The sequence below is a fragment of the Notothenia rossii genome, assembly GCF_949606895.1.
Source record: "Notothenia rossii genome assembly, chromosome: 1".
Taxonomy (NCBI): Eukaryota; Metazoa; Chordata; class Actinopteri; order Perciformes; family Nototheniidae; genus Notothenia; species Notothenia rossii.
This window is the reverse complement of record NC_136912.1, coordinates 50,315,004-50,387,092: the sequence shown is the minus strand read 5'-3', so window position 1 is coordinate 50,387,092 and position 72,089 is coordinate 50,315,004. Positions and strand designations below refer to the sequence as shown.

At 40.3% G+C, this 72,089-nt stretch overlaps 3 protein-coding genes and 2 long non-coding RNA genes across 6 annotated transcripts; 3 read left to right on the top strand and 2 right to left on the bottom strand.

Annotated features, from left to right (window-relative positions):
* The first annotated feature begins 30,454 nt into the window (after positions 1–30,454).
* Positions 30,455–31,853, top strand: LOC307024855 (uncharacterized protein). 2 transcript variants are annotated; one of them, XM_079659297.1, is made up of 3 exons: positions 30,455–30,563; positions 31,206–31,286; positions 31,516–31,853. In XM_079659297.1, exons 1-3 carry the CDS (start codon positions 30,462–30,464, stop codon positions 31,663–31,665), a joined length of 333 nt encoding a protein of 110 aa, XP_079515423.1. In that variant the 5' UTR covers positions 30,455–30,461; the 3' UTR covers positions 31,666–31,853. The 2 variants fall into 2 exon arrangements, 1 of the variants encoding a protein (XP_079515423.1); XR_013804009.1 differs by lacking the exon at positions 30,455–30,563 and adding an exon at positions 30,907–30,949.
* A 1,364-nt stretch (positions 31,854–33,217) lies between these two features.
* LOC307044971 (uncharacterized protein) lies at positions 33,218–34,848 on the top strand (the record flags this gene model as incomplete). The annotated part of the gene is made up of 6 exons (XM_079690430.1): positions 33,218–33,415; positions 33,549–33,666; positions 33,743–33,834; positions 33,946–34,063; positions 34,397–34,513; positions 34,631–34,848. 6 exons carry the CDS (start codon positions 33,218–33,220, stop codon positions 34,846–34,848), a joined length of 861 nt encoding a protein of 286 aa, XP_079546556.1.
* A 1,330-nt stretch (positions 34,849–36,178) lies between these two features.
* Positions 36,179–37,523, top strand: LOC307018654. The gene is made up of 2 exons (XR_013802470.1): positions 36,179–36,322; positions 36,491–37,523. It is a non-coding gene; the product is annotated as an uncharacterized lncRNA (long non-coding RNA).
* Positions 37,524–50,807: 13,284 nt separating this feature from the next.
* LOC307024847 (uncharacterized protein) lies at positions 50,808–52,635 on the bottom strand. The gene is made up of 4 exons (XM_079659281.1): positions 52,365–52,635; positions 52,021–52,204; positions 51,586–51,843; positions 50,808–51,261 (listed from the first exon to the last, which is right to left on the bottom strand). Exons 1-4 carry the CDS (start codon positions 52,500–52,502, stop codon positions 50,849–50,851), a joined length of 993 nt encoding a protein of 330 aa, XP_079515407.1. The 5' UTR covers positions 52,503–52,635; the 3' UTR covers positions 50,808–50,848.
* Positions 52,636–53,443: 808 nt separating this feature from the next.
* LOC307022668 lies at positions 53,444–55,681 on the bottom strand. The gene is made up of 4 exons (XR_013803475.1): positions 55,415–55,681; positions 54,213–54,493; positions 53,944–54,048; positions 53,444–53,554 (listed from the first exon to the last, which is right to left on the bottom strand). It is a non-coding gene; the product is annotated as an uncharacterized lncRNA (long non-coding RNA).
* Between the last annotated feature and the right edge of the window lie 16,408 nt (positions 55,682–72,089).

Below are 72,089 nucleotides of genomic sequence, written 5' to 3'. Positions count from 1 at the left end.
ACAGAGGCAGCACATACAGGACCAAAGGCGACCCTTATGTGTCCGTCACATACACATACGGTTGCACCTGCGAGTCCTGGTCCGGTGTCCAAGCAAATTCGGGTCCTGATGACTGGGGATACACGCCACCTTACCGATCGGCGGAAATTGTTAGATCCCTCAAACATAGAATGAAAGTGATTAGGGGAAACCCAAACGTCCCGTGCTTTGTCAGGTTTTGTAATTCAGTACGCATCACGCTAAAAAATATAGTGCTCTCCGACGCTGGACTTTATGTCCTCGCGGTACATGCAGGGGGGGGTTCGCCACAAGGCCTCTTCGAAATTAAAGTTAAACCAAAGGTAGAGCGAAACCTTCCTCATGCAGCATCTAATGTCTAAAATCACATGTACGGATAAATGCACGGGGGATTATAGCCAACTTCAACCTCTAGACGTCATCCAAATGGCTACAGGATACACAGAGGACAATCTATGGTTAAAATGGGTTGCCCGAACAGCCCAAGAACAAATGGCAGGGGATTGCCTAGCCTGTGCTACGGCCCGCCCACAATTAGTCACTGACCCTGCGCCCCTGTTTCCCACAGATACCTGGGGGTACAACTGTATGTTACAACTGACTAGGATGGCCAGCCCTCCTAACTGTGCCACCCTAGCCAAAGTTTTCCCTCCAATTGATAATGACACTAGGACGGGCCCATTTACGCCTGACAAAGGCGCCGGTGGGTACACATGTTTTTCCATGGTCCAAAAATCTCCACGTTTTGACCTAGGAAATGTCTCTACGGATTGGTGTAACCTCACCATGTCTAGCACTAATATAGGACATTGGGCCAGAGCTGGGCTCTACTATTATTGTGGGGGCCACCGCCTGTTCACCCGTATTCCCGAACTATCTGTAGGATTGTGTGCTATGGTGCGCCTCCAGGCACCCCTAATGTTATTAGGCAAAAAACTGGGGCCCACGGACCCTAAAGCCACCCTTAACACCAACCTAATCACTCGACGTAGGAGACACGCGCTGTCCAAACGCCATGCCCCGGGCTCCTTCGATTTGTTTGTCGACTCTCCCACCTACATCGATTCCATCGGAATCTCACGAGGGGTCCCTAACGAATACAAACTAGCTGACCAAATAGCTGCAGGGTTTGAAAGTTTGCCAATTATCTCTGCCTTCTTCCCTGTGACCCCTATCAAAAATGTAGAAAGGATCAACTATGTACATTACAACATACTCCGATTGGCCAATCTCACTAGGGACGCGGTAGAAGGCCTGGCTGAACAATTGGGTCCAACGTCCCTTATGGCTGTGCAAAATAGGATAGCGTTGGATATGCTTCTTGCAGAGAAGGGTGGAGTTTGTGCAATGTTTGGGGAGATGTGCTGCACATTTATTCCCAACAACACGGCTCCGGACGGTTCCGTCACAAGGGCTTTAGAAGGCCTTCGCACCCTATCTAAAACTATGCATGAACAATCGGGGGTACACAATTTCTTAGAGGAGTGGTTTGCTAACATGTTTGGTCAATGGAAAGGTTTAATAATGTCTCTTTTTATTTCTGTAGCTACTTTTATGGCAATTTTAATAACATGTGGTTGTTGTTGTTTGCCTTGCATCCGCTCCTTGTGTGTCAAACTAATCATTTCCACCATTGAAGGAAAAGCTGCTCCTCCCCCACTGTACCAAATGCCCTTGTTGGCTTGGGCAGAGGGTGAGGATGAGTATGATGAAGCGGCAGACAAGGACGCAGTTTGTTAACATATTTTGATCTTCCTCCACTGACAAGAGAAACTGTTATGAGGAGCTGTTCCCAAATGTTTGGAGTGCTCTAAATCCAAGCTTCTAATGGATGTACAGTATATACTGTTGGGGAACAGACACAGTGGAAAGGAATGACAGTAGCTGTGTTTCAAATGTCTTATGTGAGTTGGTCTCGTGGGGCGAGACCAAAAGGGGGAATTGAAGTATTATTTGAATTATTTGAAGTATTAAAGTAACGTGTTATGGCAGGAAAGTTCAATCTGGTATATTCATTTTAATGTCACCTTATATATTCGTGGGTGTTAAATTTGAAAGTACATTTTTACTGTTTAAATAATAGAGAGGCTTTTCATATATTCCTGAAACAATGTCCCACTACTTAGTAATAATAAATTAAAGCAATAGTATTTTCTTCCACTTTTCATGTGTAGTCAAAAGGGTGGTTTTATGACCTTTGACATCTGCTTTGCAGTTCCCAGCAAGGAAGGGGCCCTGAGTCTCTAGCTTCCTCTGCTAATTGCTAAAACCCGTATTGATTAGCCCAAAGGGAGATGTGCCTCAGATACAAGACAGTTGAAGCCTTGTAGAATTAATGATTTATCTCCTACAGACCCCAAAAGAGGCCTTGAGACTTGGGTCACCCAGCAGTAAATGAGATAAAGGTCCTTTTGAGCTTATCAATAAAATGTATTCATTCCTAGTAAGCTGACTTTGGGGTGAAGGGAAGTTCAGGGAAGCCCTTAAGCGATAAGAACAATTAACTTCTGTTAAAGATACATGATAGGATGTGTGTGTTGAAGATGTTTAGGGGGAATGAGTATGTGTCCTGTCAAAGAGTCCTCTGTCATGACTCCAAATCATTGATTGGGGGATCTGCCTAAGGGCAGAGGGACAGAAACACACACACACACACACACACACACACGCACAGAAGCAACATGGAATCAACAAACTGACTTACTGCCTGGGATCCCGCCCAGAAGGGAAACCGACCAATGGAACACTGCCAACTCACTGTCTAGCTCGCTCAGAAGTGAACTCTGTGTATAAATGTTGTGATCATTTTGAAGATCGGCACTCTTGTTTCTGACTGGCCGTTCCTGAGACATGTCTCACACGGTGTTAGAACCTGAGCCCGGACTACTCTGCAGAGTGCTTCGTGATTCGGTGATGTATTTGTATGTTTGCACCATTAAAGCAGATTATTGTTTAACCCTTATCCTGGCTGCTTTGAATTTTTTTTTTTTTGCTCATATAGGAACGGCGCGGAGCAGAGATTCTGCCCCAACAAATGGTGACCCCGACGTGATGACGTCATGACGTGGTGACGTCATGAGTAGGGTTTTTGAGAGGAAAATCAGCAGCCAGCGGACGAATGGTCCGGAGAAGAGGCCTAGAATAATCTCTGACAACTAAAACGAGGATCCTACAATTGAAAGGTGAGCAGACAAGCCTGTTTCTATTTAAGGTCTGTAATTGGCTAAACTCAATTTTAGAGTTGTCAGAGACATATTCCGGTGTCATAGTTGTTGCGGTGGAATATACAAATACATATTTTAGATAGGAAGGAAAGTTATATAACATAAAAGTGAATCAACGAGGTATGTAAGACGAAGGTGAAAGGCCCCGTACTTTTTCCAGAAAGGAGACGGCTGAAGACTCGTTGGGGGATGTTCAGTGCCCGTTTTCAGACGGCATCCGGAACAAATCTGAATAATAATTCTTAGGTTCATAGGAATCGAAGTTGAGTTATAAGTAAATCCAAAGGAGAGTAACGCAACCTTCAAAAAAGTAATTTTGAAGTGACCGGACCTCATTAATCCTTTGTTCTGTTGGGGTTGAATCTATAAAGCCAAACGTCACGATAAAGAGTTCTGTAAGCCTGGGTTACGACCAGTGCTTAATTTGTAAATCATAAGGTGCCGGAACGCAAAGTACATATGACAGCTCAGGGATGACGAGACGCGTACAGGTCCCGGAACGTATACAGAAAAGGTGCTGAAAACAACATGAAAATGTCCACTTGCAACGCTGTGGGACTTACAAGCCTCAATTTCAAATAGTATCTATGGTATAAATGTTATGACGATAATTTATAATTTGTTAGGCTAGTACGCACAACATAGGCAAATGCCCACATCACCACAGGTGGGACTTCAGTATACAGCCAGCAATTAATTTCTCAACAGGTTTAACGTGTAAAAAAAATATTTATTAGGCCTATTCAAAGATTGGCACGGCGGCCTATTAATAGACAGTATGTTTGCTCACCATATTTAGTTGTTTAAAACACCCCACATCACGAGCATGTCCGGATTGTCCTCCATCTCTTTTTTTCTGCTTTTACTGCGTGTGTCTGTGGCAGTTCTGTGTCCTTTGGCCACCCAGGACCTCACGTACGGGACTGGATTGAATTTAGCCAGGGGGGGTCCAACAAGATTTAGGAAGAGTAAAGATGACATGGTGGATGTGAGCAAAGAGCTACGGTTGGGAGTGTAAATCAAGTTCATTTGAGAAAATCCGCGCTCACATTCAGCACTTGCAATGGGAATGCTGTTGACAGCAAAAAGTAACTCCATCAGCTCATCGGGGGTGTCTTTACCATCTGAGTCTCTGTACGTTCTGTAGGCCCATATGACTGCGCGCGGGTTGGCAATGTTGAAGCGCTGACACAGTGACTCGACCTCAGTCTCTCCATACAGCGCACCTGCGTCCTCGGTCCAGTATTGTGCGTAAAGCACCTTCAACTCCTCAATGAACTTGTAATATCCAGTTTTATCTGGCATCCGGCCTCCTTGAGATAACATACGGTCCTCCAAGTTCTTAGCCACAGTTAGAAAAAACTGACCTGTCGCTGGACGTCCCACAGTCTTCTACGCTCAATGCGCTCTCCTCTCCTACTGAATCTTCCTGCTGTAAGCCAGCTGATGTCGCGGTTCCGCTCGCCTCTTGCTCCGGCTGTTGTACCGGGCTAGTTGATGCCAGGGTACCCACCCGTTGCTGTTGGTGGTCCACCTGGCTGACGGTAGCTGGCTCCTGTTCCGGCTGGCGGTGAACCTGACCCGCTGCCCGGGCTTGGCTAGCTGTCGGTTAGCTAGCTGGCTAGCTGTTGCGGCGCTAACCTCCTCCTGGTTTTGACCATCAACATGTACGCTGCAGCTGCCCTCGTCGCTGCTTGTGGAGGCTTTTCTGACTCGTTTTGAAGTGTCTATTACCTCTTCCTTCTTTTTGAAGAAAGACAGTAAATGTAACTGTCTTTTTGACATGCTTGCATTGAATCACCGTTTCTTCCTCTGTGCGACGTGCTCCTCATGTGGCGAATTTCAAAAGTGAAAGACGTTTGTCCGTTGGTCCAGCTTTTCAGTGCGTCAACACAGATCTCCGACTCTTTCAAATCTTAATCTTAATAAACGACATAAAATTCTTGGGATTTTTTCTGTAAATTAATATCTGCATATTTTATTTCATTTTAACCATTTTTTATTTTTATTTTTTGTGAGAGGTACCGGATCTGCCCAAATAGGTGCCGGAACACAGGGTGGCCAAAATGAAGAGGTGCCGGATCCTGTTCCGGCAGGATCCGGCTCAAATTAACCACTGGTTACGACTCCATGTCAGCGTCACATCGTTGAAAGACGGTGTTGAAGCGCGCTGAGAGGCTCGCAAAACTTGTTGGAATAAACATCGGACAATAAAAGCTGAATAGACTGTACGGGGTATTTTTTCTGTGAATATGTACTGGTAACAAAGACAGTAAGTCAGATCAATAGATACGAAGTCTGTGAATATTTACTGGTAACAAAGACAGTAAGTCAGATCAATAGATACGAAGTCTGTGAATATTTACTGGTAACAAAGACAGTAAGTCAGATCAATAGATACGAAGTCTGTGAATATGTACTGGTAACAAAGACAGTAAGTCAGATGAATAGATACGAAGTCATAATGAAGGGAGAATTTGAACGAGAGGAACATGAGTTAAGAGCTTACGAGAACAGTGGGTTCAAGCTGAAAAATTGAATAAAAGGATAGCAGAAGTGTTAATTGTTGAAGGAAGCCCCCCTTTTTCCTCTCGAGAGCAGCAGCAGCAGCCCGGAGTGTGTCTGCTTGCTTTTTTCTCTAGTGATCTGAAGTTGGAGTGAAATACATAGAAAATTAACAGATCAAGGTGTGAATTGAAGTGGTAGATATATTGAAATAAATAAGAAACAATGATTTGCTGCTATTTAAACATACTCTTTGAGAACTGATTGATACCGTTGCATTGCGTTGTGAATTTCATGGTATTTGTCATTAACTAAGGATTGTACTTAATTATACTTCAAGGAAAATTATATTACATACAGTAACCTTAGGGGAAAGTAAAAAGAGATTTACTGAGTATATGAAGTACATTAAAGTTAAGGTTTTATTCAAATTAAATATGATAGGTGGATTTTTCCATCTAGAATACGACATGGAAAGAGGAGAATTTGTTAGACATGAAATAACGAACTCATTGGAAGAAATATATATTGTGAGGTTATTTAGGAGTTGTTATCATATACAGTTACTCTCAGTTGATGGTTGTTTAAAGTAGATAGGAAACGGAAAACTTAAACGATTCACCACAATGGTGTTTTTTAGTTTATGATGAAGGAGTAGACAGTAAAAAGAAGGTTTTTGTAAATTTGTCAGTCAGAGGGAATCTGTTAATGTTTAAGCATGACAGAGGTCCTGCGCGAGGTTTTGCTCCAGCCATCTCACACAGTTTCACAAAGGGGTGATTTGTGAGGGGCTGGAGCGGAGGCAGCTGCAGGGCGCAGTGAGACAGAAAGACAGGAGAAATGAGACGGTTTGAAAGAGTAGAGAGAGTACAGGTTATATAGAGTTACTACTATTCTGGAAAATGTCATATTGTTTTATGAGTAACATAAGATACGAATATATTTACTAGATATGAGAACAACAGGCTTATCTATGTTAACAGAAAATTGCTATTAACCAGTTTCAGCTGCAACTATCCTATCTTTGTTCTGGGGAGAACATACGTTGCATTTACAATTAATATTAAGAAAGTTCACAATTGATACCATTAAAGACCCTTTGGGATTAATCGGGCGAGTTTGTCATAAACATTCGTGCTTAGATGGAATAAGAGTGTTGAGAGATGTTCTCAAAAATGGGAGTTTTCACAATGCTTTTAGTTTTTATTGAAACAATTAAGTAATAAGGACAGAAAAATGTTCCGTGATGATTTATTTAGGTTTCAGCTTTAGTAATAATGAAGATTACATTTTGTAATAATTCCTTTAAGTGTTCCAAAAATATATTCATTAACTGTAATCGGATTACTTGTTTTAAATATAGAGCGCTGAATACAGTTAGTTTTGTATTCTGTTACAAATCTAACCATGCTTGTAACACACAACTTAGATAAACAATTTGAAAAGAATAGAACAAGCAAGAAGATTAAAGATGAATCTATAGTGGTTAAGAAACGTTTTTTGTTTTGCCTATTAACTGAGAACTGAAGTAATGAAGAATAGGAAGACTGTTACCATTATTGGGTTTAACATTCACATGTTTCAGCATTCCTGACCATATAGACACTCAGCTGTTTTATCTTGTCACCCGCTGGGGGAGAGATTTACATTGAGTTTTTCTCAGTAGCTGATTTGCTGTGATTACAGCAGCATTGGATAGTTGTGCGCCACCTTTGGGTTGTACTCTGAATCAGTGTGTTGGTGAAAAGTTGCTCATTACAGAAACAGAAGAACTGTGCAAAGAACGCATCTCTGAGGAGGTTTTGACAGTTTGCTTGTGCCTCGTTGTCAAGGCAACAGTGGTGTGAAGAGGTACTGCAGTTTTTGGGGATTTCTGCGGTACAGAGGACAACGTGTGTCTGCTGATTGTATCACATTGATCCAGAGGTCCCTTCCCCCTCAGGACATCCCAATGCCAGAGAGAGTTTCCTTGGAGCCCACTGACCAGGGCCGGTTCTAGCTTTTTGGGGGCCCTGCCACTGACTACAGCTGAAGAGGACAATGAATCATTGACTGTTCTCAATATGACAAGATCAAGAGACAGGCTGGTCTCAGTCTGTTCAGACTCTGAAGAAATCATGCAATGATTTTACAGCATAACTGTGCAAGAGTTTATCAGAAGGTGGTGTAGAACGATATGCTTAAGCGTTTAGGAAGGGAGGCTGATTGTTTAATGATGGTCTGGAATGCTGAAAATAATAAAGTTTAATATCCTTGTTTGGCAAACAAGACATCTGATTATTATGTCACACATGATAATCTTGACATAGTGACAAGCTATGGTTAAACGTGTGGACGTTATACCATTATTATCATGAACAAAAAATAAATAGGGAAATAGTATCTGGTTAAAGATGAATGGATTTCATATCCTAGAGAGGATTAGTTATATTGTGAATACTTCACAAGGTATTTACTAATGTATTTTGAAGAACACATCACAAGAACACAAGTCCAGTTTTGTTTTGTTTTTGGATTAAATTGTCCACTAAAAAACTGTTCTGCTTAGGTCTAGCTTTAGACTTTAATAGTAATAGAGTATTTAGGCTTATTTTTGTATATCTGACATTTTTAAAATATGTTGGCGATTCACTAGATAGAGAGATGGCATTACTCTCCATTTGTTGAGAACATTTCTGAAGATTAAATATTTGTTTCATTTCTAATATTCCTATTTAAGACGTAATTTTAGAGTAACAAGGCTGATGCTGAAATTGGAAAATATGTTAGTGGTTTGCATGATGTAAACAAAAAAAGGTTTTGTGTGTTCAACCTCCAGTTAGATCTGAAACAGTAATAATCATCGATTTGGCTAGAGCTTAGTTTAACATCCTGATGTAACATTATGAGGTATGTTCACTTCTAAGGGTAAACAAATTGATAAAATTGATTATTATTATTATTGATTAATTTGGAATATTAATTCAAAAGACCGTTTTCTGCAGGTTCACTTAAGAATGCCTTTCATGAACATTTGTCAGGTATTGTGTTTCCTAGGGGCGGTATATTAATAAAGCGTATTGATTATTTGTTTGTTAAACATCTGAAGAAAATGGTGCTGCGAACACGAGAAAAACTTTGTTGCATTGGTTGAGATCAACACAATGATGTCACTAGTACAACTCCAGCTAGTAGAATATTAAAGTCTCTGCAGAGCACGACACATGGCCAAAAGACTGAGACCAAATGACCTTTGACCCTGACTGACAGTGTGACTTGAGAAAAGCACTATCAATGACAGACTCTGGGGCTGACCGAACTTGACTTTACTACCTGACAGAGTGAGTGTGAATGTATTTCTACATGTGATCAGTGCAACTGCATGATTCTAAAACAATAACTAACCGAGCATGTCTTTGGACTAACATATTATTTTGGAGCTCCAAGGGAAACATAGGTTTCCTAAAAATTCTGCAAAAGGGGGAAACCACATGTGACCCGTTTCTAATTCCCACAGGAGTTGGCGGTTTGCAAATGTAAAACTCAAACTAAAATCTAAAGATTCTGTTTCTTTTAGGACTGCCAGCTGGAAATAAACACTTATTTTCCCTGGAGTGTTTACTGTGAAAAATGATGTATGTATTTTTGTGAATGATGTTTTGTATTTTCTTGTAACCACTGGTTACCTGAAGGTTTTCTTCCCATACAGGATTTTGTTACACATGTGTACATGTGTAAAAAGGGGGAGTGTGGGATTTTTTCATTTAGGGACTGGAAGAAACCTGCCGCCCCAACTCAGATGTTAAATCTGACCATTGATTGACAGTTTTAGATTTAACCTGCTCCATATCTGGGGATAAGATACTGTTTGATGAATGTTGACATGTTTCTAATATTGATTGAGTTATAACAGGTAGCACAGATGCAGAATCAGTGGCCAAGGGGCTACTGAGAGAGGTAATTCCAGAATGAGAATACCAGAGAAGGTGAACTGTGATAATGAAAACAATTTTGTAATATTTCAACAGGTATTAAATTAACTGAGGTTTGAAATGTAGAAAGAACATATTACAGTTAAGTTAAAACATAGAAATGTAATGAGATAGAATTTAATTTAGACAACATCTTGTAACTAGCCTGGTAAAGAAGTAAAAGCCATAGACTTTTTGGTTTAGATCATTATTGGGATGTACATTTAATTTAAATTCATAATAGAAAGACATTTGATGACAGTATGTTGGATTTCTGTATTCATTTTTTCAGCTTGATAATATCTAAGCAGTGACAGGTAGAAGCAGTCTCGCCTGGAAATTATTCACTTTGTCAGTATCATGATTTTAGTTGTTTTTAATCCATAACATTAGTATGTTCCATTACCAGAAAAATTAGCAGTTCATATTATATTTAGATTTTAAATAGGATCTCAAGGATTTCATTTAAAAATAACAAAGATGCTTGTCAGAAATTCAGAGCTATTGAGATATGTTATTTAGTTCACCTGAAGATGTTGGGGTTTATTTTGTTGACACAGGCCAAGTATTAGAATTCTGAAGCGGCCTACCAGTGGTGGGTCAAACACCTGAGGGCCCAGAAGCCCTGAGCGTAGACTTGAGGGGTGGGTATCAGATTTCTCCACACAGGTTGCTGACGCCAAAAGGGGGACCCGAGGAGCAGGAGGCCGACACAGCGGAGTTCGTCTGGCTGAAGGTAGTCAGACCTACGTGGCTCAACCCCAGGTTCTCCGGCCTCTACAGAGTGACCCAGAGGACATCTCATGCCATCTGCCGAGGAGCAAAGGGGGAAATCTGGTACTACTGGAGCCAGTGTGCGGCGAGGAAATCACCGGCTAGGACCATGGAGGACATCAGGACATACCTGGCTATCGTCAACGAGGACATCCCTACAGCAAACGACTCGGAAGCTGTCATCAGCGGACTGGAGGAGAAGGACCTCGCGGACATCCCTACAGCAGACTACTCGGAAGCGGCTGTCAGCAGGCTGGGGGACTTCTCGAGGCAGCAGAGGAGTCTACTTCTCTCTGATCAGATTAATCAGTTCCACCTTTGAAGGAAAGGCCGCATCTCCCCCTCCCTATCAGCTGCCCTTGTTGGCGTTTTCCGCTGAGGGGGGGGGGCCCTGAGGATTCAACAACACTCAAGGATGCTGCTTTCTGGCACTCAGGTTCGCACTCTGATAGTTCCTTCACTGACAATGAAAGTTGTGTTCTGTTCACAAAGGTATACTGTTGGGGAGCAGACACAGTGGCAAGGAATGACAGTAGCTGTGTTTCAAATGTCTTATGTGAGTTGGTCTCGTGGGGCGAGACCAAAAGGGGGAATTGAAGTATTATTTGAATTATTTGAATTATTAAAGTAACGTGTTATGGCAGGAAAGTTCAATCTGGTATATTCATTTTAATGTCACCTTATATATTCGTGGGTGTTAAATTTGAAAGTACATTTTTACTGTTTAAATAATAGAGAGGCTTTTCATATATTCCTGAAACAATGTCCCACTACTTAGTAATAATAAATTAAAGCAATAGTATTTTCTTCCACTTTTCATGTGTAGTCAAAAGGGTGGTTTTATGACCTTTGACATCTGCTTTGCAGTTCCCAGCAAGGAAGGGGCCCTGACCTGAGTCTCTAGCTTCCTCTGCTAATTGCTAAAACCCATATTGATTAGCCCAAAGGGAGATGTGCCTCAGATATAAGACAGTTGAAGCCTTGTAGAATTAATGATTTATCTCCTACAGATCCCAAAAGAGGCCTTGAGACTTGGGTCACCCAGCAGTAAATGAGATAAAGGTCCTTTTGAGCTTATCAATAAAATGTATTCATTCCTAGTAAGCTGACTTTGGGGTGAAGGGAAGTTCAGGGAAGCCATTAAGTGATAAGAACAATTAACTTCTGTTAAAGATACATGATAGGATGTGTGTGTTGAAGATGTTTAGGGGGAATGAGTATGTGTCCTGTCAAAGAGTCCTCTGTCATGACTCGAAATCATTGATTGGGGGATCTGCCTAAGGGCAGAGGGACAGAAACACACACACACACACACACACACACACACACACACACACACACACACACACACACACACACACACACACGCGCGCACAGAAGCAACATGGAATCAACAAACTGACTTGCTACCTGGGATCCCGCCCAGAAGGGAAACCGACCAATGGAACACTGCCAACTCACTGTCTAGCTCGCTCAGAAGTGAACTCTGTGTATAAATGTTGTGATCATTTTGAAGATCGGCACTCTTGTTTCTGACTGGCCGTTCCTGAGACATGTCTCACACGGTGGTAGAACCTGAGCCCGGACTACTCTGCAGAGTGCTTCATGATTCGGTGATGTATTTGTATGTTTGAACCATTAAAGCAGATTATTGTTTAACCCTTATCCTGGCTGCTTTGAATTTTTCCTTTTTTTGAGAACCCGCTCATATAGGAACGGCGCGGAGCAGAGATTCTGCCCCAACACTACTCACCGACACTATAAACCTTGTCCCTCATGCTAGCCCTGACAACACTGGTAAGCACACCTTCATCTAGGCTGCACTGTTACGTGTCCTGACTTGTAGTGGTTCTCTCCTCTATCTACACACTTCTTGTCATCTTTGTAAAACGATATCAGACTGGTAATTGACACAGCCATGACTTCTAGTTAAATTCAGTGTGGCTAAAATTAAAAGCTTTGTTAAAATATGCAAGCACGCGAAAGTCAAATTTAGCTTTATTGTCAAAAATTCGACATGTGTTATACATCCAGAAATATCTAAATATCGTTTCCCACAGTGTGACATGTATACATAAAACAAAAAGGGACTAGATAAACGTGGTACACATTAAACAAAACAAAAAGGGCCTAGATAACCGGGGTATACAGTTTAAAATGTTAATATATTTAAAGTGTTCAAAGTGCAGTTTCAGTGCAAGTCAGTTGAAACGATCTTAAGTTGGCGTGACGTTGAAGTCGTGCGACCCTGCTGCTGTACTGGCTTGTAGTTCGTTTATAGCATAACGTTAGCATTTTGCTTCTGGCGACTAGATTTATGACTCAAAAATTATAAAAGTAGGGTTGACATGTGGAGATTATCCGGCTGAACAAACCGTGATCCCTCTCTTAAATGTGTGTCAACCACAGACCTTATTTCGAGCTATTTTCCAAAATCCTATGGAGAATTTGCATTGGTTTTTTGACAAAGGAACCGGAAGAAGTTTACTTCCGGGTTTTACGACGCGTCACTGCGGTTCTCTATAAACCAGGATCCTAATTATACTGTTAGACACACCCCTTTGTCTCAATTTTAAAAACAGTTTATGATGGTTAACTCGGTCAAAAGCCTTAGAGGCATCAATAAAACCAATCAGAACAGTGCAATTCTGTCTTCTATATGTTTCTACCATTTCCTTCAAAGCATAGATGCATAGCTCAGTACCATGCTTAGCCTTGAAGCCAAACTGGTTATCTGAGGCACATAAATAAGAACATAGTCTATCTAACAAAATTCTTTCCAGGACTGTGGATAACACACTGGCTAGAGCAATTGGTCTATAGTTATCCAAGCTCCCTACCTTGCCCGCTTTGTCCTTAATGACAGGGACCAAAGTTACATTCAACATGGAGTCTGGCAACATACCATGATTCATGAGGCCGGTAAAACAAATGGCAAGAAGAACTGCAACCTTCGGGCTTGCCAGTTTAAGGTGCTCTGCAGTGATTCGGTCAGAGTTGCATGCTTTGTTATCAGCTAGCTGTGCAATTGCTCAATAAACCTCTTTAGCTGTGATTCCCACTGTGTCACTTTTTACAACATTACCAACTTTGTAGGGGTCACTTTTAACACAATTAAGTATAGTAGAGTAATGTTGCCTCCACAACTCAGCTATGTTATCGGCTCCAGATACTCCCTCTATGGTACATGGTAACGATGTAATGGTCCTGTTCAGAGCTCTCACCTCCTTCCAGAAGCCAGTCACATCATTATGAAGGAGCTTTTCAGCTATAGAATCCGCTCTCAATGTTTCTGTATGTTTGTTGACATAACGAACTGCATATTTATATCTAGCATTTGTACGCTTTTTGAGATCCAGGACAGACCCTTCTCTGGGCCTTCCTGCCCGGACCCAGGCCCCAAAAGCATTCTTGGCTTCAGCGTATTGATCAGCCACATGTTTATTCCACCCTGGCTTGACGTTGTGTCTCTTCCTAGAGTAGGTATAGCACGGTCTACTGGCCTCCCATACAGGTCCCACAATACAATCATACATGTTACAGAGGTCTTCATTGTGAGAGCTTTCATTACAACCCACAGCAACACACAGACTTGCTACTTTGGGTAGATATACATCGCTCAATAGGACATCAGTTCTCCCATAGTACAATAGCCTATCCTCATTTGTGAGCTTGGACCAATCAACTTTAGTGGTATAGGCATTTTTAACCTCCTGAGACATCTCAGGGAGACTATCATAATCTAGTGACATTAAAAAACGAATGTGATCTGACATTGATGCCTCATACACAATCTCAATTGATTTTACAATGGCATGGGCATTAGCAGTGCTTATGCAATGGTCAAGCCATGAAGTTGTATGCCAGGCCTCGATTATATATGAATAGCTATCTGTAGGCAAAAGTATTTGGCTTGATAATATAAGATTGTTATCATCACAAAACTGTAGCAGATGCTTAGCAAACAAGGACCTTTTGTCTGATATGTCAGCATTCATATCACCCACTACAAAAACACTGGTGGAATGATTATCAACAATAAAATAATGTATAAAAGCAAGTCTGTTCAGGTATTCATCTTCATTATGCTGTGACTCACATGGTGTATATACATTGAGAATGCTAAACTGTTTTTCATTTTGATCTGTACAGCAATACACCAGTCAACTACAAGCCTGATGACATTAATGACAGCGTCAAGCTTTTTGTGCCACAGGATAGCCACGCCCCCTGCTATCCTTCCTCTCACTATTATACTACCCAGAGATAGGTCCGTAGGTACACTCCTCAATTTTTGTACATATCTGTGCCAACAGATTGGGCAGACAGTGTCTTTTTTATTTTATTTGTAAAGACATAAACTTGCTTGAATAATGAATGTTTATTTTATTAAATCCTGTTAAACTGGGACTACAGCCATAGTTTTGTCATTTTACTTTATTTTGAAAAGCCGCAGCCGTAAGCTAGTGTTGCCCTGAATGTAGTGCATTTTGGGAATCCGTCAGTGTTAGAGGATTCTTAGCTTTGGGGGAGTTTTTGCTCTGTTCACTCAGTTGTAAATATAATAATTGTGATCTACGTGTACTATTCTGTGTATAATCTATCTGCATTTATTGGTTATATTTTATGTTTAGCTAAATGTCTTTAGATTCCATAGTGTATCACTTTTTAAAAGAATTGTACATACACTGAGAGTGAGCCGTTTTTCAGCTAACTAGTTAGCCGCTAACGTTGTGGATTACATGTGGCATTTACGTCACTGATGTGAAACTTTCCTTTGTAGAGCAACATCTCACTGTACTGTGGCTAAACTGTGGATCTGTGTGTCTATTCCATGGTTTGCAGGTATGTTTATTTTGAGCTGTTAAATGTTTTTATTGAATACTGTTCATCAAAGTAATTTGATTAATCTTTATTGTCACAATTACAAACTAAATTGTTTTATGTTTGTAATAAATGTTATTGGGTTTCTTTATGTTTGTATTTAGAATCCTTTTTCTCTAAACAAATGATACCACTATACGATCACTGTAAGAGTGTTAGAGGATTCTTAGCTTTGGAGCAACATCTCACTGTACTGTGGCTAAACTGTGGATCTGTGTGTCTATTCCATGGTTTGCAGAATAAAAGCTGATTGATATCTCAAACTGACTGGTGAAGTACAAGAAAGCAACAGCAAAGCAGGACCCAAGTGTCACACTTGCATATAAATAAAATGAAATAATACACTTGTTTTTGTTCATAAGTAAATGTCTTGAGTTTTGAAGTATTATTTGAATTTTTCAAAGTATTAAAGTAACGTGTTATTGCAGGAAAGTTCAATCTGGTATATTAATTTTAATGTCACCTTATATATATTCATGTGTATTAAATTTGAAGGGACAAAGTATATGTTTCCTCCCCAATATATTGAGGTGAAGTCTTTGTGTTTAGAGAGGGATGTGAGCAGGGGACATCCTTATTTGGGGATAGCTCCAAAACTCTGGAATGTTTCCCTCATAAAAGAAGAGGGTGCGTTACACATGGTTAGGGCAGATGTGTGTGTGTTTTCATTGCAGTAAATATATGTGCTGCGTGATTACTGTTCAACTATACCTCTGTTTTTATTCTTTCATGCGTGGGTACTAAATGGCTACAAACATTGTGGAGAAATTAGCTTAAACATGTTTTATTACTCTATATGAAATGGAAGCAGCTTTTATGACAGGGACGAGAGAGCTGGGGGAGGGGACATTCTTCTTAAGATTTTCAGCATGTCAATTATCAGGGAAATCTACTTGTTTTAAATAGATGTGTGTGGTTAATTACTTTGTATTAATAATAACAGTATGTGTAAAGGAAGCTGGAAATATACAATGTGAAACCTTTTCTCAAATGGCTGGAAAGGCTGCAGGACAAATGAGTGTGTTCTCTATATTGGGCCTGTGTGAAGTTTGACTATTTGAAAAGCATCTCTAATACTGCTTAAGAGCATAGGTAATGTGTTCCTCGTTATTATTGATATGAAAGTAATTTACATGTATTACGTATATTTAGCCAACTATAACAACTATATCTTAAAACATACTTTTAACTTGTGTGTGGTAACCTGAGGGGGGGGGGGGGGAAGATGGCCACAGGGACAAAGAGCCATAAAGGGGATGTGTGTGTGCTGGCTGCAAGATGTGAAATAAGATAAGGAAACTTGTTGTTTAGAGCAGGTTCGTTCCAGACACCAAAAGGTATCTGGTTTTCGTCAAACTGAAAGAGACTTTTTGTTTCCGGGTTTCTTCTGCTGTGTCGCGCTGATTGGGTACGACAGGCCATGTGTTGGTCTCTCCCAATAAGATGACCTCTGGGGAAAGCACCCACACACCTCCTCCTGTGTTTTTAGTATGAAAGCCTGTGTTTTCCTTTGGTTCGCTCTCTTTTTCTTCAGGCTGACCAGAGAGTAAGACAGGAGAAAGAGCAGGAAGTACTTTCTTTGTATTTGTATTGTTACTTTGTGTCATTAAAACAAGATTATTGTTTAACTTGCATTCTGGTGTTTCTTAATCCCTTCCTTTTTACGAATTTACCCAGCTTATCAAACGACACGCGGAGACGAGGTTGGTTTTAAACATCCTCAAATCTCCAACAAATGGTGACCTGACGTGTCTGAGTGGGGTGTTTCAGGGAAGAGAACACCGACGGCAAGCGGACGGAATAGTCCAGGGCTAAACATCTCGGCCTCTTCTGACAACTAAAAACAGAGCTCTGTACAATACCAGGTGAGCAGATACCAGTTCAATTCAAAATCTGTGATTTGACCATATTCCACATTTTAGGGTTGTCAGACGAAGTTTACAGTGTTTTTATTGTAACAATGCAAATACATATTTTAGATAGGTAGGAAAGTTATATAAAATAAAAGTGAATCAACCAGGTGTGGTGTGTAAGAAGAAGGTGAAAGACCCCGTACTTTTTGCAAAAGTAGACGGCTAAGACTCGTTGGGGGATGTTCAGTGGCTGTTTTCAGACGCCATCCGGAAAAAATCAGAATAACAATTCTTAGGTTCATAGGAATCAAAGTTGAGTTATAAGTCAATCCAAAGGAGAGTAACGCAACCTTCAAAAAGCTATTTTGAAGTGACCGGACCTCAATAATCCTTTGTTCTGTGGGGGTTGAATCTATAAAGCCAAACGTCACGATAAAGAGTTCTGTAAGCCTGGGTTACGACTCCATGTCAGCGTCACATCTTTGAAAGACGGTGTTGAAGCACGCTGAGAGGCTTGCTAAACTTGTTGGAATAAACATCGGACAATAAAAGCTGAATAGACTGTACGGGGAATTTTTTCTGTGAATATTTACTGGTAACAAAAAGAGAAAGTCAGATGAATAGATACGAAGTCATAATAGAGGGAGAATTTGAACGAGAGGAGCGTGAGTTAAGAGCTTACGAGAACAGTGGGTTCAAGCAGAAAAATTGAATAAAATGTTAGCAGAAGTGTTAATTGTTGAAAGAAGCCCCCTTCTCCTAAAAAGGCTGAGAGCTGCAGCGGGGGAGAGAGAGGGGGGTGTCAGTATTTGTCTGTGAGAGTTCCCCCCCCTTTTTCCTCTCGAGAGCAGCAGCAGCCCGGAGTGTGTCTGCTTGCTTTTTTCTCTAATGCCTGAAGTTGGAAGGAAATACATTGAAAATTAACAGATCAATGTGTGATTTGAAGTGGTAGATATATTGAAATAAATAAGAAACAATGATTTGCTGCTATTTAAATATAGTCTTTGAGAACTGATTGATACCGTTGCATTGCGTTGTGAATTTCATGGTATTTGTCTTAACTATAATGTACCCACATGCATGTGGTTTCTTTCTCCCAGTTCATTTTAAAGTCAGCCGCCTCATGGCTAAATCTATTTGACCCCATGAGGTCAAGAGTCATTATGTTAGACCACCATCTTGTGAAAGACAAATCATTGTTCTTTTGTCACATTTTGAATTAGAAAATAGTTCATTTTGCTAGATCAATTTATCTATAAATGTTGTAGTGGGAGTTTTGTGTTTGCTAACATTTTTAGGAACGACAGCACCAGGAGATGAGTAAACTCAAGAATCCGTGGAGTGTAAATACATTGAGAAAAACACATTTTTATACTCTAACTGTTTGCACATCATAGACAAGGAATTTACACAATATGAATACATGTTCACCAAAAGTAATAAGTATAATGGAAAGTAGACATAGGCCTACACTTGAGTCAAATTATATTACTGTGATCTGATCAGTGTGCTCTGCAGGTTTACTATTGTTCTAAGTAACAGTGGGATTTAAAATATTGGAGACAGTATGGAGATGTTCTTTCGTTGTGTGTGAAATATGTGATGCTTGAAACAGGTATTCCCATTTATAGAAGAAAATGGTTTCCTGAAAGAGTCAGGTTGGGTAGATATGTAACAATGGATGTCACAATTTTTAGAGGGAGTTTTTGTAATATCATTAGTAGACATTAATGGTGTTGTTTTGATGGCATTTAGCAACTAAGACATATAGTGTGATTAGAAAGAGACAGAGTGGAAAGGGTTGGATTTATTTAACCTCAGTGTGCTAGATTTCTTATAGATAATGCGTCCCGAGACCTGGACTCCCCCTCTGAGTTAGAAAGGCTACGACCCCGTCCCTCCAAGCAGACAAAAGACCTAACCCAACAGGAGAATCCTCCTTCTCCATCAAACAGACAGAGAACCAGAGCTGAACCGTCTCTACCTGAGGCATCCAGAACCAAACCACTTGCTGACATACAGAAATATTCTCATCAGTCCCTCAGACAGGGCATGAAGCTGAGCCACGAGATTTGGCACAAGAGCAGAGTGGGGGACATGAGAGCAGAATCCGCCCTCCATAAAGCAGCAGAGAGACTGTAAAGGAGGAGATGAAATGCAAAGCAGTGCAAAGAACAGTGGCATGATGTGGGCTGCAGATGTGACTGGGCCAAAGGCTGCCTAAAACAGTTACAGCGGAGGGATTCAAGAGCTGATGGACTGAAGAGAAGACAGAATCAGAGGAGTTGGCATAGTCGATTTGAAGTGAGGAGGTCGGGGTCACGGCTTGAGACAACCAGAGGAGGAGAAAAGGAGAACGGGAATGAGTGAGTTTACACATAAACACACTTATTCACAAAACGCACAAAGAAGACACCACATTTAAAGAACTTGAATTGACTTGATAAATAAGTAAAGATAAAAAGAGGTATTAACCATGAATTAATCTATTGGTAAATTCAAAATAGCATTAAAGAGGAAACTATTAAAGTAAAATGAGAAAATCATCCTAAAAACACACTGAGGGTTAAAGGGGGAGACATGAGGGAAATATGCACTACACTTTAAGCAGGGGGTGTTTTGGAGTAGCACAGTGTAGAACCATATTCTTCAATCTTTCCATCATATTAATAAATTATTCTTCAAGAGATTTGTATTCATGTGTGAATAAAGCAGTTATCTCATTTGTTACAATATTGATTTCACCATTGTGGCATAGTTATTACCATAGGAGGGCTTTAGGATGGAAACTGTTTTTAATCCTTGATAAAGTAAAGGGTGATGGTTGCATGTTCGGACACCCAAGGTTCCACACACTGCTAAAGAGTTTAACATTGTTTTTAAGTAGACCAGAATTGAAGATAAATGAGTATAATGAGCTATGAAATGCAGAGCTACACAGATCCTAGTAATGTTTTGACTTAAGATAATAGTTATGTACACAAGTTTCTGAATTAGATTTCTTAGACATTTTAATACTACTTAGTTGTAAATAAATTGCAGTAGTAGTAGTACTATTATGAAGTGAGTTTTGTACCAAGTTGCAGGAAATGTGGGAAGCAGCCGTCCCGATGACAAGTTAGAGATATCTGACTTAAAGTGGTAATTTTTAATTGATAAATGATGGCGCTCCATATATGACAGATTTTTGTAGACAGAGGATACTGGTCTATGCTGAAATATCAAAGTCTCTGCAGAGCACGACACATGGCCAATGAAACTGAGACCAAATTACCTTTGACCCTGACTGACAGTGTGACTTGAGAAAAGCACTATCAATGACTGACTCTGGGGCTGACCAAACTTGACTTTACAAGTCTGACAGAGTGAGTGTGAATGTATGTCTGCATGTGATCAGTGCAACTGCATGATTCTAAAGCAATAACTAATCGAGCATGTCTTTGGACTAACATATTATTTTGGAGCTCCAAGGGAAACATAGGTTTCCTAAAAATTCTGCAAAAGGGGGAAACCACAGGTGACCCTTTCTAATATACTTGATTTTAATCCATCCCACAGGCAGTGGCGGTTGGCAGAATGTGAAGCTCAAACTAAAATCTAAAGATTATGTTTCTTTTAGGACTGCCAGCTGGAAATAAACACTTATTTTCTCTGGAGTGTTTACTGTGAAAAATAATGGATGTACTTTTGTGAATGATGTTTGGTATTTTCTTATAAACACTGGTTACCTGAAGGTTTTCTTCCCAAACAGGATTTTGTTACACATGTGTACATGTGTAAAAAGGGGGAGTGTGGGATTTTTTCATTTAGGGACTGAAAGAAACCTGCCGCCCCAACTCGGAAGTTCAATCTGACCATTGATTGACAGTTTTAGATTTGATCTGCTCCATATCTGGGGATAAGATACTGTTTGATGAATGTTGACATGTTTCTAATATTGATTGAGTTATAACAGGTAACACAGATGCAGAATCAGTGGCCAAGGGGCTAATGAGAGAGGTAATTCCAGAATGAGAATACCAGAGAAGTTGAACTGTGATAATGAAACAATTTTTTTATATTTCAACAGGTATTAAAGTGACTGAGGTTTGAAATGTAGAAAGAACATATTACAGTTCAGCTAAAACATAATAATGTATTGAGATAGAATTTAATTTAGACAACATCTTGTAACTAGCCTGGTAAAGAAGTAAAAGCCATAGACTGTTTAGATCATTATGGGGATGTACATTTAATTTAAATTCATAATAGAAAGACATTTGATGACAGTATGTTGGATTTCTGTATTCATTTTTCAGCTTGATAATATCTAAGCACTGACAAGTAGAAGCAGTATCACCAGGAAATGATTCACTTTGTCAGTATCATGAAATTGGTTGTTTTTGAATCCATAACATTAGTGTGTTTCTTTATCAGAGACATTAGCAGTTAATATTAGATTTAGATTTTAATTAGGATCTCAAGGATTTCATTTAAAAATAACACAGATGCTTGTCAGAAATTCAGAGCTATTGAAATATGTTATTTAGTTCACCTGAAGATGTTGGAGTTTATTTTGTTGACACAGGCCAAGTATTAAGATTCTGAAGCTGCACTGGCAGATAGGAGGTCTACAACTAATTTAGAAAACCTGTTCAAAGCATAGGCGGATTTTGCGGGGGGGCTGGGGGGGCATTGCCCCCCCTGGTGGCTGAAATATGTTATAGCATTACTAAGTCTAAAACTGTTCCGATACAAGTATTTCGTATATATAAATATTTTAATAGATTCAATAAAATGATTGTTACAATACAAATGTGAATAATATCATGTTTTGTTTGAAATAATTTCATTTTTGAGCAGTCGCATGTTGTGCTGTGTGTGTGAGGTTAAGGACAAAAGTTCCCTCGCTTTTTTTTGTATCCAAGTGATTCAGCTATTGTATTAGCAGTAATGGATATTCGGCGATTTTTAAAACGTCCAATTTCGTCTTCAGCTTCAACAACAGAAGAGCCACCGACTGAGCCTAACTTTACCAACCAGCAGCCGTCACAATGTCAAGTGGCAGACATGCAAACGAGCAGCTCTGGATTAGCTAACGTTAGCCCCACAGCGGAGAGCTCTGGATTAGCAGGACCAGCTAACATTAACCCCACAGCAGGGAGACCACCGGCACCGGGGCCGTCAGTGGGTCATGATGATATTGGGGAAAAACACAGCTGTCCCAAGCAGCCTACTTTATCCGATTTCCCCTAAAAAATGTTTGGGAAAACGAAACGATCATTTTCAACGTACTATTACAAGAACTATCCCTGGCTGGAATATTCAGTACGAATTGATGCCGTCTTCTGTTTTTCATGCCGCCACTTCCAGACTGCCAGCGGTGTGGAGGATTCCTTTAGAAAGGGCCTGCGTGACTGGAAAAAACTAAGCAGCAAACTGGAGAAACATGCACAATCCCAGGCCCATCTGAACTGCATGGTTAAATGGGATAACTATAAAGTGACTGCATCTTCTGGATCTATTGCAGCGAAACTTTCCCGAAGCCACGAAGATTCTGTTGAGAAGAACAGATCTTATTTGTGCAAAATTGTTGATATTGTGAGGCTGTTGTCCAAACTCGGATTGCCTTTTCGTGGGCATCGGGAGGGAAGCGAGTCAGAGTCGCGTGGGAATTTTCTTGAGGTTTGTGGCTTTTTCTCCAAGTATGATTCTGCTTTTAAAAACATGCAGTCCAACTATTTCAATGCTACTAGCCCGGATTTCCAGAACGAAGTCATTGACATAGGTGCTAACTTAGTTCGTGCAGAAATTGTAGAGAAAGTGCAGGATACTGGATTTTTTTCTATAATTGCAGATGAGGCCAGGTCTTGCAAAACGGAACAATTATCAGTGTGTTTCAGATATGCAGAGCAGCTTGAAATCAAGGAGCGTTTTTTGTGTTTTATTGATTGCTCAGCATCTCGCAACGCGGCTGGGATTGTGGAAGCAATAAACAAAGGACTTGAGATGTGTGGACTGAAACATATCCCAATTGTTGCCCAGAGTTACGATGGTGCCTCCGTCATGTCTGGTCACATTTCTGGTGTGCAGCAGCGCATCAAAGAGACCCACCCATACGCAGTGCAGTGTACGTGCACTGCATGGCACACAAACTAAATCTGGTGCTTGTGGAGTGTTGTGCTGTCAACCGCAGCGTGAAAACATTCCTGAACGTCATTGACAAACTCTACTCTGTATTTGCAGAGCCGTCAAACCATCATCGATTCATTGAAATGCAGAAATCACTGAATCTGAAACAAACTGAAATAATACAGCCAAGTGAGACAAGATGGGCGTACAAGTGGTGATCTGTGAATTCCGTTAAAACTCACTACTCTTCAATTACAGGGTGACTGAGAGCAATGAGTGACGAGGGAGACAAGTGGTCTGTGGAGGCCAGTGGCCTTTATGCCCACATGACCAGAATGTCTTTCATTACATGTGTTATTGTATTTGAAGACATACTGCGTGTGATTCATGTTACGCACAAGGCCCTACAGTCCTCCAGCTGCACACTCTCCGAAGATGCAGTGCTTACCGACAACCTGAAGGCGCACTTCAAATCTCAGAGACAAGCAGCTACGTGGAGCAATATGTGGGGATCAGTGAAACAGTTCTGCCGGGACAACAACGTGCCAGTACCTGGGGATGCAGATGTTGAGTGTCAGACTCCGGGTCCCCTTGCACCCAAGAGAAAACGGGTTACAAAACCCCCGACCTCCCTCGACAGTTTCCTGGTTACAATTACTTTGGGCCAAAGAGAAACTGATGAAAGTGGCGCACAAATGTCACAGAGTGATACAGCTGGATTTCAGCAGCACCTCTATCTCCCTGTGCTGGACACCCTCATCAACGAACTAGACAGACGATTCACGGGAGAGTCCATAGAGCTGGCACGAGCATGTGGAGCAGTGTTTAAATGTGAGAAAAAAGGAATTGAACCTCTCGTACAAAAAATACGCACAGCTGCTCAAAATTCACCCTCTCCTTCTTGGAGCAGAGATGGACCTTGTTAAAGCCTCTGCTGTTGCACCTGTTGCACTTGGGCATCTCCGAAAGACTTTTAAAAAGGAGAGCTATCCAAATCTATACAAGATGCTCCAGTTGGCACTGACTCTGCCTATCGGATCTGCCACCTCTGAGAGAAGTTTTTCTGCCATGAGGAGAATTCGGAACTGGCTGGGTCAACGATGGGAGGAACAAGATTTTCCTCACTTGCGGTTCTTCACATTGAGGACGACATAACCGCACAGCTGTCACCTGAGGGGATAGTGGACGTATATGCGGAACGTAAAAAACGGCGTCTACTTCTGAACTAAGGTTGGACACCAAGGGATATAGTATTTATCAAATAAGTATAAGATATGCACAGTTTTGATATGTTTTTTACAGTTATGTAATGCACTATTGTTGGGGGGAGAGACCGCCCCTTCCATATGAGTGTGTGTGTACGGCGGGCATGAGGCGTGCATGACGGGACGAGTTGTGTTCGTATGTGGAAAAGTCATACTCAGTGCGGTGAGCGATGGCTTTATTGCTACTGTATCCGTAGCACCCCACGCAATAGTTGGGACTGTGTACTGAGTGACGTCAGTAAAAAAGGTTTGCCCCCCCAAGCACAAATGTCAAACTCCGCCTATGGTTCAAAGACAGCTGTTGTTTTAAGACACCCCACCAACAGGCTCGAAGCGGCCTACCAGTGGTGGGTCAAACACCTGAGGGCCCAGGAACCCTGAGCGTAGACTGGAGGGGTGGGTATCAGATTTCTCCACACAGGTTGCTGATGCCAAAGGGGGACTAGGAGCAGGAGGCCGACACAGCGGAGTTCGTCTGACTGAAGGTCGTCAGGCCTACGTGGCTCAACTCCGGCCCCCACTGAGTGACCCAGAGGACATCTTGTGCCGTCCGCCTAGGAGAAAAGGGGGACATCGGGTACTACTGGAGCCAGTGTGCGGCGACGAAATCACCTGGAAGGACCCAGAAACCTCAGGACGGACCTGGCTATCGTCAACGAGGACATCCCTACAGCAGACGACTCGGAAGCTGTCATCAGTGGACTGGAGGAGAAGGACCTCGCGGACATCCCTACAGCAGACGGCCCAGAAGTCGCCGTCAGCAGTCTGGGGGACATCACGAGAAAGCAGAGGAGTCTACTTCTCTCTGATCAGATTAATCAGTTCCACCTTTGAAGGAAAGGCCGCATCTGCCCCTCCCTATCAGCTGCCCTTGTTGGCGTATTCCTTTGAGGGGGAGGGGGGCCCTGAGGATTCAACAACACGCAAGGATGCTGCTTTCTGGCACTCAGGCAACCACTCTGATACTTCCTTCACTGACAAGAAAAGTTGTGTTCTGTTCCCGAAGATTTAATGAAGGGGGACAGACACAGTAGCAAAGAATTACAGTCGTTGTGTTTCAAATGTCTTATGTGTGTTGGTCTCGTGGGGCGAGACCAAAAGGAAGAATTTAAGTATTATTTGAAATATTTGAAGTATTAAAGTAACGTGTTATGGCAGGAAAGTTCAATCTGGTATATTCATTTTAATGTCACCTTATATATATTCATGTGTGTTAAATTTGAAGGGACAAAGTATATTTTTCCTCCCCAATATATTGAGGTGAATTCTTTGTGTTTAGAGAGGGATGTGAGCAGGGGACATCCTTATTTGGGGATAGCTCCAAAACTCTGGAATGTTTCCCTCATAAAAGAAGAGGGTGCGTTACACATGGTTAGGGCAGATGTGTGTGTGTTTTCATTGCAGTAAATATATGTGCTGCGTGATTACTGTTCAACTATACCTCTGTTTTTATTCTTTCATGTGTGGGTACTAAATGGCTATAAATATTGTGGAGAAATTAGCTTAAACATGTTTTATTACTCTATATGAAATGGAAGCAGCTTTTATGACAGGGACGAGAGAGCTGGGGGAGGGGACATTCTTCTTAAGATTTTCAGCATGTAAATTGTCAGGGAAATCTACTTGTTTTAAATAGATGTGTGTTGTTAATTACTTTGTATTAATAATAACAGTATGTGTAAAGGAAGCTGGAAATATGCAATGTGAAACCTTTTATTTGAAGTAAAGATGTGAACAATAGCTCAAATGGCAGGAAGGGCTGCAGGACAAATGAGTGTGTTCACTATATTGGGCCTGTGTGAAGTTTGACTATTTGAAAAGCATCTCTAATACTGCCTAAGAGCATAGGTAATGTGTTCCTCGTTATTATTGATATGAAAGTAATTAACATGTATTATGTATATTTAGCCAACTATAACAACTATATCTTAAAACATACTTTTAACTTGTGTGTGGTAACCTGAGGGGGGGGGGGGGGGGGGGGAGATGGCCACAGGGACAAAGGGCCATAAAGGGGATGTGTGTGTGATGGCTGCAAGAAGTGAAATAAGATAAGGAAACTTGTTGTTTAGAGCAGGTTCGTTCCAGACACCAAAAGGTATCTGGTTTTCGTCAAACTGAAAGAGACTTTTTGTTTCCGGGTTTCTTCTGCTGTGTCGCGCTGATTGGGTACGACAGGCCATGTGTTGGTCTCTCCCAATAAGATGACCTCTGGGGAAAGCACCCACACACCTCCTCCTGTGTTTTTAGTATGAAAGCCTGTGTTTTCCTTTGTTTCGCTCTCTTTTTCTTCGGGCTGACCAGAGAGTGAGACAGGAGAAAGAGCAGGAAGTACTTCCTTTGTATTTGTATTGTTACTTTGTATCATTAAAACAACATTATTGTTTCACTTGCATTCTGGTGTTTCTTAATCCCTTCCTTTTTACGAATTTACCCAGCTTACCAAACGACACGCGGAGACGAGGTTGGTTTTAAACATCCTCAAATCTCCAACAGTTTGCATCCTGATTTCATTTGACATTAGAAACGCCAAGCTGTTTTTGATTGTATGTAACTTTTTTTCCATTAAATATGTTGAGGCAGAATCTCTGCTTCGCGCCGTTCCTCTATGAGTTTGTTTTAAAAGAAGGAAAAGTCAATGCAGCCAGGATAAGGGTTAAACAATAATCTGCTTTAATGGTAAAAACATACAATACATCACCCAATCACCTAATCACGAAGCACTCTGCAGAGTACTCCGGCTCAGGTTCTACCACCGTGTGAGACACGTCTCAGGAACGGCAAGTCAAAAACAAGAGCGCCGATCAACAAAATGATCACAACATTTATACACAGGTGGGGAGGAGTTTTATCGCTTGCTCTTCCCTAGCTATTTGTTATTGGCGAGTTCACTTCTGAGTGAGCTAGCCAGTGAGTTGGCAGTGTTCCATTGGTCGGTTTCCCTTCTGGGCGGGACCCCAGGTAGTAAGTCCGCAGTTGTTGATTCCATCTGTTGCTTCACAGTGTATGTGTGTGTGTGTGTGTGTGTGTGTGTGTGTGTGTGTGTGTGTGTGTGTGTGTGTGTGGGGGTGTGTGTGTGTGTGTGTGTGTGTGTGTGTGTGTGTGTGTTTGTCCCTCTGCCCTTAGGCAGATCCCCCAATCAATGATGTGGAGTCATGACAGAGGACTCTTTGACAGGACAGATACTCATTCCCCCTAAACATCTTCAACACACACACACATCATATCATTTATCTTATCACACAACAGTCACCTGTTTTTCTTTATGAAAGCCATATTTGTAAATCCAAACGCCATCGTCCCATGACAGTCACCGCATCAGTCAACCAACATAAGTTAATTGTTCTTGTGGCTTAATGGCTTCCCTGAACTTCCCTTCACCCCAAAGTCAGCTTACTAGGAATGAATACATTTTATTGATAAGCTCAAAAGGACGTTTATCTTGTTTACTGCTGGGTGACCCAAGTCTCAAGGCCTGCAGGATGTGTAGGAGATAAATCATTAATTCTAAAAGACTTTAACTGCCTTATATCTGAAAATGTATCCGGGAATTCCCCTGTTGATTGCAACGACTATTGATAATTAACAGAGAGACCCGAGGGGCCTCTTCTTGGTATCTGCTAGGCAGAAGTCACTCAATGCAGAAATCACAAGTTTAACACACATTCTATATATGAGGTGACATTAAAATGAATATACCAGATTGAACTTTCCTGCCATAACACGTTACTTTAATCCTTCAAATAATTCAAATAATACTTCAAATATTAAAGGTTCCCAGTCCGTGACTTTTCCTGAAAGTGTGTTATGTCAACCCAGTCTTACAGCATTTCGTGTTCACCAACACGATTTTTAATCTATTGATTCGTGTTCACCAACACGATTTTCCCCTTTTTTTCATGTTGCACAGCACGATTTTAAAAGCAATGTATTTCTGTTGGTAGTCTCACGGCATTACATGTTAGAGGAAGACCGGAAGCTGTGTGGTTCATAAAAACATGTTCTTACTCAATATCAAGCCACGATTATTGCTTTTATTTAAAATCGTATCATTTCGGACTTTTGTTGCTGTCTGTGAAGAAAATAAATGGGGCTCATTTTTCCTTCTAATTTGTTATTCTTTTCAAAATAACACACTGTTATTTAGTCAACAATAACACACAATTATCCTTCTTTTTATTCATTTGTTTGATTCTATAATCTCTGGCTTTTTTGCCGTCCTTCAGGAACTGAATTTCAAAATAAAAATAACCGGAAACAGGCGTAGGCCTATAAGGGACATTTCGAGCATCATCGAGTTTAGGATGGCCGAAGACACTACACAACCCATAATCCCCAGCTATCGTTTAGGACTACAGTCCCCGTGATTAAACTTCAAGTCGGGATTGGATGTTGGAGTGGCAGTGCGTCAAGGTTACGGAATCGAAACTGGATCGAAAGCCGCCCCCCCCCAACAATTAGAAGTTGCCAGTATTAAACACCAATTATTAACCAATTAAAATGAACCGATTAAACATCTCTCTGACACAGTTTAAACGCATTTCAAGTGGAAGAATTGTTCGTGTCTCCTCTTCGTGTCTCGGGAAGCTGGAAGCTGTATTATTTTCAAAAAATAAAAAAATATATTTTTTAACCATAACGGGTACTTTACACAACATTGATTCAAACTTATCCTTGTTTTAATCCTTGTTTTATTTATGTTAAATTGTTGTTGTCGGTTAATTTTCCATTTTATTTATTTTGGTTTAAGATATCATTTTTTTTTAAATGTATTATTATCATGTTAGATGTTTAAACTTTTCTGCATTTTATAAGGCAATATATACTTTTTTGTTTTTGTCCGTAGGCTACTTAGGTTATTAAAGAGTTATCGTGTCAAAATATAAAAAATGTATCAATATTTTATTGTATAATCGGTACAGGAAATTACATCATTCAGAGCACCACCTATTGGCCAAAGACGCTGCCACCGGCATTACGATCCATCCTCTGACAAAGTAAGTTGGGTCACTAAAGTCTGATACATGTTTTGCTTAGATTTAATAATTGGGGCTTTTTTTAAGCCTTTACTCGCATGGTTCATCATACATACTGAACTGTTCTAAGTCTGAGAAATGCTTTCGCCATAATCAGCAAAGCAACATTAATGTGAAATTATTCTTGCGGGCGGCTAGCTAGCTAGCTCACGTTCAACATAAGCTTAAACTAGTTTAGCTACATTTATATCAGCTCATAAGTGGTGTGTGAAAAATATTTGTCTTAATTACGGCTACATACGTCGGTGTTAAAGTGTGAGTTATACGTTATCTTAATCGCTTTTGTTTTACACATGACAGTACTAACGCTGGCCGACATTTTAATGTTTGGGGGGGAGGGGCATAGTCCACGTCCATGTGCTTGTTACGCGTATGAAACAGGAAACACGTAAATGAACTCATTCTGTCTAAAGTAGTTAAACCGTCACAATGTGCATTTAAAAAAACTAGTTTCACTACATAATTCACTTTTTCTGTTCTCTCCTGCAGCTCCTGTACCCACACCACAAACCCATACACTGATCTACACCATCATAAAACCAACGGCACTTTTAAGAGCCAAACTCAACCTATCTCTCTGTCTATCTACCTACCTTTCTTATAGTTATTGTCTCTATCTTTTTCTATCATTCATTATCTATTTCTTCATCTATCCATCTCAATCTTACAATCTGTCTCTCTATCTCTGTTTGTCTCATACAGCATGTCTGGCTGTCTGTCTGTCTGTCTGTCTGTCTGTCTGTCTGTCTGTCTGTGTGTCTGTCTGTCTGTCTGGCTGGCTGGCTGGCTGGCTGGCCGGCTGGCTGGCTCGCTGGCTGGCTGGCTGGATGGCTGTGTTGCAATGGCAACAAAACACAACCCAGACCCCAATAATCCCACATCCAAAGAAGGGAAACGCATGGCTCTTGAGCTGAAGCATGAACACATGCTAGCTGAAGCTAAGGTTGGTGTTTTAACCCATATGACCTCATGCATTTCCCACTTGAATTTGGCACTATCTGTTATCCAAGAAATGCTGAACAGGCCAAGAGTAACTGGATTTTGGATCAATGTATAGGGCCTTTGCAAAACGGTTCATCATTACAACATGGGGGGCAGAGGCTTACTAAATAAAGCTTGTTCAACTTGTTTTACTTCATTAGTTGTATATGGTAGGAAAAACTTGAAGCAAAAATGTTCTTCAAGTGAATGAATTTACTTTTATTTGTCCACTGTAATATGGTATCAGTTTATTGCTCTGGAGACACTTTACAGTCCCCTAAAAGGGGCTGTGTAGGACGTGGCAAGCCGAGAGGGAGGCGTGGAGGCGACGCCAAGGCTCAGCTACAGGTTGAAATCCCAATTATTTTACATTTTTATGAATTTACTAAGTAAATGGTTGGAAAATCGAATTAAAACACAGTAATTGCTTGTTGAGGGTCTACAATAATTCCAATATATAAACGCATAGTGACACTACAGTCGGAGACATTCCCACTGTGTCATAATAACTATGCTTTATTTAATTTCACAAGCTTTTAAACAATAGGTAGATAATAAAAATCATCAGTTATCTGTTGTTAACCCTCTGTGTGATGTTTTACAGTCACATCCCCCCCGACTGAGGGCTTCCAGTCTTCCAGTGTGGAGGTTCTGCGTACTGAACCTTCAGCACAACACAAATTTGGTAAATCACAAAAATGGCTTTAAGTTTAAAACTAAAATCAATTTTTAAATAAATTGTGTTAGTGAGAGAAAATAACCTTATACACAACTGACAGTTCAGGACTCGAACGAGGAATGTAATTCAGTAAAGATATTGGCCAGTTCCATACTGAGCAAAAAATAATCCTTGATTTTTAGTGTTCATCTTAAATATAATCATTTAGAGTTAAAGTTTCCCATTCTGTTCACAGAAAAGAATATGGAGAGACTCTCTGACATTCTTTCCTCATGTCCTCCTCCTGAGCCTCAAAAAAGCTCTGCCTCATCCTGGTCTTTTCGGCAGCAGAAAGCCTCAGAGCGCTGGAAAGAAGCGAGACCACACCACCTACAATGCCTTCTAGAAAAATAGGCTGTTGGTCATCCCCTGTGTGGCCTCTGCCACGTGCCGGCTGTTATTAGGTGAGATAACATTTACCTTTATTTAAATTACTTTACCTAATTGTAATTTTTCAGTATTAATGCTCAGTGCCCTGCTATTTCAGCTAACATGCATGACTTTTGGGATGTTAGAAAACTGGATACCTAGAGAAAACCCACATGAAAATTAAAGTAATTCTAGGATATTAGAATAATTTTGTATTTCCTCCCAAGGTGTATAGAGTGTCTCCCCGAGGAGTGGTTCTGTGAAGACTGTGATATACTTCATCACAAGAACCAGCCACTCCACAACAGGGACAGTTTAATTAATGTTTTTTTTAAACCAATTAGTCCAACAACATGTGTTGTTAGAGTGGAAGGTGAATATGACACCCATGACCAAGGTATGCTCTCTCAAACTTGCATTTTGATGTCACATGTCTGTCCGGCCAGCATATAATGGTAATTAGTGCTTTTTTTTTTTTTTTGACAGCTTGCATATTGCCAACTGTGAAGGCACCCAACTGCTCCTGTAAAGGCACAAACTTCACTGTGGTACCAGGCAAACCAGTGATTTTAATGACCATCAATGGTAAACAAATATATATATATATATATTTGGATTTCTATTGAATTGTTGTTATATGTTTACTGTTGTGGGCTGAGGCATTGTGCTTCCACTTGGAGTAAAACCTTCATGTAATATCTGTTCATCTTTGACTATTTTTAGATGGAGCTGTTGTAAAATGTGTCTTAATTATGTTTATTTACTTGTTCCAAGGGCGTTAGGACTTGCATCTGCCACTATGTCTGTCAAACGTGCCAGCAGCAGTGGACTCCCTACTTGAAAGTCCTCCTTAAGAGTGGATACTGGCCAGCTTGGGTCGGTATTTCCACACTTTACACCTTGGATCTCCTGAGCTCCTTTGAAGAGCTCAAGGTCATCTCTCCGGGATTCTTGATGTTGGCTGTTTCTGCAGATGGAAACACAGTGATGCAAATTAGTCGCTTTTCGGCGCCTCCCGTTTTTTAACGCTGATTTGGGTGACTTGTGTAATTCGTGGAGAACCGAAGAGTTTTCGTTTTGGGGGGGGGGCAGTCCGTCCGTCCGTCCGTCCGTCCGTCCGACTGACGGACAACTTCTCACTTCAAAAAAGAAGAAGAAATCTAGATCGCAAAATAATTAAACAAGCGAGTGCCTGTTTTTCCAGGCCAAGGACAGGTTCATTGAACACAACACGAGCGTAACGTGTCTTCACCATAGGTCTTCACGTGGTTATGTCTCGTCTGAAAGCAGTAACGGAGAGCATCGGAATGCCGCTCCAGCTCTTCAAATATTAGAGTACCCATATGGAGCCGTACACATGCCACAGTGTTTGCGTGGCTGTCTTTAGTTGTAAGCACAGTGGAAGAGGCACATGTGGGAACTCCCAGTGGACGGCAGCGAGGGAGACGTCAAGGAGGGCTTCGAAGCTGGATGAAGAAGGGATGGAGGTGGCTATATGTCGCCATGGGTTTCTTTTGAAGGCCTTAAATATGTACAGGGGGGAGATATTCGCCTACCCCCTGTATCTTCAAAAGGAACTCGTGCCAGCCAAAGCCATGGATGTGGCTTGCAAGTACTGGCCGTACATGGAGAAAGCTGGAAGTGTCCTTCCTGCTCTCCAGGAGCTGACCACCATGAAGCAATTCCTCAGTGTAATGCATGCTCGAGCCCATGCTACCAAATGCGACGTATGTGAAATATTTTTGTATCACGTACATTTATATTTTTTATATTTATAATACTGAAGTAGTAAATATCTAAGCTATACTGTTTAGTATGTAGCCTCTTTGCACAACAATTCCAGCAACCTTTTACCATCAGATTATATGGAGTGGGAAGAACCAGGAGGGAGCAGGGATGACCGCTGGGGAAAAGGTGGAGCAGGTCAACAGCTACCTGTCCAGTTGTGCCCTGACAACAAAATACATGTCCAAAGCAGGTGAGTGGAAGGTTTTGCCCTATTATTGCATACTTTTTTAGATGACACATCATAACCTCATTATTGCTTTCAAAAGCACGACTGGACATGCTCACAGTGCATGCAATGGGATGGAACAGGAAAAAAGGTGACTCCCTTCATCAGGCACTTTCCACAAGATATGTGAAGGTGAGCCTCCTATTAAAGGTGTTGTTGTGTCTTTTGTCATTTGCACATGGCTTGTTGTTAATCATAGCAAGTTTTAATCTTGATACATTTCCATCGTCTACTGTTTATCAGACTAGTAAGAGGCTCCTGGAAGAGACTGCAAGTCTTGAGGAACTCAAGACGGAGCTACATTGTGTCTCAGATGGCATGGTGTCGACGTGGATTTCCGACGTGAAGGAATGGGCATCTGGTAAGCACGACGAGATAACACCAGCTACATATCATTGTCCATGACTGTTTGAATTTAAAGATTTGATCCTAAAGAGCAGCCAATTTTAAGGCAATAAGGCGGATTTTTCATGCCACGTAATGGGACCCTCACTGGATTTCAGTAGACAGGGACATAATCTTCAAGCAATAGCAAGCCAACTATGTGTCCATGTTTATCTCTGATATGTTCCAGTTTCCATAGTTGTACCATCAATTTGTGTTAAAAGGTGTTAAATATGTTGCACAACTTTGTTTCTCAAAACCGTTACGTGTTGTGTAACAGTACATTTTACTGCCAATATTATTTCTACAGGAACATCAGAAACATCGGGTACTTCTGAAGACATCCTTCAAACAGCACTGCAGCAAAGCATTGAGGGGCTTAACCTAAGTGTGAGGGAGCGGAAGCAATCCCTTTACCGACAGAATGGTATAACAATATAATGTTTTAGGTTGCAGATTCAACCTACTGAATTATATATATTTTTTGCACTTGCAAATATAGTTTGTCACATATCCCTATCCCACTACTTCATGTCTTTTTCAGACAGCAGCAAGCTCCGCCATCGACTTCGAAGGAAGCTTGCAGACGACAAAAAGCGCCTTAATCAGGAGGTACTGAAGTACAACCAGCTGGTACACGACTCTGCCAGAAGCATAGATGTTGCTGCGGTGGAGCATTCCCTCTCTGGAGGGAGCATTATGTCCGCGCTGTGGCCGTGTGAAGTTCATGGCATGGGTCAGTTTTCAGATATTTCATATTAATTCATTTGAAGTTCTGTTATATGAAGGTATACCTTGCTGAGTTATGCACATATCATGTAGAGTGTTAGAACGTTCATTTAGTTTAAGGGTATATCTTAAGTTTTCTTATTGTGTATACATTTGATTATTTTGAAAGTACATGTTTGGAGTTTTAAACATATTGTTATGCTATAATGAAAATGTGATTCATGTATATATATCACTGTGATTGGATTTTAGCTAACTTTACAGCCAAGAAAAAGATACTTGATCAAGTCCTGCTTACACGGAGACTACAAGAGGAGAATTGTGGGAGATGGCGCAGCATTTAGATCCTCCAGAAAAACGCGGGCAAAAATCCTTGATTATGCGGGCTAAAATCCTTGATTATGCGGGCTAAAATCCTTGATTATGCGATTAAACATGCAGGGGTTTTATGTGATTTTATACAGTGAAATTGCGGGAAGTTGCGAAATATGCGGAAAGTTGCTAAATATGCGGGGAAAAAGAATAACACATTTTTTTAAATATTGGGCTGTCTTATTTATTCTCTCTCACACACAACCTTCCACTAACGTTAAACCCCTCTACTATTCAATTAAACACATTCAATGTTTATTTATTGTAAAGCAATTGGGCTATTTTAATCTCACATACACACACACACCCCCCCCCCCCCCCACACACACACACACACACTTCTCCGGCTCATTCTGTTTTCATTTACTCGTTCGTTATCTGACCAGCTTCAATCTTGTAGGCTACTCACTTCGTTTCTTGTAGCCCTCGAAAGGGTTTTGGATGTTAATGCCTTGGTGAACGTGAGTTGTTTGGCTTTCTTGTCCGCAGCAGCAGAAAGCATTTTCGAATGTTTGAATGAATCAAAGTGGGACGTCACCGTCGATGTTCTCTTATGCTCCAAAACACAGTTGCACGGGGTGCAGAAAAGTTTCCCCCCACTTTTTGCCCGGTCTTTAGGAGAAATGTTCGTCGGTAAATGAGATGGATTCGATTTTTTCATCTTGGTGTTTTCTCTATCTTGTGAGCTCCAGTTAACCTTTTTTTTTTCTCAACTTTGTGTGGAAAAGCCCAAATCATTCTTGGTCACAGAAATTGGATGGAGTATAATGGCCTTTGCCCATTCGACCCGGCCATTTTACATAATGAAGTCCCTTGACAGTGACAATCATCTTTATATGTACATGGGAGAGAATATACTCCATTGAAGTGCTCTGGCCTCGTGAAGCAATCTTACTTTATAGTATGTCCATATAACAATATTTTGTGTATTTTCAGATGTAGACAAGGCGAATGGAGGATTTGGGTGCACCCTAGAAGGAAGCATGCTCAGGCGTTGGAGAGGTTGCAGGTGGTACTGCAGCAGTACAAGACTGCTTTAGGTCCTGATGCTTGTTTCCTTCAACATGAAGAGGAAAGTCAAAGTGGCCTAAGCAGTCCAGACACCAGTGAAGATGAAGAAGGAAACATAATTTTGGTAATTTACTTATGAATTAATGTACAGTATCTTTGTTGATTTAGCCTCAACCTAGACATGTTGCTGTTACTTTTGTATTCATTAATGCTAAACATACATTGTGTATTCAAAAACCTCAAATTTGGTTTCTGATCTGCCCCTCTTTTTTGTTTATCTGTATTTCCCCAGATTACTGCTGCTCTCAAGCACGAATATCCGCCAAGACTTGATGTGCTATCAGAAATGTAAATACTTTACTGACTTTATATTTAGAGATTGTATTCATACTCCTCAATGGAAGATCACCCTTGAATATGTTCACCATATGACTTTTCCCTATGCCGCAGCATCAGGCCAAACATTTCACTTGTACACAACTTAAATTGTATTGAAGAAATTGCTCAGCGTCCCTGGAATGCATCCTGAGCAATGAACCATTCACTTTTGATCCTTTTTGAAACACAAGAATGTAAATTCCTAAATCTCCAAGGATATCTTGCTGGTTACCATACAACTTTGTGAGCACATCATTGTCCAAGAGCAGGGGGTCTTTCCCTTTTTTCCCAGAACGGGATGCCTATGCATTATTATTTTCGATCTATTATAGGATTGACCTGTCATTAACTTTATATGACTGCACCTATTACACCGCAGGCCAATAACAGCTTTCCTCTAATTGTTCATTTTTGTTTCTTTTGCGTTACTTGCTTTAATTGCTTTGTCAGTTATATTTCCTTTTTGGTCTCCAGCTATTAACCTGATTGATTGAAGTACTTCAATCAACATGTACAATGCAAAGTCTTTTAGGATGTATAATTAGGGACATTGAGATAAACAACAAATAGTTTATTTGGTGAATCACCTCATTGTTGTTCTCAAAACCAAATAATACATTGTTATATATTGTTATATTTGATTTACACATAGAATGTACATGTTTAATATACATAGTTAAATCATAAATAAATGGTTGTGTTGTATGATTTCTTAATACTATATGTTATAACCGTTTGCATAACTTGATTTTATGTTCTGTTGTCCATGCTTTTCATGTTAGACTCACCCCAACGCTCTAGAGTCAAGACATACACCCTTATGGTGGCCTTTTACTTGTATTGTGGTGAAACACATAAGTAAACCATTGCCAGAGAGGACCATTTTATTGTTTTAAAAACAATGTTATTGATGTGGTTGGTTGATGAATAAATATAAATTAAGCATACGTCTGTGGTACTTTTTGTTGTTTACATCACACTGCATTATAATGCGTTTGGAAATAAATTCATTTAGAAGTAACAATATGGGTTAGCACTTGAATATCTTTGTAAAGAGATGATCCTCATCCGGAACACTGGTTGTTGGTTTAAGATAAGATAGAACTTTATTGATCCCAATTTGGGAAATCTTTGCGTTGCAGCAGCATTAAAACACATGGCATTATACAATACAAATAGAAAGACAAGAAATAAAGAAGAAAATATACATGTTGAATTTACAAATGAGCAATAACAAGATATGCAAGGTATTATATTTACATAACTATGTGACAGATGGAATATTAAATATTACACTGAATATGTCAAATGTACAGTGAAGAGAGAAAGTATGGAGCAGAGAGTACTCTTCCAGCCAGAGGTGATTTGTTGTACAGCAACACGTTCTGACTCCCAACCCGTCACATGTTGACGGACGGTCAGGGCCCCTCCCCGACACCGACTTGCATAGAGCTCCCTGAACGTTGGTAATAGACACGTTGGGATCGCGGCGAAATGCTCTCCGCACATAGCCGTGGGAACATGTTTCAAATGGGGGGTGCTGTGGGGATGACACCAGGGCTGGTTCTGACCAATGTGCTGCCCAATAGGCAAGATTTTAGCTGGTGTTAGAAATTAAAATCAATGTTTTGACGGTATAATGTAGCTTAAACATACCGTCAGTTTAAACGCTGTTTTATACTGAAAAAAACTGAAATTCTCGTGCACAACCAGTTGTTAAGCTTTTATTCTGAAAATCCTTCATCTCCGGTTAGCATTTAGCATGTGGCTAATATACGATTTCCTAAAGAGGTGAATTTAGTAGCAAAATGACATGGAGTGGTGCAAACCGAAACCTACTGATTTAACACTACAACTATAGATGTCGAGATACTACCATGCTGAATATTAAATGAAGGTACAGTTTATTTGAATACATTATTGTTTACAGACGAGAGTAGCATGTGACAACATCCGGAATGACTGGAAACCAAACCAGCCGTGAAGTATTTTCTATATTTTTTAGAGTATTGATTACAGCGTTTAAAATTTGTTACATGAAAAGTGATGAAAGAGAAGATGAGGAGAAAAGGCGTGTTAAGCATATATTGAATGTGAAAAGTACCAATCCTCTGTTTAAATGCAACAACGGACATTAAAGACGAGTCGAGCCGGCTGGCGGGGAGGAGCCAGCAGAGGATATATATATAACAGCACCAGACGAGAGATTCGCTCTCTTCTCTTGCTCACGAGAGCCAGATCACAGCTGTTTTCTGCCGGAACAATATTCTGTCTGTAACACTACCGCGGCTTTGAATCTTCTCAGAGACTCCATTTAGTCTCATTTTAAAGCTTTTCTCCTGGACGCAAGAATAACGAACATATTTAACAATTGGCGACCCGGCCGACGTGATCTCGTTCCACCGGGAGAGCAGTTGCTGTTTTCAAAGGAGCTTGAACAATGCTGGCAGACATACACTCGGGCCCATACAGAAAGGTAAAGAAGTACCTGTTTATTCTTCAATAGATTACATAGTGAACAATAGGAGTGTGTGTCTGTCTGGTAAGTTGGACTCCTGAAAAAGACTGCCTAAATTTAAGTTAAAACAAGCCTAAGTTGATAAACATTGGTATCCTACCACACGTGGCGTTGCTTTGTCACAGGCAGGGTGAGTTCATTTTCTTTTGTTCTATTTAACCCTGCATGCTATTCGTTTGTCTGTTATTACATGTCGGCTAGAGGCCAATCACTTCAATAGGTGTCTCTTGTTACGTTTTAAGTTAACGTGAATGGTTTTAGGCCATTAAGCAGTCGGGACTGCTTGAGGCAAAGACACAGCCAAAGTTGGAAGCTAAGGTTATTGGAGTGAGTGTTTGTGTTAACAACAGTGTGAGGCTGTTTTAAAAAAGTCCTTTTTCAAGGAAAAGGCCTGAGGAGTTTGAAGCTTTCAGTGGTTACTTTTTTCTGTTTTCAAGAACACATTGCATGTGGATTACGACGAGAAAAAGCGACATTCGTGCGTCAGATAGACGATATTCTTCTGATTGTGTTTGGATAGCGTCCCATTTTGTCCCATAATAGCGTGTTTAAACAGAAGAGATGACCATACTGGCTCTTAAAGTCAAAACATTTACGTACATGGGTAGAGGGCTATGACGTAAGGGTATGAGGCCCATGTATCATTGTAAACAAAATAGAAATGTTATCTTAAAGTACAGTGTTGTGTGTTGAATTTACTAGACAAAATATCACCCCGCCATTATTTCAACTTCACTGTGAGAGCCACGAGGTGTTTTTTCAAATCTTTTTGTTCTTCAGGTCAAAGGTTGGAAAACCAGTTGTCATCTTGTCTTGACCTCATGTTCACAGTGAACCACACAGCAGTCGGCATTTCATGAAATACTAATTGAAGTACTCTGTTTGCTTTAACACACTGAGGCTAGGCATTCCATCTTGTAAAGAACATTATACTTCTTGTCAGAGTTAGAACTATTGGAAGTACTTCTGCTAGTAAAAGTGTATTGGCTGGTTTTGGGATATTCTTGGTTGCAAGTGTGTATTGGCGGTTTTGTGAATATTCTTGTTTGCAAGTGTGTATTGGCGGTTTTGTGAATATTCTTGTTTTGCAAATGTGTTTTGGCGGTTATGTGCTGTGTTGTTTAACCATAGTGTAATGTTCTTCCTATTTTAAAGATATTTTTAAGGAAAATAAGTTTCTTCTTGTTAAAAACAAGTCAGTTTTGAAACAGCTATTCCCTAGTGGATTAAGCTGGAAATTAAAATAGCACACTCTGGTAGTACAGAATTATTACACAAATAGAAGAAACACCATAACATTTTGAAGTATAATTTTAAGTGTTATAAATAAACACATACTTGATCGCCAAGATAGAATTGCAAGTGGTTTCTAATTATAAGATAATAAACTTTACATAATACTTTTTCAAACACCAATTTATTGAAGCTAACACAAGTAGTGACATTAGCATAATTTCATACACTTCGGTATGCACTGTACACAGGAGATTTAGATTTGAACCAATATTCATATTTCAAAGTCAAAACCATACACGGTACAATTTTCATTTTAACATTTCATATTTTAATTTTGGATAATTTTTATATATTAATTAATTTTAGTAATATTTTACATAAAACTTAAAAAAAAAAAAAAGATCTATAACTTAAAAAAATAAAATAAAAAATAAATAAAACCTTGAGCAACTAAAAAAAAAAAAAAGATTTAAAGTTCGGACGAACAGCAACGAAGGTGCTTGTTAGAAGATTAGTGATTCATCTTTGATAAGTTAATAAATAATTAGAGAACATGTCACCAAAACAAACTAAGTTGAGACTAGACGCAGGGCCAGGCTCAACAGCAGATATCAAGGGAAGGATAAAAATCAGATCAGATGCTATAACAGTTCCAAATCTTAGACAAAAGACATGGAACCACATGGAGAAACTGTTGGAACAATGGCAAACGAGAGGACTGTTTCCAGCAGATGATTAGCCTGGACCAACGAAAGCACATAGAAAAGCTGTAGTTGACTATGAGAATGGAGAATACTTGCAACAGCAACACGCATGGATCAAAGCCGGACAACCCCCTTGGTATGGACCTGCTAAAAGCACTATGAACAGAGCTGAAAAAAGAAAATCTAGAGTTATAAGTCTGGTACTCCATCTAAAATATGTCAGCCAAGAATCAATGAACAGCATGTATGTGGCTCAAGGAGCAGAGCTCACAGCAAAGGAAGATAAGAAAGAAAAGAGAGAAGAAGCTCCAGTAATCCAACCTTCAAAGCTCCTTCCAAGCCTGACAGGTGCGCCTCCTCCCTACATGACAGAAGAATACAGTTTCTTTCAACCCCCAATACAAGCTCCAACTCTAGGTGTTTTAGGAGGAGTATTGGAGTTGGACGGTCTCCCCACAGCTACACGTGTCAAAGACTTGGAGTATGAGGTAAGACTCCTATCTGGTGAGCTCAACAGAAGATTGGAAGAACTAGGCAGAAGAATGGAAGAGGAGCTCAACAGAAAGATGGAAGAACTCAGCAAAAGTATGGAAGCACAACTCAAGAGAAGAGAAGGCGAAGGTTCTCCAGACACCACAACCGTAACTGAAGCTGGAAGACTCAAGAACTGCTCGACACTCATGCTACCGCTGATAGCGGCTGGAGAAGGAGGATTGAAATACCAATCATGGACTCACAGAGACATGGAAGCATTAGTGGCAAAACTACCTCCACTTACACAAGGAGGTCAGAAGTGGGTGAATGATCTGGAGAAATACACAAATACACAAATCCATCTGTACTTGGGAGACATGAGGGCACTGCTTGGACGGATAGAAGGAAGACTAGAGGCAAGAGCAGTGGATTCCAAGGCCAAATGCACCAACTCTCCAGATTACATTTCCTTCAAAAAAGTCAGGTCGAGGTATTGGGCTGCCATTCGTCTAATCTACCCAACAACACGGAGTTTACATGCCCTCAACAGCCTGAGAAAAGAACCGGGGGAAGACATGTATGCCTTCCTGAAGAGATGTGAAGGAGTGTGGGAGGACTGCACTGGAGAACGACATGACGTTTCACCGTCTGTCGTTAGTCTTTGGAAGAACGCGGTCATTAACGCCCTTCCCCAATCAGTGCAGGCAAGCCTGGGAGATGTGGTGGCATTAGACGCTATACCCATTGAAGAATGGAGACAAAATCTCATTTACCACGATATGAAATACCAAGCAACCCAGAGGGAAAAAGACGAAGAAATTAAAACATTACAACTAAGACTCTTGAAGATACAAATAGCTGAGAAAGATACCGAAGCTAATAAGAACAAGAAAGCGGCAAGGCAAATGGCAGCTACATCAGAGAAGGCAGGGCAGATTCCTCCAACAATTCAAGCTCAGGAAGAACCAGAGAATGCAGGGCAGACATCTCAAACAGTTGAATCTCAGATAGTGCCAGAGAATCAGATGGAGGACCAACAACCAGGAGGTTTCCGAGGAGGCAGAGGCAGAGGAAAAGTTCTCCGGTTTGAGGGATGCTACATATGCAATCAGCTGGGCCCTTGGGCTAGAGATTGTCCACAACAACAAATGAAATACCCACCACATGCACCAAACAACGGCCCACCATAAAGTTTCCATGATGACGACGGAGGCAGGGGGTCCCAGAGATGTCAAAGACGTACAGGATTTCCAAACATGAACCGAATGCCACTGACAGCCTGGTATCAACCACAACAATGAGGAAGCTTAGAGGACCAGACCATCAGGTGATGCATCTTCAGCACTAGAGTATTTTGAAATCCAGCTACATAGAGCCACATATGTCACCACAGGAGGGAGAGGTTGAATGTTATTTAAAAGATAGTGAGTAGAATATTGCATTTACACATAAAGCATCCACAGAGTAGTAGAAGATTAAGACATAGTAGAACATTTAGCAGACTATTTTTTTAATTATGAGAAGGAAAATACATTACGAGTGGTGTTGTTCCCCCACACAGAAAACTATTGTGTCCACACAACTAGTGAGGTCAAGAAGACGGGCTTCCACCCAAAATATGCAAGGGGCGGCGATACACCTGACGTGAAGCTGTCCAGACCTGAAAACAGAAACTCGATTCTGCTGTGGTGAAGTCTGGCTACAAAGGGAGGTGTCCGATAGGGTTGCTTGTCTCAAACCAGTGAAGAAGTCAACAAGAACCCAGCTGAACTAGAGAGTGACTGTTAGCGGGAGAACTGTGACGGAGCGACAGAGACTGGCCCAACATTTTCCAGCCAGTACATAGATAGACCCCGTCAGAAGACCGGGGCTGTGTTTAAAGGGGAACTTCATTTATTCTTAGCCAGAAGTGTCGTTTTTAATCAAACAAATTATGTGATTTATGGAGTCAGATTACATTTTTCTCATAAACACTATTTTATAATCGGTCTGAAGTATCTGTTTTAAGGCATGAGCCGCAGATTAAATAACATAACACTGATTGAGAGCTTGGAGAAAGAAGTGGTGGGGTTTTTACAACAGTTTCAAGAATCAGTTTGTATTTATTTATTCTTGGGTAACTGTACTGATTTATAATGTAGTGCGTAAGGCAATATCTCATTTTGAGTGAGGGGCACCAGCCCTTCATGCAGGTCACCCTCTTTGAGAATAGTTCATATTTTCCCTCCAGTTTGGAGAAATATTATTTTATCATATGTTAGTTCAGCAGTGTCAACCAATCCTCTAACCCTAGAATTATTGAGACGCATTAGCGACACCAGGGGTATTGTTTTTCGCAGCAACGATGATGCATAATGCCATGACAAAAGCCATTATTGAAACAAGTAAACTATTTTTTGTGCTAATGGCAGATTTTTTTGTGAATATGCATTTATACCATCAGAAAACCATACATCATACGATATTTTTGTACGCCTTGTGGGTACACGGAGAAGTTATAATTTATGTAATCCAAAGTTATGTGTTTTACATGTCCTGTTCATAATAGGGTAATCATTGCAATATTAATTGAGCATTTTATGCTCAAAGGAGGGAGTGTCATGATTATACAGATATGTTGATTTCAGTGGCGTTGTAGTTAATAAATAATAAAATGTAGTCAACAATAGGTCTCATAACAACAAGAGTTATGCCGAAGCTTGGGCCTTCTCCAAGGAGGGAGTGGTCCAGTTTTAGATATTAGACAAATGGAAGTGGATGAATAGGTCAGAACTCTGAGTAATATTATGCAAGTTTTGTCTACACAGCAGGCTAGGAAAACTACAGAGATACCAGACGAGACACCAGAAGAGACTCCTGTTCGGCCAGGTGAATGGGTGAGGGTGAAGGTTCACAAAAGACAGTGGGCTCATCCCCAGTGGACGGAAGCGTGAAAAGTTGTAACAAACTTCACACGCGCTCCGGTTTAAAGTTAAAGAAAAAGGAGCAAATTGACACCACCTCACACATTGTCACCCTTCACTGGCAACTTCCAGAACATTATTGGGAGTTAGGACTGATTTGGCAGAGCTGGAACAAAACAATACATATAAATAAGATAAAGATAGAAACAGCTCAAAAGACAAATTGTCTATAGATTTGTATAGATTGTACATTAATGTGAAAACCTATTTTTTGTTTTACATCTGAAAAAGAGTCCAATTTGTTGTATATGTTATTTTTGTACTCATTATTTAAATTCTGTAACGGACACAACCAGGGATAGAATAGAGATGATGACAAGAACAAAGCCAAACCAATTGTGGGGTCCCCTAGGGATAAGAGTTAGAATAGCATTGTCGATTGTGCTCATTACACTTGGCACCTTTCTGGTTGGAAGGGGAGTACAATATCAAGTAAAACATGGAACCATTAGTTCACTCATAGAGAATGCCCACATCACTAACAAGACTCCAGCTGTGTTTCAGAGACTTTCACTTATCCCCAGAGCCAAAAGATCAGCTGAGCAACAAAAGGAGGAGTTAGAAATACTCTTTCCCAAAGGTGAGGTGGTTATAATCAAGATGATTCACCCCCCCTACATGCAGTTATTGTATCAAATGATGAGATGGGTTTAAGTGATCGGGATATGTAAGTGATGGGGATTTACAGATTAGAGGAATCTCTAAATATACTGGATCCATGTTTTAGTCTGTACCAGAAACACCCCCTGTTAAGCTATGAACAACCGACCGGTGACCTATAGCACAATTATTGAAAATGATTGTTAGACACAGGCTACTAACCCACAAGACCACCCAAAGGTACTTAGTAGGAACTTTTAAGTGATGAAATTCTACAACTGTTGTAACTGACCAACATCTACTCCCAGAAATGACTGTCTAGAATGCCGTACCCCAGAGTAGAACGCACAACGGCCCCTTCTAGAGAACATATTACTTTCATACCTTAAATGGTATGAAAGGAGGGAGGGTACATTTCTCATGAGGAGACAGTTACAAATGCTAGCAGAACAAGACGACCAACCCCCGTATACAGATGTTGATGACAATGATGAGTTAGTTTAAATGATATGGATGTTCGGAGATGAGATTGATCAATGAATGTCCAGCCGATGTGATTCTTTAAATTATGAAATCATGTGGAGAAGTGAGCAAACTTAAAATGCTAAAATGGAGTGAATCCATTTCAATTTACTTCATACTATTCCAAGATAGTATATTTGTATTACTCCAATTCATTTTACAATATTCTAAGATAGTCCATTTTATTTGACTTTATTATTTTATACTATTCTAATATGGTAGATTTCATGTTGTATAAATCATTGCTATTCTAAAATGGTTTGTTTCTTTTCACTTTGTAACAACAAGTGCCTTAACACTGAGCGTGGTATGAGAATGGTTTCTGTGAAAGGAGGGAGGAAGAAATGTTCTGATACCAAGCCATTGCTGCTATTTTGAAGAATGATATTTAATGTAAACACTCGAAGTTATGCACAAGAAAAAACGTTTATGTTTGAACCAAGTCAAAGTATTTTTGTAAAGTTAGGGCTATTGAACCATTCCATTTTGATTGTATGTTTGTAACATGAGTTATGTGCTATGCAAAGTTCAGATGAAGAACTCATTGATTTCAGTATTAATCAAAATACAAAGCTTATTACTAATATTAATATTATTATTATATATAAATAAACTATATTTAAAATGAGTTACCTTTTAGAGAAGTGATTTTATTTGTATGCCAATATTTTCCTATGGTAAAGTTTTCGTTTTGCACTTTTATTTTGATAATGATCGGGACTCTTATTTTGAAGGAACTTTTACCGGTTAAATCGGTTTACTAATAAAGATTTAGCCACAGAAAGCACATGGCTACTTAGCATGCAAAATTACGTCATTCTGTATGTTAAGTAGCCATGTGCTTTCATGTTATCGGCTGAATCTTTATTTATTGATTAGATCACGTTACTCTGATGATAGTGTTCAAGACAGCCTATATGTCTGAACTCGATCCTTAGAGTAATGTGTTACGGAGCCTTCTCTTCAATATTGTTTCCACATAACGAACATTTTGAGCTGCTCTTTTTCAATGTGGAAGCAGAATGTGTGAAAGCATGGGGTGAAAAGGGTGTTATCTTTACTTAATTATGAATGTTGTTACATCAAGGCTGAAAATTCGTTTTTTTTTTGGTATTCTTTTTGTATTATATTTGTATTTAATCTTGTGGAAGTGCAGATCCTCTGTCCTCCACCAGGGGGTGCTTCAGCACCCTCAGCACCCCTACTTCCCACGGCCCACTCCGCAGATCCATTCTCACAGCGTTTATCAACCTTTTTCTTACTCAATATCAAGCCACACTTATTGTTTTTACTTCTTTATTTTAATTGAATAATGTAGGACTTTTGTTGCCGTCAGTTATGGGGAGAGTAGGGGCTCAGAATACTGAAATCTGTATTGTTTCATAGTTTTTTCCTTCTAATTTTGTATTATTTTCTAAACCACACACTGTTATTTACTCAACAACACATAAGTATCCTTGTGTGTATCTATTTGTTTGATTAATAAACACAAGTTGGAGTCATACTTGCCAACCTTGAGACCTCAGAAATCGGGAGAAATGCGGGAGAAATATGACCCCGGGAGGAAATCGGGAGAGGGCAATGAAATCGGGAGTCTCCCGCAAAAATCTGGAGGGTTGACAAGTATGGTTGCAGTCCGTCAGGACCGAGGGTCGGAGAAGCTAATTTGCTTTAGAGAATTTTACACCCGGAAGTAAGTATTCTCTCCGCTTCGCTTGACAAACCCACCCATGGACAAACCCTGTGATAGTCCTCAAGCTCTGATTGGATGTTTGAGTGTGCGCCGAGGGTTACGCCGAGCGTCGAACAGCACTTTGAAATGGGATGGAACCACGGCAGACTGTCCAAAACTGGATTTGAACGGGTCCACCCCCTCCCCCACCCCGTCCCCAGAACTAAAAATGTAGTAACTGTGTAGTAACTACACACTATTGTGTGTTTCGCAACATGTTCTATGGCACGTCTCTGCTGGGAATTGTAGTTTTAAAAGACGTTTTCATATTTCCCATAATAAGAAGTTGCCAGTATTAAAGTGCCCGTGAAGTGCATGTTTTTGCGCCAAAATGAAATGGCAGTTTCATTCCTTACATTTTGCCTGTTCATGGCTAAAATAATTTTTAATAATTGATTGATTTATTTATTAATTTTAATAATAACGGCTGTCTGAGCCTACCGGAAGTTGCAGACGATAGCGGCTGTGACGTCACAAGATGGGCCCAGTTGTGATTGTAAACATGGCGGAGACTTTGGAAAGTGATACAAGTGCGAGAGAAATGATTGATTTTGAAAGCTTTTCGGACAGGATAGATGAGGAAAGTGGCACAGAAGATGGAAGTGACGATGAGGAAGCGCAGGACATCATTGAACCCTACAGATTTGAGCCGTCAGGGACGTCAAGTGGGGAGGATGATCGCAACGACATGGACGATAGGGAAGACATTGACCGGCTACAGAAGACTGAATGGTTAGCAGTGACTGTGCTGTCACTGTCGATTTGAAAATGGGGGAGGGATTTGCCTAATTTAAAATCTCTGCTTGGGCTCAGCCTCTGGGAAATAATTAGCTTATGTACATGTCATGTGCTAGAGCAGATGTGGGGAACCTCCGGCCTCCGGGCCGTCTACGGCCCACGAGACAATTTGGTACGGCCCTCGAGATAATTTATAAGAACACGCAAAAAAGAAAAACATTTGAGAAATCTAGACCGCAAAAAAATTAAACAAGAGAATGCCTGTTTTTCCTAGCCAATGTCAGGGTCCTTGAACACAACACGAGCCTAACGTGTCATCACGTGGTATTATGTCTCGTTTGATAGGGGTGCAGTTCTGACAGAGAGCACCAGATCGCCACTCCGGCAATTCATTAATTGCAGTACCCATAAGGAGCTGTACACATGCCGCAGTTTTTGCGTGTCTGTGACTTTAGTTGAAAGCCCAGTGGCGATCTGTTCATCTGTCACACTGATCAATAACTTTGTTGTTATTAGCATCTGGTTAGCTAGCTATGCAAACGAATATAAGAAGCTTTTTCTACAACCAGTGAGGTAAAAGCACGTCTTTATATGATCATTATAGTTATAAAAAAATAAGAGAATAAAGTAAACAGGTATAAAATACTATATGACAGTAAAAAAAGTTGTTATTAATAAACAAGAATACAGTTTGAAAAAGGAGCGATTTGTAAAATATCCATTTAGAAAAATAAATCTGCTTACCGTTCTGTTTCATATGGGTGTTGAGAGATGTATCAATAGATCTCCTGATGTTGCTCTCAAAGTGCACCAGATTGATGCTTTTAACTTCAACATTAAAAAACAAAATCTTCCCGGGGGAGCATGCCCCGCGGAGGTTAGGTCCCCCACCACTTAAATCATGTCCACATGGAGAGGAAACTAAATACATTTGCATTTTGCACACTTCTTGTGTCCATATCTTTCTGTTTTGGTAGTCATGCCACAACCGTGCACGTGAATACGCGAGTCATGCATTGGTAAGATATCTGGATTAAGAGGTTGTTTGAAAGAAAGGCCAAATGAATTGGCTGTGATTTTAGTATTTTTAAGCAGAGGTCAATAATTTGTACGGCCCTCAGAGGATGTTGAAAAAACTGAAATGGCCCTTGAGAGGAAAAAGGTTCCCCACCCCTTTGCTAGAGTATTATTAAACTAGAATTAGAACTTTCTGGTCATTGAATTAAAACATACGCCAGGGTGACCAGCCCTGTTTTTCTGCTTATCTGCAGTTTATGGGAATAATTTCACCTATCAGATAATCAGGGGGCGAGAACAAGAAATGATTTATATGCGCACATAGTCTAACTTTATTGGATCTTCTGCATAAAATTCGACAATATACATTTCCAACTTAAAATTCTAAAATCCAGTTACCTTGCAAAATGTCGCAACCTGACAACACTGAAACCTCCTGGCATTCCTGCTAATCATAATGTTACATCTGTTTTATATGTTTTAGGTGTCAGTGCGACAACTGTAACAACATGGACACTGTAGCCGAGAGTGTGTGCTGTCGGGAAATCCCCGCTGTCACCAGGACCATGGAAGAGGATGGTGTCCACAGCTGCATAATCAACCACCCCGGCTTCCGATCTGGCTGTCTAGACATATGGGTGCTGCGTATAGCATACTATGGATACAGGCAACATTATGGCCATCTCCAGCAAGAGGGCAATGAGTAAGCCTTACAAACACTATTTACAATAAGGTCTATTACTAGTATATAAATGTATCAGTTAATATGATGTCATGACAACTTTTGCAACTTTATACGTTTGAATATTAGTCTTTTATGATCTGAGTATAAGAAAATGTAACTTTGAAGTTGACCTATTATCATCTATTGTCCTTCATTTGTAGTAGTCTTTTGACAGTAGCTGTCGTCATATCAATGCTATAATGTTTTATCTTGCAGACGTCATCGATACACAGCCTACCGCCAGCTGGTGAGACTATGCTGGGGTTACCTAGGACGCAACATAAGAGTGCCACTGCCCTCTTGTGCAGTGAACCAAATTCGTCGACAGTTTCCATCCATGGACTATCACGGTTATGAAGAAGGACAGTGACAATACAGTTCTGAAGTGAATGTTTAATACAGTTCCACAGTTGAAGATGCACAGTGACAGACTATTTGGTCTTGAAACGTCTGGCATGTGCCTTGATTGCCTCTGCTTTGTCAGGCTTCTCCATTGCCGAGGACAGAGTGGGAGGCTCCTCCAGCTGTACAGGCCTGTCTGCGCTGGGTTTCTTGCAGAGGTTGACCACCTCTCTCATGAGATCATCCACATAGCCTGGAACAGTGTTCAAAGACAGAATACAAAACTTGCACTTTATAATGTTCTCTAATAATAAATGGTGTCTGTCATCAAGCCGAGATCATTCTTTCAATTGGGGTTTTGAACTGAATTAGTTACTAAATCATTAGTACCGGTACATTACCAATCTAGACAATATTATTTTGAGTAATTTCATTTCAAACTCACTGAATGTTGCCTCTACTAGGATCTTCTTCACAACATGACCTCCAGCCTTGTACTTGGGCTCGCGGTTTTTGAACCTCTGTTCTCCCGCCTTCGTAGTTGCAGTATGTCTGCTGGCATTCTCGTTGTAATGCAGTCCGGCAAGAAGGGTTATGTTAACATAAACAAAGAAACAGTTTTAAAAATGTGAAAAGAAATATCTCTCTTTTGTAATTATTCCACGTCTATACATGAACAGCTCTATTTAACTTGATATTGATTCAGAAAGTGATTTTGTGTTTTATTTTAGTCCTGGCAATGTGTGTCTTGGAGTTGACAACTTCATCACAGTTCCTTCCTCCATTTTGACACACTATGGGAGATGTGACGTAACGTCGCAAGCTTTTATACAGCACGGGGACCTGGTTCAGCACGGTACAAAGACGCCCATTCCCAAGTAACTGAAAAAAGTATTTAGCTGGTACAGTACAAGCCTTCGAATTATATGCTGAAAAGACCAACCTGCACAGCATGCCAGTGTAGGAGTACACGTAAGACTTTGGTGCAAACAGAATGATGAGGCTGTGAAAGCCCTCCACCTTGGACGTCTGGTGTACGGCAGAGAGCTTGCCGATGTCCTTGCACAGCATCTTGTCTGTCACCAGTTTCTCCAGTTTGACAGCTGATAGTGAACCTGCAATCAACAGATCAATAAATCAATCATCAACACATTTCAATGGCAGTACTTGACATTATGGATGATCAATTAGAATGTTTGTTGCTCAGATGTAACTTTTTGGATTATGTACCCAACCATAAGACAGTTAGCACATTGTTGTTGCTGGGTATGTCCTGGGTTTTTAATCGCTCAGTATGCATACACAGTATACATTCCATACTCCTTTTGGCGGAGGATGACGGTTAAAATTACAGTCACCCGTTGCTGACGCAACAGACGTCATTTTAAATGTCACGTCTGCCGCCATATCAGAAAAAGGAGTATTGACTCTAAACTCACTTGGTTTGATCCACTTCTTCTTGTGAGCCCTGCCTTGTAGTCTCTTGTGCGCACATGTGGGGGACTTTCCACCATGGCCCCTGTGGAGGTTTAGGACATGCCGCTCCACCGACTTCCATTTATCCACAATCAGTTCTGGGTCGTCTTGCGTGGAGGAAACCACTGCCCAGTACAAGTGGATGATGATGCTCTGTTGCCATGCTTTCAGGTCCTCACAGCCCTTGAGCTTGCAGATGGCTTTCAGCTTCTTCCCAACAGCTGCAAAGACAATAAATAAAACTGACATCATAAAGAGATCTATCTATTTGAGTGAGGTGTGCAAATAAGATTTGTTACACTGCATGCTGCAATGTCTGTCTGGTGATAACAACTTTACGATAATTCAATAGAAGACTCTACTCCTTGAACTTCAAAAGAAACAACATTGACACATACACTTGGCTACATGCCAGATGTCATACAGATGTTTTGTGTACGGCATATTCTCTCTAATCCATTTGGCAATCTGGCGATGTCGGTCTGTGACGAGAGTGCCAATCTCCAGGATGTCCTCAAAGAAGGCCATCATCCTCTTCAGGCCTTCCAGTTCCATATGGTAGCTCCCACCACACTCGTTGCTCTGAAAATACAGCAGGGAACATTCCAGTTAGGCAGATAACTAGACAGGAGCTCTGCAATGAGCTGAATATGATTTGAAACACTGTTACTATTACAATATTTACAGATGAAGTTTTAAATTTCTCAAACAAAACCCTGAACTTGAACAATATAAACTGTACCTGCACCAGCTGTAGGTCTAGCACCACATTTGATTCCAGCTCCATTGTAGTGTATGTTCCAAATTTTGCGCAGTGTCCAGGGCTGTCGGCCCTGCCGTCACCCCCCAGAACCAGAGGTCGCCCTTCAGTCTGCAGCATCGCAATGTGGGCTGCCTGTTGTTGCGTCCATACACCCTGTATTGCAGGCTGCAGGATGTCTCGCTGGTGTGAGAAGAATGTTCGTTTCACTTAGGTCATCACACCCATGTGGTTTAGGACTCGCAGCACCTTTGTTGGCGACGCACCAGCAAACAGTATGCCTGCAGACAACAGCATGTTGCCTGCAGGGAAGTTTCCAATGCTCGGTTGACTCTGCCACTCAGTTGCCTGCAGACAGGAGTCCCATGTTTGGTGGATCTTAAGTAGTGTTCCAGTGGTTGTTCACACGTGACGGATGTCGACGCTGCCGCAAGATGGACAGTGGCACCACTGTAGCAGTTTCCCGAGGCTGGAGCCAAAGACGATGTATTTGGGTTCCTTGTGGTAGATCTCATCCCCAAATGCTTCCCGACTTTCTGACAGATCTGACTTGTCAGAAGAATCAGCCGCTGAGATGGGGCTACTGGGTTGCCAGTCTGAGGAGCCTGATACTGATGGTGGTGCAGCTGGACTGCTGGACGACGCGTCTTCCAGTTGGTGTTGCTCCAGCTTTGACGCCTGGCTGCTTCTGCTGCTAGAGGCAGCCTGTGGTGGCTGGTCAGGTGTAGCTGGGTCTCTGGTGCCGTGGACTTTCAGCTTTCTCTGCCTCCCGGGTACTGGTAGACTTGCAGTCAGCATCTCGGGCGTCACCTGGAATGCTGGAAATGAAATGATCAATGGAATACTATATTGTGTTTATATAAAACCACAAATCTATGTTGATCTGTTGCTTACTATTTAGAGTTAACAAACTCAACATTAGAAGGAATATCCCGTACTGTAATACAGTATTATATGACAGACTCGCTCATCCTGTCAAACTGTTGTTTTTGTTTTTTTAGGAACTGATTAAACTTCGATTTAATAGTGCAATACTATTAACCAGTCAATAGTGGCATTACCCTTTGACTGTGTCTTTGTTTTTGTGAGTTGCTCCCAGTCTGTGTCTTGATGCTGACAGTAGCTGTTGGAGTCCAGTCTGTCTGGCAGGCCTGATCTTGACTCTGTCGTTCCTGCCAGGTGAAAACATAAATTTCATAGTGTGATGTTGTAAAATATTTTCGAGGGGTTAGAAGTTCTAGACAACATTATCATGATAAACATGTCCCCTACAGTAATGCTTAGCTAGAGCCAATGCATATGTAAGTCAATATCATGCCTGACTAGCAACTTTCTATAATAATTATATTTAGTAGACTGGTTTGCCGGTTGCATGTTTGGTGTTTGGAACAAGACTAATACTAAGCTTTTTGTTTTACATAACAAGTGTAAGATCTAAGGTGTGCATATTACAAAGAAGGTTTTTTTTCATGTGTCCACTGTGTGTGCCAATCATGATAACATGCAAGGTAAAACCAGCCAATGTGCTCATCTAAAACAAAACCTGGGGGCAATCACAAACCTGTTCCGGTGCCATGTCTGTGTCAGTGGCCATCTCCATTGATTCCTCTGTGGAAGCAAAACTGCTACTCTCCACTTCTGATTCTGCCAGGAGTTCTTCTACTTTCTGCAAATGTACACAATATGAAATGGATTACAAAATTATTCAAAACAGTAGGCTATAGGCCTACACCTTGCTCATACCATTTCAACAATAATAATTCAGGAGACTACTAGCCACTGGAATTAAATCCTGATTTAACATCAACAAATTAGGCCTAACAACTTTACCCGCTTTCTCTCTCTCATTGCAAATGCAGATCGAGCTGGTCTTGATGTTGACGTTGAAAGTTGTCCCACAGCTGAAGTCCCAACTCTGGGGAAAACAGTTGGAATTGCTCCCTTCTTCAGGATCAAGGTCCTCTTTGTCGCAATGCCCATCTGCGCTCATAGTAGAGCACTTTCATCAAAGGAGTCCCTTGTGAAGTGTTCACTGCACAGAACACTGTATTTGGTAGGCTCCCAGTCCTTCCTGATTCTCTGTACTTGCTTTGCCCATGCCTTTGACAGATCTGTAGAAATAAAATAAATCCAACCATTAATAGTCAAAAGATAAGCTCTCTATTCTATAGGTAATCTATTATGACATCATTAACATGGTCATGGAAGTCAATTTAGTTGAGGACAATATTTTGTCATAGATCTAGACAAGGGTGTAACTTTGGTTTGAGAAGGTGGGGGGGACACAAAACAGGGGGTCCTCCGCAATGAAAAATGTTCTCGATTTAATTCCATTTCCTGCCTTTCTACAAATATATTAGGGACTATAGTATTAACAAATCCAAGAAAAATGTGTAGTGTACATAATGAGTGTGCACACTTATCTAGTATCCTATCCATGTGAACCTGTTTTATTTGTGATGACCTCACACCCTCTAGGGGGGTCTGGGGGCATGCACCCCGGGAAGAGATTTTTCTTTAAATTGAAGTCGAATGCATCAATCTGGTGCACTTTGAGGGCAACATTAAGAGATTTATGGATACAGCTCTCAACACTCATATGAAACATATATTTCAAGAATCAAAAAACATTGGAAGGATTTCTTAACCTATTTTATACAACTAATATTACATAGATGGAAATATTTGTTTACATAGATGACCAAACCCACTGAGATAACTTAGGCTACAGTTTAGAATCTAATCACTCAGAGTCCTTTACCTCCCTAAGCTGACGTTATCTCTCTCAGTCCCACAGGAGAGGACTCTCCCTCTCCTTATTGTTAAAACAGCTAATCTCCGTTAGCTCCGAGCTAGCACCAGATGCTAACAACAAACCTGTAACTCTCTCAGTCTCTCTTCTCTCTCTCTCTCTCTCTCTCTCTCTCTCTCTCTCTCTCTCTCTCTCTCTCTCTCTCTCGAATCGACCAGTGGCCTTTATTTGTCATGAACAATCAACGAATCTACGAAACAATGACATCAGCCAGGCTCACCTTCATCTTTTGGGAACAGAAACATCGCCACTTCGGCAGACTTGACATTACTACAGCCAGCGGCAATGCATCGCTTCCCGTGTGTTTTTCCTGCCGTTTTCTTCACTGTCGCCTCCATTGTCAGGTTTTCTCGATTGGCAATCACTTCCAGTCGACTCCGACACACTTTCCAGTAAAATACTCGCTCAAAAACTTTGATAAATTCGACTTTGAAACAGAGAAACAATAAACTGTGATGAATGTAAACACTTCGGCGGCGACCATCTCGTGACGTCACGCAGTAGATCGCAAGCCACGCCCACAAGGGCGGAGGTCAACTGCGGATTTCCAGACGGCAAATTCAAAACTCGTCAAATTCATTGCTATTCCAACATCTTTTGATATGGGTTCCAATGGACAATTTTGGTCATTACTATACATATTAGCATAACAGATCATGCACAGGCGCACACTTCACTGGGTCTTTAAACTGTGTACATCCCTGGAGGTTTAGGGGATAGGAAACACTCACATTTAAAACATATAATTAATAAATGGGGGAAAATTGCTTGTGCCCATAATGGGCAGCATTAATATATATATATAATATAATATAAATAATAAAGCTCTTCTGACCTTAGCTGTCATGTGGGTATATATACCCACAAGCCAGCTAAGGTCAGAAGAGCTTTATTTGGTGTTTAATTGTAAATCATTTAGTATAATCAAACACATTCTATGTTTTATATTTAATAATTCTGTGTTCTTTATTTATTGAATGTTCAATACCTGACAAGGTCGGAGATGAACAACTTGGGTCGCAGGTTCCTCAACAGTGCATTACAAGACATCTATCAATATGTGTGTATACCTCCACCATTAAACTGTCATATTCTGCACATTTCTTATACAATCTACATGCATCTTATAAGACTATAATACATATGTATAATATCAGTTAAAATAAGTGCTTAAACATACAGTAGTTAACATTGCAGGAAAGCAACATATTAGTACTTTGTCAGGCTTAATATTTATACCCCCAAAGCTTTTTTCTTATTCAAAATAAAACCTTAACCTAAAGTATTCTTTAATGTTTAAATAAAGCCTTATTAGTTTGTCTGTCTGTGTCTCCTATTAATATCTAATAATAAAAATAATACATTTCAATAACGTGCTTTAACCACTAGGTGTCCCTTTCTATCAGCTGTGCACCGTTATGGTGTAAATATACCAATATACTGATTGGATCAAATATAGTCAGCCGAATTAGTATTGATACTGCAAGGAGTTGACCGTCCGTCAACATGTGACCGGTTGGGAGTGAGAACGTGTTGTGTACAGAGTGATTGCAGTGGGCAGGAATGTTTTCCTGTGACGGTTCCTGTGACAGCGGAGCTGCAGCAGTCTGTTGGAGAAGGAGCTCCTGTCTGTCCAGGTGGGGGGGTTATCTGTCTGTCCAGCTGCAGGTGGAGAGGATGGGTGGGGTTACCCATGATGGAACCAGAATAAGGTTTGTTGGCTTACACGCCTTTAATCGTAGTGGAAAATGTTGTCATATGCAATATGTTTGGATAGTTTCACCATTGAAATGCGTTTGATAACACTAGTCGCTCTAGTGCCAAAGTTGTGGCCCTAAAAAAATATCAACTATTCATTTGTATGGCATCCAGAGCTTCCACATTTTAGGGAATATGTTTTTTGATTTAAAATATCATCAATGTCATAAGCAATGGTTACATTAAAACCCTCCGATTGTATTCGTTTCCCCCCCCTTACGTTGGTGTTCGCGGTCAAATTTGACCGGTCCTGTTTTAACTGCTATTAAATTAACACAAAAACCATGAATCATCACCACATTTCCTTCATTTCATCAACATTGTATGTTGAGTTGGCACCTCAGCTCAAAACATACAAAAACACAGAAGAATAGAAAGTTAACCCATTGAAATGATATGAGAGCAGTGCTACAGATGTAGCACTTCATTTCAGACTCCAGTTTACAGTGTCCTGCCTACGACCTGCCTAAAACCAGTATAGAGGAATGTTAAGCCCTCCCACTCTCTTCCAAGAGGGCGTTGCCAGATTTCCAATTTCAGGTTTTACCCAGGAGATGGGGCTTCATTCACAAATACAGAAAGACAAGTTTCATGGAATTTCAGTTGTGTTTTGAAGAGCATTTGAACACATCAATATTTTAGATACTATGCTAAAGTATATCTAATCTTGTAATTCAATAACATATAGTCTTTATATATTAAATAATCATAATAATAATGTAAATGTTTACATTACACTTCTTTATTTGTTATGCTCATACAAGACTATTTATGCACTCATAAAGAATGATAAGAATAAATATAATGCGTATTGAACTAGTTTCATTAATTAGTGAAATATTAAAGTCTCCCAGACCGTGACTTTTCCTGAAAGTGTGTTATGTAGCACCCTATGTTGTTAAAAATTGCATTTTAATAGCGGGATTTCACGGTTTTAGGTAGGCCTATACAAAAACTTCTGGCGGTTCTAGTGTTAAGGTAATTAGGTACAGTAGAAGCCCTTTTTTACGAATTTAGCAGTTGAACATAAAAGTCAACTAACTGAGGGTCACTTGCAATGACAGTGTTGTGTCTACTGTAAGCTTGTCACTCAGAGTAACCTACAGTTAATTTAGCTGCTGGAGAAGAAAGATCAGGGGGGAGGGGGGGAGAGAGCTGTGGTTGATGGGCCATTAGTTGTGTAAATACACAGCTGAGAGCTGCCGTTTCATTCAGACTGTTTAAAAAACGATAACAACGGACTATTGTGGCTACGCTTTGGGATCTGAAAGCAATTCTAGAACCCTGAAGGCAGGAGAGACTGAAAAGAGTCAAGGGAAGCTTATAAAAGTTAACAGCATTTAATTACACAAAAGATGCGGTGGTGTACAAAATGAAATGTGCGAGTGGAGGCGCTCTCCACATCCGACCGGTCAGTTCAGGTCAGGGGGTCGAAGAGATCAATTCTTGGCTTGCTCTTCCTGTTTTCATCTGAGGTCTTCTCCTATTGGCCGGCGTCGTCGGGGGGCGGGTCCAATGCAATTCCTGCCTTTTTCTGTAGCCTAATTGCATCATTCTGGCGTCTGTGGTTATTTAAACATTCCCTGCTACACATTATTCAGCGTCAATAAATGAGTGCTAATCCCAGTGTGCTCAGTGTACAACATCACATGTCATTGCACCTTGGTTCAAGGTTTGAAATCGTATGATTCCGCCAAATGCTAACCGGAAGTGACGAATTTTCAGAATAAAAGTGTTAAGCTAATAGTGAGAACTTCCGGTTTTTCAGAATAAAACTGATTTAAATCAAATAGTGTACTTAATTCAAATTACGCCATATCAACATTGATTTAAATTTCTAACAATCCCTCCTTACATACCATTTAAGTTATGTAAATAATATTGAAATCAATGAGTTCTTCATCCGAACATTGCATGGTAAATAACTCATAAAAGTAAAAAATACAAATAAGAATACATATTCATCATAAATATAAAGTTTTTCATTTGTGCATAACTTCTATCTTAAACCTTTAATGTCACTTCGCAAAATAGCAGCAATTAGCTTGGTATGGAAAACGTCTAACGCCCTCCTTTCACATCATAAATCATCTTCATACTGTATCTGGTGTAAAGGCACTTGTTCTTTTACTAAGTATAAGAAGGATTAAACTATCTAAAAATAGCTAAATATTACTCTTTATTTAAACAAGTCTAGCGCCATTCTATCGGTCTGTTTTTATCTAACTGTTTGTCTCTGGTGCAATTTACGAATCTCTGCTGGCTCCAGTAGATATAGTTCTCCCCATCCACATTCTTGTTGGTTGTAGGACAGAGGAATAATAATTCAGAACCTGCTGATACTTGAATCTTACTACTTGGCATATGTTACAAAACAAAAAACATCTTCATGGTGAACTAAATAAAATCCTTGTAATCTTTCTCAAATCTAATATAACAATTAACTATTCCTGTTTCTGGTAAAAACACATTAACGTTATGTAATACAATTTCATTATGATTCAAAAACAACTAAAGTCATGATGATGATGAGTGAATGATTTCCTGAGTGTGTCTGTCCTGTAAGGTATGTCATTCTCTGCTTGGATCGTGTGCAGAAATCCCATCGATTGCACCTGGCAATACTGCTTCTACCTATCTATTATCAAGCTGAAAAATGAATACAGAAATCCAACTACTGTCATCAAATGTCTTTCTATTATGAATGTAAATGAAATGTATATCCCCATAATGACCTAAACAATAAAGTCTATGGCTTTTACTTCTTTTACCAGGCTAGTTACAAGATGTTGTCTAAATTAAATTCTGTCTCATTACATTACTATGTTTTAGCTTAACTGTAATATGTTCTTTCTACATTTCAAACCTCAGGTACTTTAATATCTGTTGAAATATTACAAAATTGTTTCATTATCACAGGTCAACTTCTTCTGTATTCCATTCTGGAATTACATCTCTCACAGTAGCCCCTTGGCCACTGATTCTGCATCTGTGTTACCTGTTATAACTCAATCAATATTAGAAACATGTCAACATTCACCAAACAGTATATTATCCCTAGATATGGAGCAGGTTAATTCTAAAACTATCTTCAATGCTCAGTTTGAACATCTGGGTTGGGGCGGAAAGTTTCTTTCAATCCTTTAAAGACATTTTTTAATTGTGAATTTTACATTTACAACCATGTTGACATTATACATTATACACACTCCCCCCTTTTTACACATTAACTCATGTGTAACACAATCCTGTAATGGGGAGGGGGAAAAAACTTTCAAGTAAATATTGGTTAGGGACATAACAAACATTATTTACAATTTTAGATCCATTATTATTATTTCCACAGTAAACACTTCAGTGAAAATAAGTGTTTCTCTCCGTCTTTCAGGCCCAAAAGAAACAGAATCTTCAGATTTTAGTTTGTTTACATTTGCAAACCGCCAACTCCTGTGGGAGTAAAATATCATCAAGTAGATTAGAAACGGGTCACATGTGCGGTTTCCCCTTTTTGTGGAATTTTTAGGAAACCTTTGTTTCCCTTGGAGCTCCAAAATAATGTGTTAGTCCAAAAACATGCTTGGTTAGTTATTGTTTTAGAATCATGCAGTTACACTGATCACATGCCGGCATTCATTCACACTCACACTATCTGGTTGTCAAGTCAGGTTTGGTCAGGTACACCCCAGGGTCAGTCATTGACAGTGCTTTTGTCACACTGTCAGTCAGGGTCAAATGTAATTTGGTCTCAGTCTTTTGGCCATGTCGTGCTCTGCAGAGTCTTTTCAGAGGTATTTCAGCATAGGCGAGTTCCCTTTATCTACAAAAATATGTCATATGTGGAGCGCCATTCCGTATTCATTCACGATTTCAACTATGATTTTCAAGATGGTTCTAACTTTCCATTTGGACTTCTGCCTCCCATCTTTCCTGAAACTTGGTACAAAACTCACTTCCTTATAGTACTACTACTACTACTACTACTGCAATTCATTTACACCTAATTAGTATTAAAATGTCTAATAGATCTAATTCAGAAACTTGTGTACATAACTATTATCTTGAGTCAAACCATTAATAGGATCTATGTAGCTCTGCTATGTATTTCATAGCTCATCTATCTTCAGTTCTGGTCTACTTAAAAAACAATGTTAAACTCTTTAGCAGTATGTGGAACCTTGGGTGTCCGAACATGTAACAATTACTACCTCCTTTATCAAGGATTTTAAAACAGAAGTCATTTCATATTTCCATCTGAAAGCCCTCCTATGGTAATAACTATGCTACAATGGAGAAATCAACACTTTAGATTGGAATACTATATTTGGCTTGGCACTAGCTCTTCCTTAAACATGATCCATACAAATACAGATGTGTCTTAAAGAGTGGTTCCTAAAACTATCCTTTTAATGGTGATCAATATTGTAACAAATGAGATCACACGTGAATAAAAATCTCCAAAAGAATAATTTGTTAACATGATGAAAAGATTGAAGCATATGGTTCTACTCTGTACTCCAAAACACCCACTCCTTAAAGTGTAGAGAATATTTCCATCATGTCTCCCTCAGTGTGATTTTCTCATTTTACTTTTATTTTTAATTTACAAATTGATTAATTCATGGTTAATACATCTGTTTGTCTTTACTTATTTATTAAGCCAATTGAAGTTATTTAAATGTGGTCTCTTTTATGTGCGTTTGTGAATAAGTGTGTTTATGTGTAAACTCACTCATTCCCGTTTTCCTTTTCTCCTCCTCTGGTTGTCTCAAGCCGTGACCCCGGCCTCCTCACTTCTAATCGACCATGCCAACTCCTCTGATTCTGTCTTCTCTTCAGTCCATCAGCTCTTGAATCCATCCGCTGTAACTCTTTTAGGCAGCCTTTGGCCCAGTCACATCTGCAGCCCACATCATGCCACTGTTCTTGCACTGCTTTTTATATGTCATCTCCTCCTTTACAGTCTCTTCGCTGTTTTTATGGAGGGCGGATTCTGCTCTCAAGTTTCACACTTTGCTCTTGCCAAATCTCGTGGCTCAGCTTGGAACTTCATGCCCGGTCTGAGGGACTGATGAGAGTATCTCTGTATGTCAGCAAGCCGCTTGGTTCTGGATGCCTCAGGTGGAGATAGTTCTGGCTACAGTTCTGTTGTTGTTGTTGTTGTTGTTTCAGCTCTGGTTCTCTGTCTGTTTGATGGAGAAGGAGGAGTCTCCTGTTGTGTTAGGTCTTTTGTCTGCTTGGAGGGACGGGGTCGTAGCCTTTCTGACTCAGAGGGGGAGTCCAGGTCTCGGGACGCATTATCTATAAGAAATCTAGCACACTGAGGTTAAATAAATCGAACCCTTTCCACTCTGTCTCTTTCTAATCATACTATCTGTCTTAGTTGCTAAATTCCATCTAATCAACACAATGAATGTCTACTAATGATATTACAAATACTCCCTCTAAAAATTGTTTCATCCATTGCTACATATTTACCCAACCTGACTCTTTCAGGAAACCATTTTCTCCAATTGAAACAACTGTTTCAAGCATCACATATTTCACACACTAAGAAAGAACATCTCCATATTTTCTCCAATATTTTAAATTCCACTGTTACTTAGAACAATAGTAACCCTGCAGAGCACACTAATCAGATTACAGTAATCAAATTTGACTCAAGTGTAGGCCTATGTCTACTTTCCATTATACTTATTACTTTTAGTGGACATTTATTTATATTGTCTAAATCCCTTGTCTATGATGTGCAAACAGTTTGAGTATAAAAATGTGTTTTTATCTATGTATTTACCCTCTACGGATTCTTGAGTTTACTCATCTCCTGGTGCTGTCGTTGTAAAAATATTCGGTTCCTTATTGTTTGGTACCAGTTTTCCAAAATCAGTTCTAACTGCCGTGCCGTTTCTGGAAATGTGGCGGTACGGCTACACACTGTGTAAGTGGGTGCCAACATGTTCCTTTTTTAACTTTGATCCGGAGTGCATCTGCAGGGCGTTCTACAACTTCCCACGGTCCACCCCATACAGCAGGCCTATTCAACTGGCGGCCCGCGGGCCAGATGCGGCCCAGAACCAACTCCCGATGCGGCCCAGAACCAACTCCCGATTGGCCCAGCCTCACGTAGCCAAATTCCTACACTAGTACAGACCATGAACGCAACACTCCGCGTTGCATAGAAACCACCAAACTACAACGCAGCACGTGTTTTGAAAGTGCATAGTAATGGTGGTCCTATGATAGCAACTCTAAAACATGTCTCTCTCAACTCTGAAGCGTAAACAGAGACAAAACGGTAATTGATCTTGTGGAGCAGATCCAAGTCAAGCTGGACCTTTTCACGACCGACTTGAGCACGGGTCGGATGCTGCATTTTCCGACGCTCCCCAAACACATCACATCTCCGGCACAAATCACGGATGTGATGACAGATTCCATTGCGAGGTTGAAAGAGAACTTTGCCGGTCGATTGGATGGACTTGCTCTGCCCACAGAGGTGATGGGCTTTGCCAGAGACCCCTTCACTGTTGCAATAGAGGGGGACGTATCAACCAGAGCAAAGGAAGTGGTCCCCTGCATTGACGAGGGGAACATGCATTCATCCGTAACGGCACAAAAGGAGCGTACTAACGGGCCAGCGAAGTTTTGGAGTGATGTCAACAAACAGAAGTTCCCTAACGTTCAGAAAGTAGCGATCTCTGTGCTCAGTATGTTTGGATCAACATACACATGTGAATCAAGCTTTTCACACATGAACTCAAATCAAAAGTAGCACTCGCTGCTCCCTGACTGACAGCACTCTTCACCAATGTCTTAGGATTGCATTGACATCCTATGAGCCAAAAATCACTGCTCTTGTTCAAAACAAAAAATGTCCCTTCTCCCATTGAGAAAGTCAGCGATGACAAATCACAAATGAGGTGATAGTAAGCACCTAGTTTACTATAGTAGACGTGTAGTGTAGTATTCATTCATATAGTTACCCGTATCCCTTGTTATGGGTTTGTGCACTGAAGGGTTTGACAGTTCTTTCTGTATTCATTTAAATGCACTTTGTAATGTGTCTGGGTCAAATGGGACCAAAACGTATGATTTTTTGTTGTTGTTATTACTTGAAAAGTGAAAAAATAGTATTGCTACAGTACTACCTCTTTGTGTTGCATTGGAGCTCTTTAGCTGTGTTTTTTGTATGTGAGCACATTTATTAAGACTGCTATTATTGTATTCAGTAAATGCACTTTGTGATGTGCCTGGTTCAAAAAAATAACCTGAACATTTGACTTCTAAAGCAAACAAATGTAATGCTACAACTGTGCACTTTTTTTTCAGATTCTGTTAAATGAATGCTAATTTTTTGTGTTTTTATGCACTTTTTGACCTACCTTTGTTAGATGAACAATGAATAAAAATTGCATGTTTTTCATCGCAGTAATATGTGTTGGTTTAAAATGTGTCACTACCCGCTTTTTACAGGCCGCTGAATGTCTGGCCCAGCTGAATTTTGTAGTTATAAAATCTGGCCCAACTGAATGTGTAATTGAATAGCCCTGCCATACAGGTTGCAACAAGTTAATCTTGTGGATTTTTACATTTACCCAATCCCCTGGTCCAACAGAAATATTCGTCATGGCCCTGGCATATGCTTCCGCCTCAATTTCTCTCATATCTAACACTGGTTCTCCTCTGTATTGTGAGGTGATACCTTGTGGTGGATATTGCTGAGTGGGGCAATCTCTGGCCAAATGTCTACAATCACCGCATATGAAGCAGCCGCTATCTCTTCTTCCTCTTGAGCGTTGCTTTCCTCTCCATTGTCCCTTTTGTTGATGCTTTATGGGAGAGTATAACTGTGCTTGCGACTGTACTTGGGTAGGAAGATACACAGGCATTTGCTGTTGCTGGAATTGTGTGGGAAGATACTGATGTGCTTGTGGCTGTACTTGCGTAGGAAGATACACAGGTGTCTGCTGTTGAAGATACTGTGGTGCTTGTGGCTGTACTTGCGTAGGAAGATACACAGGTATCTGCTGCACTTGGTTTTGTGGACATACACTTCCTCCTCCGCTTTGTTGGTTCTGCATTTGATTCTCTGGTTCTTCCTGAGTTTTAACTGTTGGAGGTGTCCACCCTGCCTTCTCTGCTAGTATGGCCATCTGATTAGCTTCAGTATCTTTCTCAGCCACCTGCATCTTCAAAAGTATTTTTCCCAGTTTCTTTGTTTCTTCATCATCTTCCTTTGTTATTTCCTGGTATTTGATGTCATGGTAAATGAGATGTAGTCTCCATTCTTCTGGGATTTTAGCTTCTAACCCCACCACATCTTTAAGGCGTGCCTGCACTGATTGGGGAAGGGCTTTAATGACCGCGTCCTTCCACAGCATTATGACAGCCGGCGAAACGTCATGTCGTTCTCCAGTACAGTCCTCCCACAGTCCTTCGCATCTCTTCAGGAAGGCATGCATGTTTTCCTCCGTGCCTTTCCTCAGGCCGGTGAGGGCATGTAAACTGCGTGTTGTCGGGTATGTGACGAATAGCAGCCCAATAATTCGACCTGATGTAGTTGAATGAAGTGTCATCTGGGTCGTGCGTGCAATTGGCCTCGGAATCTACTGCTCTTGCTTCCAGTCGTCCTTCAATCCGTCCGAGCAGGGCCCTCATGTCTCCAAAGCACAGGTGGTCTTGGGCTGTTTATCTCTCCAGATCAGTCACCCACTTCTGACCTCCTTTTGTGAGTGGAGGTAGTTTTGCCACTAATGCTTCCATGTCCCTGTGAATCCATGGTTGGTATTGAAATCCTCCTCTTCCAGCCGCTAGCAATGGCATGGAGGTATATGCACCGGTCTTGGTTCTCCTCGTTTTGGGGCATGTCCCAGGGTAATGTTGCTCATTTTCGTCCATACTATTATTCTCAGGAGGAGATGCAAAACCACGTTGTTGCTGTGACTGTTCATGGTATGGGGAGTGTCTACTGGTTTCAGACTATTTACCGCCGTCGTCATCTTCATCTCCCTGTCCTTCGGAATAGTCAGGAGAGTAGTTTGTTCTGCATTTTCTTTGAGTTCTTCGTTCTTCTTGTTCTCTCCTTTCTCTCCGTTGTCTATCTGCCTTCATGTCCTGAAATCTTACATCTTCTTGTCGTCTTTCCGCCAGAAGTTGTTGGTATTTATCTTCCTCCCTTTGTCTCTCTTCAATAATGTCATTATGTGCTTCATCTGCTTTTCGTCTCTCTTCCATTCCTCTGATGAGTTCTGCTTCCATTCTTCTGTTGAGCTGCTCTTCCATTCTTCTCCCAAGTTCCTTTTCCATTATTCTGCCGAGTTCTTCCATTCTTCTTTTGGTCTCCTCTTCCATTCTTCTCCCAAGTTCCTTTTCCATTATTCTACCGAGTTCTTCCATTCTTCTGTTGGTTTTCTCTTCCATTCTTCTGCTGAGTTCTACCACATGTAAGCTGTTTGTCAATCCTTGGCTGGCATCTTCCAGATGGAATACCAGACTTGCAACCATAGCTTTTCTTTTTTCAGCTCTGTTCATAGCAATGTTTTCAGGTCCATACCAAGAGGGTTGTCCGGCTTTGATCCATGCTTTTTCCTGTTGTAGGTATTCAGCATTCTCATGTTCAACTACAGCTTTTCTATGGGCTTCCATTGGTCCAGGTTGATCATCTGCTGGAATCAACCCTCTCGTTTGCCACTGTTCTAACAGTTTCTCCATTTGGTTCCATGTCTTCTGTCTTTTACTTGGAACTGTTAAATCTGATCTGATTTTTACCCTTTCCTTGATATCTGCAGTTGAGCCTGGCTCTGCGACTGGTCTCAATTTGGTGTCTTTTGGCGACATGTTAAAGTACTTGGATAATATTATTAAGTTATCAAAAATGAATTATTAATCCTCTGAATAGTACCTTTGTATTCTTTACAAAGATATCATATGTCATCTGAACTTAAATTTAAAATCTGGTAATTTTTTAAATAGAAATTGGAAAAATAAATTAAAATGTTGTAAAACTGAAATTGAAAATCAAAATCAGACAAATTAAAATTATGCACATTTTTAAAATCTGAATAAATAAATAAAAATGAACAGTGTATGGTTTTGACTTTGTAATATGAAAATAGGAATATGGTGCAAACCCAAATAATCCGTGTACAAAGGTCATACAATGTGTCAACTACAATACTTCAATTCAAAGAAACCACATGTAATCTGTATCTGTGTGGTGAAGAATGTATTAACTGTAATTCTTATTATGTCCGCTAGGGGAGCTGTTTTATTTTTTAACTCCTCTCAAATGTATCAACTAGTACTTCCGGTTCATAGACCTACTTCCTGTTTATTTCCCCAAAATAATAAAGTTCAAATGACTTTCTTTGAAAAGCATGAAAAACCAAACAACTCAATCTTCTCTCAACGTTCATCTACACCATCCCTGTATATTTAATCAGTAATTACCAGTTGTATCTTCACTCAAACTACTTGATCATCTAGTAATGCCAACTGGCTAGCTAACTAGCTTAGCAGTATAGCATAAACCTCATGTGACTGGGGGAAGGGGAACACTCAACATGTGCAGATTAAAACCACACTGCTTGACAATACAAAACAACACAATCTTCATTTATCTTAGCTCTAAATTCTTTCGATGCTGACCTTAAAAGCTGATCTCATACCAAACTTGTACACAATCGTTTCGGCTTAGAACATCGCACAAAAATATACTTTTCGGCTTAAAAACTCCACACAATATACTTTATTAAACCAAACTACGCCGGTTTAACACATCAAACATATAGACTAACATTAATGGACCCAGTCCAGTGTAAACCAGATCCAATCTAGTGCCTCCCCAGAAGGTCTTAAGACTATGTAATATTCACATTAATCGGTCGGCACCGAAGATACAACAGAGATGAATAGAAACACTATATACAATCTCCACACCACTCGCAATCAACACATTATCACCACAGATCAATCTACAGATCACTACCAAAGCTTGCAAACAATTCCCAGATGAACTAACCTAAACATGCTTTGTACAATTTCATGTAAAATATCCTGACGACATTCTGAAGAGAAGTTGTTTATACTCTCCAGAGCTGCACTGGAGTCAGAGCAAATGACCACTCGCATTGGCTGTATTTCCTCTACCCACTGAAGTGCTAGAGAGATAGCCATAATCTCTACTGTATATACTGCAATGTGATCACTTGTACGCTTTCCCACTTTGACTTTTAACTCAGGAACATAAAATGCACAACTAGTTAGACAATTTTCTGGATTTTTGGATCCATCAGTAAATATTTTTATAAAGTGCCCATATTGTTCATGTAGAACAGTGTTCACATAAGCCTGTACATTGAATTTGTTTTTCATTGAATGTACCCGTTTCAATAGTGATAAATCTACTATAGGTTGAGGTAGCAACCATGGTGGAACAGCTTATAACAACACCGTCGGACTAATATTCCATTCTTTAACTTTGAATTCCTTACATATTTCCGAAACACAAAAACTTTCTTTTTTTATTTTGTTACTTTCCCAACTTGTTTGTACAGTTTGTTTAGTAGGGTGAGTATCATTATGACCCTGTAGATTTGCCCAGTAATTAACAATTAACTGCTTTCTCCTCAAAGAAATAGGTACTTATCTGACCTCTACCTGAAGTGCCGACACTGGTGTAGATCTTACTGCCCCACAGCATATCCTTAGTGCTTGTGCCTGGACTCTATCTAATTTTTGAAGAGAAGAATATGCAGCTGACCCATACACTATTAGTCCGTATTTTATGGCTGATCTTATTAAGGCTGTGTATACGTTCCTCAAAGCAGCTTTATCAGCCCCCCACTTAGTGCCTGCCAAGCACCTCATAACATGTAAGACCCTTTTACATTTATCTACTACTTTATCAATGTGAGTTCTCCATGTGACTCTCTCATCCAACCATATTCCCAGAAATTTAAATGTCTTCACTTTCTTTAGATCTTGTCCATAAAGTTTTAACCTAACCTCCTCACCTATCCTTGTCCTCGTAAAAAATAAAGTTTCAGTTTTTTCCACCGACAATCTAAACCCCCATGTCAGAGACCAGCTTTCAATTTCCGTAATGGCTTCCTGAATCTTAGCTACAATATATTTTACATTTCTGCCCCTTTTCCAAATAGCTCCATCATCTGCAAAAAGTGACTTACCAATATCAGATCCGACTTGTGTATATATATCATTGATCATGATAGAAAATAAAAGAGGACTGATGACACTCCCCTGCGGGGTTCCATTTTCAACGTCATGCCTGCGAGAATATGACTTGCCAACTCGGACTCTGATGGCACGGCCAAACAAAAAATCCATAATCCAATTATATACATTACCTCCCAGACCCATAATGTCCAGTTTTATTAATAATCCTTCCTTCCACATCATATCGTAAGCTTTTTCCACATCAAAGAATACAGCTACAACACACTCCTTGTTCGCTTGGGCTTTCCTGACTTCAAACTCCAGGCACAGCAGTGGATCTAAAGTACTCCGCCCTCTTCTAAACCCACTCTGATAAGGAGTCATTAGTTCATTTTTCTCAATGTAGTATGTTAGCCTTTCTGTTATCATTCTTTCCATAACTTTACACAAGTGTGATGTCAGAGCTATAGGTCTATAACTGCCTGGACTGGTTGGATCTTTCCCAGGTTTCCTAATAGGAATAATGACTGACTCTTTCCATATTATTGGCAGCTTTCCTTTCTCCCAGATCTTATTGTACATCTCCAGCAGCTTTCCTAATGCAAAATCACTTAATTTGGTCAACATTATATAACATACATTATCTTTCCCAGGAGCAGTCATTTTACACTTACTTAGTGCTCTTCTCAACTCTTGAATAGAGAAAGGTATATTTACAACACTCTGCGACGAATATCTTTCTTCATATACATTAGGATGCTCATCTAACACTTCCTGCCTCCTGATCTTACTTTCTTCTGTCAAATTTTTCGAAGAATGAACTTTGACAACATTTTCAGCTAGAATTTCTGCCTTCTCCATAGCACCAGTGGCAACTTCCCCTCCAATCTCTAATACTGGCAGGTTACTCTGATGTCTTATTCCCCTCATCTTCTTAATCATTCCCCATACTTTATCTAATGGTGTAGTTCTCCCAATACTTGAACAGAATTCTCTCCAACACTCCCTTTTTGCTCTTTTAACAATGTTCCTTACCTGAGCCTGTGCCTTTTTATATTCTAATAAATTATGTAATGAATGTGTCTTTCTTAGCTTTCCAAACAGCCTGATTTTGTTTCGGATTGCATCATTACAGTCTTTGTTCCACCACGGTACCATCTTAACACATTTACCAAGTTTCCCAGTTTTATTCCCAATAGTTTGATTAGCGCTTTTAATTATATTTGAAGTAAATTGCTCATTTATTTCATCAATACTTTCTGCCATATCAATCTGATCCAATTCATTATCGCACAATTTAGCAAACATCTCCCAATTTGCTTTAGAAAAAGTCCATCTCATGATACCGTCTAGCTCAACCACATGATTTATATCAAACTTGATTATAATCGGAAGATGATCACTCCCAATACTGTTATTTGTCAATACTTCCCAACTGCTACCAGAAGCTAATTCACTTGTTACAAGAGTTAGGTCGATCGCAGACTCTGTTCCATCTCTAAAATTGATCCTTGTACCTTGCCCATTATTTAAACAAACTAATTCCTTTGCCTCCATTAAATCCTCCACCACCTGTCCGTTGTAATCTGTTGATCTCCCTCCCCACATTGTATTATGTGCATTAAAATCACCACACCATATTATTTCATTTCCTTGGCAAAGACTGTCTAATTCCTCTATTTTGAGTTTATTACATGGATTATAAAAATTCAGGACACTAATTTTCCTTTTATTAATCCAAACTTCTACACCCACTATTTCTAAATCATGACTGTTCTTAAAAGTTAGCTTACTATAAGACATGACTTCTCTGATAAAGATTGCACATCCCCCTCCCTGGCCACCATTTCTATCTTGTCTTATAGCAGTATATCCCCCAATTATGAAGTCCAAATGAGTCTTCAGCCATGTTTCTTGAATACAAATAACGTCTGGTTTTTCTTTTAACTGATATATATAGGTCTTGAATTCTTGTCCATTTGCAATAAGGCTTCTAGCATTCCATTGCAGAATGAGAAAAACCATTCATCTACTCACTAATCTGTGAATCATCATTATTGGTGGCTAGCATTTCATGTATAATTTAAACGGTTATATCCTTTATCCCCAAAAATTCACCTGCTGCCTCCACTATTGTTTTCAGTCTTGACCTCTTTTTTGTCTGTTGTAAAGCAACATTCACCACTTTTCCAATTAAAGGCCACAAACTTGTACTTATTAACAATCAATGCATCCTCTCCTATCACACACTTATGTGAACACTTTGTGGAGCTTTCCTTTGCCTGTGGGAGTTTGGGAAAATCTTTTGAAGAGAACATACTTGATGCTACTTGGGATTTCGTAGCTATGTTTAGTGAAACCTTTTCTGTTGCTTCAGCATATGAGACTTTATTTTGCACTTTGTATCTCTGCACCTCCTTGGCCTTTTTCTGCACTTCACAGCCCTGATACGCAGCACTATGTTCCCCACCACAGTTATAACATTTCACCTTAGCACCTGCAGTACAACTACCATATTCATGTTCCCCCGCACATGTTGGACACCTGGGCTTAGTTGCTTTGCACTTGTCTGCCACATGCCCAAACCTTTGGCACTTAAAGCACCGCAGAGGTTTAGGGATGAATTCTCTTACTGGAAAGCTCATGCAACCGATCATTATCTTCTGTTGTATTGTTTCTTTAAACTGAAGAAGAACAGACAAACTATCCACTATCTTACCTTGGTACCTAGTAGGAAGACGCTTTACTACAGTCACTTTCCCCCCTTTAATTTCCTTCTTGAGTTCTTCTATGCCGATTTCTATGGGAACTCCACTGATAACTCCAAGTATTTTCCTATTTGCTCCAGGAACATGGCATTTAATTCGAACTTCATTCAGGGTCTTCATTTTCAGTAACTTTTCCTGTTGTCTTGCATTAATCAACTCAACCAACATCCGTCCTTTGCTCAGAAATCTTGCTTG

Bases quoted from the DNA above. Each gene is read 5' to 3' on its own strand.
- LOC307024855 (XM_079659297.1), top strand. From the start codon at position 30,462: ATGGCAACAAAACACAACCCAGACCCCAATAATCCCACATCCAAAGAA. The intron at 30,564-31,205 runs GTTGGTGTTTTA...GATGTTTTACAG, and splicing joins ACATGCTAGCTGAAGCTAAG to TCACATCCCCCCCGACTGAG. The intron at 31,287-31,515 runs GTAAATCACAAA...TTCTGTTCACAG, and splicing joins TTCAGCACAACACAAATTTG to AAAAGAATATGGAGAGACTC.
- LOC307024847 (XM_079659281.1), bottom strand. From the start codon at position 52,502: ATGCTGCAGACTGAAGGGCGACCTCTGGTTCTGGGGGGTGACGGCAGG. The intron at 51,844-52,020 runs GTATGTGTCAAT...TTGTCTTTGCAG, and splicing joins CATCTGGCATGTAGCCAAGT to CTGTTGGGAAGAAGCTGAAA. The intron at 51,262-51,585 runs GTGAGTTTAGAG...TGTTGATTGCAG, and splicing joins GAAGAAGTGGATCAAACCAA to GTTCACTATCAGCTGTCAAA.